The following is a 72,089-nucleotide window of genomic DNA, read 5'->3' as shown; positions in this document are numbered from 1 at the left end:
AAAAAATTGCATGAAAATGTGCTTATTTTTTATGAAAATAGCTTAAAATAATGTTAAATATTATTAATATTTAATATTAATAATATAATATTATTTCTAATATTAACTTCCAATTTTCTTAATTATATTTTTATTCATATTTTTGGGCTAACGTCTGAACTAGTTTTCATGAAGTTTCATAAAATTTGCGATGAAATTTTATGACTATATTTGCCCAATATAATATATTAATAGTCCTAAATATAGGCTTCAAATTCTTATTTGATAGTCTTATAGTTTTTTACCTTGATTTTTGGGGCAACTTTGGACATGTTTTCCTAAAATTCACTCAAAAATGATCAAGTTTGGGATTAAAATGTGCTTAATTTTGATAAAAAATAATATTGCAATGAAATATATTAGTCTTAAATATAGGCTTCAAATTCAGCCTTGTTTATAATTTTTATTCAGATTTTTTGAGTAACTTCTGGATGTTTTTTAATGACGTTTCCTAACATTTAAGATGAAAATGTGCTTAATTTTTATTAATATACTAGCACAATATAGTATATTAGTAGTTCTAATTATAGGCTTTAAATTCTGTCTTCAGAATTTATCAATTTTTATTTAGATTTTTAGGGTAACGTCTGGATATTTTGCATGAAATTCACTCAAATCCATTCAAGTTTTTAGTAAAGTGTTCTTAGTATTTTGTAGCCCTTTTTTATACTATATATACCTGTTGTTTGATTTCTGCTAGGTGTATCCAGAGAGCAGTTTGCAGGAGTTTTTAGAGGAACTTGACGCTCTTTGTGCTCCTGAGGCGGAGAACGTCAATCCAGAAACTGATATTGAAAACACAAAGCCAGGTGGATCCGAAGACTCATTGAAAACAGCCTGTGTCATGACCTCCAACGGGACGGCGGACCAGAATGGATCCGTTTCTATAGAAAAGTCTCATTCAGAGCTGCCCGCTCCCAAGGCCATTGAGAAGAAGGTCCGCTTTTCTGGGAACCACAACAGAAACGGCACAGAAACACCTTCACGGGTCAAGAACGGCCCTGTAGAAGACGACAGACGAACACTGGCGCAAGACGACAGCGAATGCGTCCCGGAAGAGATAAAACCGGCCTTTCCGAAGCAGGAAAACCATGTGGAGAAACTGAATCCGGTTTCTGAAGGAAGTGCAACTGAAGCCGGCGAAGCGTCGTGTCCCAAACCCGGAGATGTTCGTATATCAGCAGAACCGGATGAGAACCAACCTGTCGAACACACCAAGAGCTGCTCTAACAGAGGAAATGGTACGAGAACATCGGTTATACATAAAAACCTTTAAAGATAGAATTACTGTGAGCTCTGAGTTTGGTGATTATTGGTATATGCGTTTGTTGAAGCTGTCAGACTGCATTATTTTAGCTTGTTTTTAAATTAATCATGTTTAAAAGCAGACTTTCTGGTGATAAACTACATTACCCGTGATGCTGTACAGGAAATTCGTCCAATCGGAGAGTCGCTGCGAGCAAATTGAGACAAAAAGCTCCGCCCACTGCCCTGAAGCACCACAAATGATCCAGTCGTTCTCACTATGCTGTCAAAATGCGTAAATAGTTGTGTATTTATGTATGCATATTTTGTTATAAACTTATAATATATCATTTCTAAAAGATATAATCAACAACTTAATTTTTTTTTTTTAGTTTTTAAATTGCCTCATTTGCAGTACTTCATGGGATTGTAGTTCTTTCCCTCATTAAAGCCATTAAGTTCAGTCTTTAATCTTTGTCTTTTTGTTGGATTTTTCAAATACTTTTTTATTATCATTAAAAAATAAATAAATAAAATCAGTAATTTACTATTAAAACATTCAATAAAATATAAATAATATATAAAAATAATATAAAAAATAAATAATATAACAATATTCATTTTATTTTATATTGTATGTTGTAATGTTCAAATAACGTTCAAATAAAGGTTTGCGATGTTCAACTATTATTATTATTATTATTATTATTATTATTATTATTATTATTATAAATCTCTATGGAAAATATGAATGGAAAAAATACTACTGGAACAGTTTTATTTATTTAGTTTATTTAGATAGAATTATAGTTTTTATTAAGATTTTGAGTTATTTATTTTGATATTTTCCTTTTTATTTTCATTTTGAAGTTTTAGTAATTTATTTGTGTGTATTATTTGTTTTTATGTATGTCTGTAGTTTTTATTAATTTTTATTTCAGTTTTTTTTAATATGTGAGGTTAAACTAAATAAAAATGAGAGATGTTGGTAGGTGAAAAAAAACATTTTATTTTATTTTATTTTATTATTTTATTTTATTTTATTTTTTTCAGGTAACATTTATTTCCAGTAACATTATTTTTTCTTTTTTCCCATTTCATTTTAATTGTTTTTAATGATTTTAGTTTTAGTTCTGGATCCAGCTGCACTTTTTTCAGATTTTTTTTTTAGTAACTTCTAGATATATTTTAATGAAGTTTCATAAAATTCGAGATAAAAATGTGGTTAATTTTTATTAACATATGTTTTTCACTTAAATTTTTGGAATAACTTCTGGACATGTTTTCCTAAAATTACCTCAAAATAATCAAGTTTGGTATTAAAATGTGCTTAATTATTATAGAAATAATGTTGCAATAAAATATATTAATAGTCTTAAATGTCTTGTTCATCATATTTTTATTCAAATTTTTGGGTTAACTTTTGTATGTTTTAATGAAATTTCATTAATTTTGAGATAAAAATGTGTTTAATTTTTATGAACATATTTGCACAATAAAATGTATTAATAGTCCTAAATATAGGCTTCAAATTCTGTCTTACATATTTTTTTTACTGTAATTTTTGGAATAACTTATGGACGTTTTCCTTAAATTCACTTAAAAATGATCACGTTTGGGATTAAAATGTGCTTATTTTTTATAGAAATAATGTTGCAATAAAGGATATTAATGGCCTTAAATATAGGCTTCAAATTCTGTCTTATTCATAATTTTTTATTCTGATTTTTGGGGTAACTTCTAGATGTTTTAATAAAGTTTCATAAAATTTGAGATATAAAATGTGCTTAATTTTTATGAATATATTTGCACAATAAAATATAAAAGTGGGCAGCACTAATGTGATGCACTGCAGTTTTTGGGGTTTGTGCATTCATGTGTTTTTACTGTGGTGTGTGTGTGTGTGTCTCTCTCTGGCAGAAGAGCTGATGGACTCGAGTCTGTCTGTCCTGAATCTGGAGCCGGGCGAATCTCTCCCCGACCACAGCACCAGCGCTGATATGGTGAGTGTGCTGCATTAAAGCCTCATCTGACTTGCAGATTTGAAGTGTCCCACCTCACAGGATTTAGCGGCCCACTGAAACTCCATTATCCAGCTGAAGTGCTTCAGAAATACCCTAGAAAGCAGCACTATATATGTAACCAGGCCACTTACCCGTCCTACGAAGTAAAGAGCACACTTACATCAGTTTTAAAGTGTTTAAATGCAACACTGCAGTCCATCTCTGACCTTTTTTACAATGTTCTAGGGCTGCACGATTTGGGTAAAAAAATCAAATTGCTATTTTTCTGATAAAACTGAAACTAAAAATGCATTTGAAAGGAAATTCCAGCTTGCTGTGCTTATTTGTAGGACTGCAATTGTAGGGCTAAACGTTTGTGATTATATGGCTGTAAAATAATAATAATAATAATAATAATGAATAATATAAAAATTACTAAATAAAAATAAGAAACATTACCATTGTAATATTTTACTGTAAAAGTATTTAAGAAAAATATGTTTTTATACACCTAAAATTGCAATAATAGTATTTATGATTGATTGAAAAATTAAGGTTTTTAATATATAAAAAAATCTAACAACATAAACAATTGTTTTAATTTAGCATTGTGTATATATGTGTGTGTGTATATATTACTTAACATCTAAAAATTACTAAAAATTAAAAAAAAAAAGTTTACCAAAAAATTTAAAAAAATTAAAAATTAAACAATGTGTAAGAAAAATTATATAGTATTTATTTAAATAATAAATAATTATTGTTTATTATTATCATTATTACAAATTACTATACAAATTACTAAATCATTAAATGATAAATAATAAATAGTACTATTGTATTATTTCACTATAAAATAAAAAGTGTTTAAGAAATTTAAGATACAATAATTTTGAGTGTGCTATATAAGTGTAGTCTTATAATAATAATATATATCATTACTTAATATCTAAAAATCACTATTGTATTATTTCACTGTAAATAATGTGTAAAATATTTAAGGAAATTATATAAAATTAATTTAAATTTGAACTAAAATCACAAAATTAATATGTATACTTGCTGATTTAAATTTACACCTACAATTGCAATAATAATATTTATGACAGGCCTACATTAAATGGTAGAATTTAGCATTATATATATATATATATATATATATAATATTATTATTACCAAATAAAATGTGCAAATTACTAAATCATTAAAGGAAAAATAAGAAATAGTACTACTGTATTATGTCACTATAAAATAAAAAGTATTTTAAGAATTTAAGGTATAATAATTTTATGCGTGCTATATACGTGTAGTCTGCTAATAATAATAATAATAATAATAATAATAATAATAATATATAATTACTTAATATCTACAAATTCCTATTGTAATATTTCACTGTAAATAATGTGTAAAATATATAAGAAAAAATTATATAATATTTAATTATTATAATATTACACAATTACTATATATGCTTGCTAATTTGCTAATCAATATTTTACACCTAAAATTGCAATAATAATTTATGACAGGCCTACATTAGATGTTTGAAGAATTAAGGTTTTTATTATATATATTATATAAATGCTATATATATATGTATATATATATAATTATTTACTTTTATAATTTACTGTAATAATAATTACTTAATAACTAAGAATTACTATTGTCTTATTTCACTGTAAATAGTGTAAAATATTTAAGAAAAATTATGTAATATTAATTTAAATTTAAACTTAAATTACAATATCACTATGTATGCTCGCTTCATTAAATCAATAATAAAAAAAAATATAACACAATGTAAAAAAAAAAAATTAGATTTTATATAAATAAATGCATATATTAACATATTGATGTCATGCAAATATTTTCTCTTTTTTTCCAGGCCAGAGAGAATGGGAAAGTGGTTTAGATGGGAAAAGATGTCACTCACATCCGGAGCGAAACGTCATGCACTAAAACCAAAACAAACAGAAGAACGAAAATATCATTTGCTTATGTTTCTGACTGATTCGCTCCCATCTGAGTCATTACTCAGAGTTTCTCTATAAGCTTCTGTGTTTGGAGTATTTTTGGGAGCGTTTGAGCATCGTGTCGTTTTATTGGATGCTGAACGTTGAAAACACTGGTTGTGATTGTTCTGCTTAGTTTATCTTCTCGTAGGTTAAAGATTGTTAACGCTTCAACGCACAGTTAACCTTTATCTGAGCCACCAAACCCAAAGGTCCGGTGGGTTTTGAGGGATCTTTGTTGGTTTGGTGGGATGTCAGTCTAAAAGCACTACAAACGACTTGAATGTGTAACTTCATGAAGTTTAGTGGAACAAACCCATAGACACGTGTGCATGTAGACTTAACCAGCACACTAACTGACTAACCTAGTCTAGTACTCTTCATCATAACTCACATACTGTATATCTGACAGAAGCCTCTCGGTTGCCATATCATATTCTTCATAAGCACAGGTGTCGTGGGGTTTTGCGTGCATAGTTCAAGGATCGTTCAAGTATGTTAATTAGCACTTTATTTTGTACGAATGAACTGAAAAAGTATCAAAACCGTTCGTTTGGTTTTGCTATTTGATTCAAAATCAGACTATTAAGGTCTAAATTATTTTGTTTTACAAAAGACTGCAGAATGTTTAGCACATGAACGTGTTTTGGATACTGGTCGGTCGATTTAAAGCAGGTTTTCTGCTAGTTTGGCACTCAATTGTTAATTGTTTGATTGTAAATGGTAATGAATTATCATCGCACTGATGTCCAGATGAGTTGGACAAAGTTACGGTTTGAAGAACACACTTTAGGGTTTGATGTTTTTAGTGACTAAGGGTTGATTTTTATATGGTCACTTAATTATTTTGTGTTCATTTGGTTTTGAAATGAATGTTAAATATGAATAATAAGCATTAAAAACTTTTACCAACCCTGTACTGTGATGCCCGCACTGATTTCACTGCACAAATTATTAAAATGCACTAAAATTATACCTACGATGGATCTTATTTATGCATTTATGCCAACAACAGTAGCTACCAGTAAAAATTAAATGCATATTAAAGGTATAAAAAAAAAGTAATGAAATTAATGTGTATTTGGCAACCCATCAAAATGAAAGCATGCTGATTTTAGGTTTGAAAATGTTGAAAAATCATACCAAAATTAAAAATGAAAAAAAATGAAATGAATGTATGTGTGTGTGTGTATATATATATATATATATATATATATATATGGCAACCTGCCAAAATAAAAGCTTGCTGATTTTTGTTTTTTTTTGTTTTAAAAATGTTGAAAATTCATACAAAAATAAAAAAAAAAAAAAAAAAAAAAAAAAAAAAAAAGTTATGAAATTAATGCATATTTGGCAGCCCACCAAAATAAAAGCTTGCTGATTTTAGGTTTAAAAATGTTGAAAATTCATACAAAAATTAAAAAAAAAAAAATGTACAAAAAAATTAATGAAATTAATGTATATTTGGCAACCCGCCAAAATAAGACTTTGCTGATTTTAGGTTTGAAAATGTTGAAAATTCATACAAAAATAAAAAAGTAAAAAATAAATAAATAAAGTAATGAAATTAAAGTATATTTGGCAAACTGCGAAAATAAAAGCATGCTGATTTCAGGTTTGAAAATGTTGAAAAATCATACCAAAATTAAAAATGAAAAAAAATGAAATGAATGTATGTGTGTGTGTGTGTATATATATATATATATATATATATATATGGCAACCTGCCAAAATAAAAGCTTGCTGATTTTTGTTTTTTTTTGTTTTAAAAATGTTGAAAATTCATACAAAAATAAAAAAGTTAAAAAAAAAAAAAAAAAAAGTTATGAAATTAATGCATATTTGGCAGCCCACCAAAATAAAAGCTTGCTGATTTTAGGTTTAAAAATGTTGAAAATTCATACAAAAATTAAAAAAAAAAAAATGTACAAAAAAATTAATGAAATTAATGTATATTTGGCAACCCGCCAAAATAAGACTTTGCTGATTTTAGGTTTGAAAATGTTGAAAATTCATACAAAAATAAAAAAGTAAAAAATAAATAAATAAAGTAATGAAATTAAAGTATATTTGGCAAACTGCGAAAATAAAAGCATGCTGATTTCAGGTTTGAAAATGTTGACAATTCATACAAAAAAAGTAAAATAAAAAAAAAAAAAAAAAAAAAAAAGTGATGAAAGAAATGTATATTTGGCAACCGCCAAAATAAAAGCTTGCTGATTTTAGGTTTGAAAATGTTGAAAATTCATTTTAAAAAAAAGTCAAATAAATAAATAAATAAATCCATAAATCAATAATAATAAGTAAATTAATTAATTAATGAAATTAATGTATATTTGGCAACCCGTGAATATAAAAGCATGTTGATTGTAGGTTTGAAAATGTTAAAAATTCATACCAAAAAAATTTTTTTTAAAAATGTAAACTTTTTTTGTATGAATTTTTAACAATTTTAAACCTACAATCAGCACGCTTTTATTTTCGCCAAAATAATTGATTTTAGGTTTGAAAATGTTGAAAATTCATACAAAAAAAAGTAATGAAAGTAATGTATATTTGGCAACCTGCCAAAATAAAAGCTTGCTGATATTAGGTTTTAATATAATAAATAAATAAAAAATGAATGTATATTTGTAATATATATAATTGTGTTTTTATTTAATACTTTTATTTTTAAGGCTCATATTATCACACTTCATTCATTATTTTATTATTTTATTTTAAAAGTGAACTAAATAAAGTGCAATAATACTATTATTACTATGATTTTTATATTTTTTTTATTTTATATTTGTATTATTTTTAGTATGTGAATATGCATTCAATTTGAGCCTAAGACCAATAAGATTTTTTAAATATTGACAAATCTGTGTGTGTGTGTGTGTGTGTGTGTGTGTATATATACACACACACACACACACATAATAATAATAATAATAATAATATTATTATTATTATTATTATATACATATAACTTGAGACTGTGGCTCAAAATGCAGTGGTTTGTTTTACAGGACTTTCAGTGAAACACATCATATGCATGAATTAATTCTTAACTTTTACGTTGATATTTCAGGTAAGCTGTCTTGATTCCAGCTCTCCACTATTATTATAATTATTTGTTTTGACCTGCTTCTCTCACCTGATCCCTTCAAGGAGGCGGAGTTTATCACACATCCACTTATTAATTATTTATTTATTTAATTAAGTTGATTTACTCCCTAAGTCTATTTGGATGTGCTAAAACAATCATTGCTGGGATCGTTTGAGTAGTAAATGTGAAACTCACGTCTACGGCAATGTCAATTGTGCAACAAATACTAATAAAATAAGTCATGTTGTTTTGAAAAAGCGGGGTCTTTTGGGATTAGTGTCTTATTATTTTTAAAAGCCTCCCATCGGCCGGTTGCTCTGGAAATCACTCCCTGTTCTCTTCAAACAGGGCTTTGTCTTCTGTTACTCTTTTAATTACCCTTTTCCAGCAGGCGCGCTCAGGGACGGCATCATCCGTGGGGACCTTTAGCGGGACGCTCACATGACTCACATGATTTATGATCGTCGTGCTCTGGATTATAGATGAAGGTACTTTCAATTGCTTCTGTTTACTCAAAATTTATACTCGTGTGTAGTGAAAGACGCAAATACATTCGAGAAAATATTTGAAACATCACCCCATGAGCACTGATACAGTCAGTAAGAAGTACTAATGGCTTCCACAGTGATAGTAATTATTTATTAATCATTTGCTTAATTTAATTGTTCAGTTTTAGGAGGTTTAAGAGTAATATAAATAAAATATAGTATGCATAAAATATACAGTTTAAATTATTTTATTTAGTTTTTTAGTTAAAATTTTAAAGTAATTTAATATTTTAGGACCATTTGAAGTATTTAAAAAATATATATATATACACATAGAGAGAGAGAGAGACATGGTGATATATATATATATATATATATATATATATAATGATGTATATTATATATAGTAGTATATAAAAGTATGTATAATATATGTTAATATTGCGGTTTAAATTAGTATTAATTATGTTCAAATTTAGCAAGAAATCTTGTGTTTTTTGTTTTGTTTTTTTGGTCATTTTGTATTCTGTATTTTTAATTTATATTTAATTTAATTTTGAAATATTTTAATAAATTAATGGAGCCGTTTGAGAACCATTTCTTATTTTATATTATTAAAATTTGTAACATTGTTTGCAACAAATTAGCAACAAATGTGTGTGGTCTATATATCTATTTTTTATAATTTTGTATTATTTTTATTAGATTTATTATTTTATTTTTTAATGTGTGTGTGTGTGTTTATATGTATAATGTTTTATAATTGTGTTTTTTTTATTTGAATTTTTACAAATTAAATCATTTCTTTTGTATTTTTAATAATTATGTTAAAAATGTAATTTTAATATATCAAATTCTACAACTGTTAAGATTTTTCTTTGTTAATATTAACTTTTAAATGACTATAAATTTGGTTTATAATATTATAAAGAGTTTTTTTATATATATATATATATGTGTGTGTGTGTGTGTGTGTGTATATATAATATAGTTTTTTTATAGATTTAAAAATGACAAAAAAATTAATTTTAATATATAAAATTGAGACTTTTTAGGATCATTGAGATTTTCTTTTTAGATTAATATTTAAGTAAGCATAAATTTTTATATATAACATTATATGTAGTCTATTAAATAATATATATAAGATACTATATATATATATATATGATGTTTTTTTAATTTTGATTAATTATTTACATGTTTTTTAATTTAATTAATAATGTAATTTTAATATGTAATATTGAGCCTTTTTAGACGTTTATAAAATAATTTTTAAATGAACATACATTTTATTTAGAACATTATATTCAGTCTATTGCTGTGAATAATATATACATAATATATTATTATAATAATATATTACAACATAATTTTTTTATTATTAAACCTAATTTGTTTTAATTTTAGACTAATTCCTGTTATTTTCTAATAATTCAATTTTAATATATAGGACTGTTAAGCTTTTGTTTTATTCATATTAACATTTAAATGACCATAAATGTAGTTTATTTTATTTATATATATATATATACTGAGGGTTTCAGCACTGACACATCTTAAGCTGTTTAACATTTAACCTTTTTATGGTAAAATCAAGACTAGAAGGAAACATCAGGCCTATAAAAAGCCTGTAGTGCTTCAAACCATCAGTTATTCCATAAATGGGACAAAAAGCTTTGCAGAAACCTCTCAGTTTGAGTGCCAGAAATAAGTGCAGATTTGTCCCGGTCCTGCCGTGAGTCTTTCCTCGTCTCCTGGCAGTGAATGTGCTGCAGTGCAGTGGAAAATGGCTCCCGGGTCTCTCGGCACACATTCGATTATATCATGAGCACCTGCAGCTGTGAAGTCAGACGCTGCAGACGCCCGTCAGCGCTGATGGGAAATCAGGGTCAGGGACCGGTGATGGGCTATACGGGCTGGCTTACAGCACTCTTCAGCTTGATTAATAATGCATTTCCGTCCGCTCTGACTGATGATAATTGAAAAGCCCATTACAAACCCACAACATAATCCTGCACTCTCTTTCAAACAGCAGCGTTTACTGTACTCAGTGCTGCTCAAATGCTTGCGCTTCAGGATGCAAATTTCAGCAACATTATCATGCAAAAGCATCAAAAATTCAAACATGGGGTTTATTAATATTGGCATGAACTGCTTGAGCCAAATATGCAATATTAATAACAATTTTATGAATGCAAATGAATTAAAGTCATACAATTTGATTGGACACATGACTTTTGACCAGCAAAAGATATGGGAGGTGTTTTCTAATTTGAACATTTATTTGGCTATCCAGCTAGATTTTGATTAACTGTGCTTTATTAATTGCATTTAACATTGATCAGACTGACCAATTCAGAACCACTGATTTAACTTGCATGCAACAACAACCATGATTCAATTCTGTGTGACCCTGGACCACAAAACCAGTCTTAAGTAGAACGGGAATATTTGTAGCAATAGCCAACAATACATTATGGGTCAAAATTATAGATTTTTCTTTTATGCCAAAAGTCATTAGGATATTAAATAAAGATATATTGTAAATTTCCTACTGTAAATAAATCAAAACTTCATTTTTGATTAGTAATATGCATTGATAAAAACAATTCAAAGGTGATTTTCTCAATATTTTGATTTTTTTGCACACTTAGATTCCAGATTTTCAAATTGTTGTATGTCGGCCAAACATTGTCCTATCATAACATGCATACATCAATGAAAAGCTTATTTATTCAGCTTCCAGATGATGTATAAATCTCAATTTAAAAAAAAAAAAAAATGACCCTCATGCCTGGTTTTGTGGTCCACAAATAAGTGAGTTGATTAAATGCAAATTTTAAAAAGCATAATTCCGGTCTTTGATTCTGATTGGTTGAGCTGTGTTCTAAGCTTTTGTAAATTACTCTACAAACTTTGTTTACGTCTGTGTGTTGCTTGGCAACCGCATTGTTGCAACCACAACCGTTTTTGCTCTGTTTTATTTTGTAAAACCTTACTACGTGTATGGAATAACTGTTTTATAAAAGCAATAAGCCCAGTGAAGCTGTGGTTTACAGAGAATTCCTTATTGCTTTTTTCAATCAGGGAAAAAAAAAAACAAATACTTGTATACTTTTTTGAAAGAAAAAATAAATGCATTTAAAACAAAAAAGATTCTTCAACACTATAACATGCAATGTGTTGTTAAATTTGTGAACATTAACTAGTCTCGGGGATTTCAAGTAAAAATTTTAGGTAAGAATAATGTGTAATCATGTAATCCATAAAAAAGTAATTGTAATCTGATTATAAGCATTTTAAAAATCGAATCTAATTACAAATACTTAATTTTTGTAATCTGATTACATAATCCAGATTACATGTAATCAGTTATTACCCAGCACTGTATATAAAACATACGCACAGTAGTAACTGATTACATGTAATCTGGATTAAGTAATCAGATTACAAAAATGAAGTACTTGTTATTAGATTAAATTACATTTTAAAATGCTCATACTCAGATTAAAGTTACTTTTTTATGCATTACATGATTACACATTCACACAATGGCAGTAAGTATTAAATAATAAATATTATATTTTTTCATGTCATTACATTGTTTAGAGCCTCAGAAAAATGAATTTTTTTAAAAAATTATATTTTATTCATGTTATGCTACTTCCTCTGAAGAGGACACCGGGACATTAAAAAGTCCTGTTTTTTAAAAGACATGAATAGATATAAAAAGGCAAAAACAGTGGGAGTATACAGAAAATTTTATACCAAACTTTATATAAAGATGATTCTTAATTATGTTATGAAACATAGAACAGAATAATTTGATATACCACTTTTCTTTATGCAAAATGTGTGTAAAATGGCCATGAACGGGTTTTCCCATTATAAACAATGTATCTATAAACTGTATCTAATTTGCATATTACTGTGTTTTTCCGGCAACATATCATGAAAAAATAAGTGTAGTAATGGGAGTAATAGTTGGCAAGATTTTCATAATAATATGTCGCATTTTATAGCAATATTGAAATATAATTTCTTTCCCTATTCACTTGTGTCCCCAAAATATGTAATAAACATTCTTTAAGTCCTGGTGTCCTCTACAGTGGACATGTATAAAATTGATGTCATTTTTCATAACAGAAAGTCATATTTTGGTTTGAAACCCATAACATTTTCTTGAGATGTTGTTTTATGACAAACAATTTGAAAATGAGTCACTACAAAATATTATCATATTTCCATAAGGGTGTTCAATCTGATCACTACATTAATGTCAGTGATTTCTAAAGCACAAGGAGAGGGCGTGGACATGGTGAAACCTCCAAACATTTGGTATCTCTGTAAAGCCCTGAATGTGCTCTGTACAGGACGTGTAAAGTCTCAGAGAAATCGCTAAAAACGAATGTCCTCTACCCTCTACAAAAATAAAAAAACACAATTTGTTGAGTCATCTTAAAATAATTTGTTACCCTGCTGCCTTAAAATTTTAAGTTCAGTCAACTAAAATAAGTTTAGTCAACTTGAAATGTTAAGTTGTACTAAGTAACAACTTAGATATTTGTGTTTGCTAAACTTAACAGATGGGTAAGTAACCCAGCTGCCTTAAAATTTGAAGTTGATTCAACTCAAATATCTAAGTTGTCACTTAATATAATTTAACATTTCCATTAAAATTTTAAAGTAGCAGGGTAACAAATTATTTTAAGCTGACTCAACAAATTGTTTTTTACAGTGTAGTCAGGAGGATATCATACCTTTTAGTTTTGACTATATTCACAATATTGAATAGCAATCTAAATATCATGTAAATAACTTTGCAATCCATGCTTCTGAATGTGAGTGAAAAACACTGTATGAAACAAATATTTGAACTGAAATGTATTATTGATTATGAATGGCACATTTAAAACAAGTTAAGTAAAAAGAAATCTTTAAGTAATTAAAAAAACCTCGGATTACACAACCTAAAATGAGTTTAAATGACTTACAGTTTTCCTCATGTAATCTGTAATCAATAACTACAGTTTGTAAGTAATTCACCCAGCACTGCATATTATGCACATAGCACTTATGATTTATGTTATGCATATTTGCTTAATTTTCAAATAAGATGCTCTTTTGAAATCCAATAACACCTTGCAGTTCAGACGTGCAAGAAATGTTACTTTTTTTAAAAGAAATTTGTTCGTGCAAAACACACTGCCAAAGCTAATTGGGTCTTAATGGTAGTTGTTAAAAATGTTTTTAGGTAAAAATGACATCTCCCAGTCTCTATATGTGGCTAAAGTGGGATTTTTCACTTGTTTTATAGTCCAGCGGGATGATGCACACGTTCAACTTCATTACTTGGGTTTGATCACGTGACTCTCAGCACTAGTGAGGACTGACTTGGTAAACACCTTGAATAATTGATTCTCAAAGGGGTTTTGTGCACTTGAAGTGCACAAAGTGACGTTTTTATAATTGATTTGTACCCACAGCTGATGAATCAATCAGTCACAGGGCGAATCAAAACATCTTGTTTACAGGAAGTGGCTGCTTAATAGCGCAAACACATTTAAAGTATAGTTACACCATTGCATCAAAAGAATTAGTGTTTTCTTTCAGCATTGAACTCCATCTTTTTTGCAGATCAACTCACTAAAAACATTTTAGCATTGCATGTTCGCCAAGGTGTTGACCCTGGACCACAAAACCAACCATAAGGGTCAATTTTTTGCCAAAAATCTGGAATCTGAGGGTGCATAAAAATCAAAATACCGGGAAAGTCGCCTTGAAAGTTGTCCAAATGAAGTTCTTAGCAATGCATTTTTACGAATCGAAAATTAAGTTTTGATATATTCATGGTAGGAAATGTACAAGATGTTTTTTATGTAACATGATCTTAATATCCCAATGATTTTTGGCATAAAAGAAAAATCAATAATTTTGACCCATACAACGTATTGTTGGCTATTTCTACGAACATACCCGCTACTCAAGACTGGTTTAGTGCTCCAGAGTCACACGTGTGCAGCATAAATGCTGTTTTGTATCTCCGTGTTCCAGTCGCACAAATTTCTCCCAGATATTTTCCAGCTTGTGCCGTAACAGGTCAAAGAGTCGCCGCTGAAAATAGAGCAGGATTGTGTAATTCCTTCTTTTGACTTCAGAAGTCAATCAATAAGCCTTGACCTACAGTATAGAAAGAGACAGAAGCACTACCAAACATGCATGGATGACCATGTGACTCACTAGCAAACAGTTAGAGACCAGCGATGACAAATAAGGCAGATGAGGGTCACTACAAGGCCACAAGACGCTGATGAGAGTGAAAATGTGTTTCTGCGAAAGGCTGAGAAATGACCCTGTTCTGACCGTTTAACGTGTTTTGCACATCTTAATATGTGATTATGGGTTAATACAGGATTAAAGAGTGCGCTCACCTTAACTAGAGCGTAATTTCGTTACCTCGCCAGCTTGTTTTTAATCTAGTCAAAGTGATTGATGTGCTGCCCAGATTGGCTTATATAACACAAGTGCATCTTTCCTTTTAACCCCTTGTTGTGCAACGAAAGAAATGAAGTTGTTGTAATCGTAGGTTGTTTATTTACCATTACGGTGATGTGTTCTACACCTATGGTACATTATCTGTTGTAAAAATGATCTAGGGATGCTAAAAGTTTCCAGAGCATGTTATATACATTACTAAACAATACATTTACATGGATATTTGCACATACCTGAGCATCGACACAGGTTCCTCTAACATAAGAATCCTGATTAAATTGGTTAACAGGTTTAAGTTGAAATTCATGCAAGCTTTTAGAGTTGTTATTTTTAAAAGCTTGTCCCCCTCCCAACCCCCCCCCAAAAAATGGCTGTTCGAAAATCGAATCAAGGCATTGAGCGCAACAGTCAGTCTTCGCTTCGGATGAATGTGTCCTGTACAATTCAGTGAGCGCGCGGTCCCAAAATGTGGAGATGCCGAGTATTAAGGCGAAACAAAATAGGTTATATATGAAGGGTTAAACACTATCGGAGCCTCTGCTAGGCTATATATGCGTCGGTGTCCGGCCTGTGAACCAGCAGCAACGTTTCCAAAGTCTCCAAAGCCAAGATTAGGTTTTTCTGTGCCGGTTATTTGAGTGAGTTTGTCTAGAGTCGTCCTCACGCTCCGCGTCTCCCCCGGCGAGGGTCTGCTCTCTCCGGGAAGACTGTGTTTTTGCTGCAGGCTGGCTGTCTGAGATGTCGCTGGGGATGTATGTGTAGAGATCCGCGGATCTGGCCGTGCGCTCCAGAGTCGCGTTGGTGCCGGTTGCGTTAATGTGGATCGGAGTCTCCTGCGTGCTGTTGCTGTCCGTCCCGTTGCCGCTGGCGGTGGCGGTGGTGGGGATGGGGATGGCGGTGGCTGCGGTGGTGGTGGTGCTGTTGTTGGTCTTGTGTGGCGACCATATGAGGCTGTAGTAGATGGCCAGGATGATCGCGGCTAGAGACACGGATAGAACATAGGCGAACACGGTGGCCAGTCTTACCCACTTCTTATTGGTCTTTGCAGCCATCTTTGCCTTCTTGTCGCCCGTGTAGGTGGCTGGCTTGCCCCTCTCCATGTTGGGCATGTAGTCTCGGTCCCGATTGGCCCGGGTTTTCCCTCGATGCTCCACGACCCCGTCCGTTTTGAAGGATGTTGAGGCTCTTTTACGCGCTGGTTAGATCGAGTCGCGTTCATCCATGGCGCTCGAAATGTCTCAAAAATCCATCCGGATCATGTTGCGGCTCGCTGTGGATGTGGATGGTGGTGGTGGTGCTGATGCTTCTGGTGTTTTTTCCAGCATCCAGCGCTGCTTTTTTCCCCGAAGGCTGAGATGTTTCTGATCCAAATATCATGGGATGGATTAGAGAGGGTTGAAAATGATGAGACGGATCATACTGTACACACATCTGCGTTTGCGTCTGTGCGCGTGCGTGTGCGTGTGTGTGTGTGTGTGTGTGTGTTATTCAACTGAAGAAGAGGCTTCATCAGCTAAAAATACAGGAGAGGAGGAGGAGGAGACTCTTAAAGGACCAGCGGAGACTGAAGAGAGCAAAAACACCAACGTGATGATGCTCATCAGTTCATTCAAGAGCTGGTAACACTTTATGAACACTTTTATCAAAATGCATTTGAAAAAATATTATATAATGCTTAACAGATATGATGTGCATTTAGATAAGAACTTACTTTATGTAAAAAAATAATAAATACAGCTTTTACAGTTTGTTTTGGAAATATCATATAACATGCAGGGTTATTATAGTTAATTCAAACTAAAATTGAAACAAAAATTAAATTCTTTAAAAACATTTTCGTTACTTGAAATGAAATTAAAAAAGTAAAATTTAGGAAAAAACATTTCTTATTTTAACTTATTGCACTAAAATAACTACAACATAAAAATAATAAAATAAAAACTGTATTTAAAAAGCAAAAACTACTAAAATGTCAAAACTGCATGGCAAAATTACTAAAACTTTAAAATTAAAATAAAAACGAAAAATAAACAAAACAATTCAAAATATTAAAAACTACAATAGGCAAAGTTTATTTATATAGCCCATTTCATACAAAATGGTAATTCAAAGTGCTTTACACATAAAAGGAATTAAATAATGAAAAATAATCACAACACTAAAAACAAGGAATTTAAAAATATTAAAATGTTTAAAAAATTGATTTAAAATTAATAATGGCATTACTAAAATAACACTGTTAACTGTTTTTAAGTAAAAAAAAAAAAACATCTAACCACCAATTTGAATGCCAAAATTCCAATTACAATGATAAACATGTTAAAAAATGGCAAATTTTCTCTTATTAGCATAATGTTATTTATAAATTAGAATTTATACATGCATACATAAACACATATATGCATTTAATGTTATTTAAATTATAAAATAATATGTTAAATTTATATTATTGTTATAAGCATCTGCTAAATGATTAAAAATGTTTTTTTTAACTGAATGAATTAGAACACATCATATCTCAGGCTTAGATTTATTACTGATAAATAATAATATTATGAAAAAAATAAAAATATTATCACTTTAGATAAAATCCAAATCCTGTTTATCTGATAAATGATTAAATATGTAATTTAAAGTATCAATAATGATTTTTCTTTTTAAATGTACATCAATTAATGATCTGTTAAGCAGTATAATGCATAATGTTAAATACTATAAATTACCAGATTTTGTTTTGGATAAATCTATCAGAACACAAACTATATTCCGCTTGTGTATATATATATATATATATATGTATATGCATATTATATAGCTCCAATATACACTGCTTTAATTCAGTTAAGAAACACACACACATAATATTTAATATATAATATCAATCCAGATCATTACGCTCTCATAAATGTTACCACTAGAGCTTTTGATAAATGATGAATCATTCCAAAATGTGCAATGAATGTTTGATATGAAATAAGGATGGTTTCTGATGCTTCTTTTATTTACATAATTTATGGATCCATTTAAAATAAACAATCTCCTGCATTATGCATTCTGACTGTATTTTTAATGTTTTTTGATGTTTTTATGATACTTTTCCCCTCATTTTAGATAAAAGCAAATTGAATAAACATTTGCAATGAATGTCAATGTATTTTGATTAAATATAAAGTTGCAAAGCATCTTCACTGATGTGGCCCAAACATGCATAATCATTTGTTTTTAATAGTAGTTGACCACTCTGACCTCTTTAACACTGCTCTGACCCCTTCCATCAGTAATTAAGCAGTTGAGCGTGACATTGGAACAGATGATTCTCCTGCAGGGGCTGCTGGATGTTCGTCTGTCCTCTGATGACACAGGACCTGACTGACACCACATCACCTGGAAGTGCTGCTCCTGCAGGAGCCAATCAGATTTAGAGTTTGGAATCCTGCATCACGATGTCCTGCTCTGATTGGCTGGCCGGTAAGAGCCAATCACTGCCGTCCAGCACTGATGGTCTGGTTCACCTCACCGAGCCACTGTGAGACAGAGGTCATGAGGGCTGAAAGCAGACTGGATTACATAATGAACATCTTCCTAAAGGTGCATGATCATACCTAAACCAAACATATGTTGGTTTATCACTGTATTTATGATCAGAAATTGGTTGACATTTTGCCAGTGGGAATTACTAATATTTTATAAATCTGAATTTCTGTGTGTATGTATTTTTATGTAGCTAAAGTTTACTACTAAAGCCACAAAGCAGCATAATTTGTACTATTGATTTCACTATTATTTTATTTTATCTTTTTATTTATTTTTTATTTTTTGGTGAAGATTTAGGTCATATGTGTGTGTAAAGTGGATAATCTAAAATTGTATTTATATGTTTATACATATAAATACTATAATTATATACTAAAATACATATAATAAAAAATAAATAATATAATGTAGATAAAATATTTAAAAAAATAAATAATTAATTCAATTCATTCATTAATTCAAAAAAGTAAAAAAGTTTCTTTGTTGGGCTTTGAAGTTTTTTAATAAACGTGAAATTTGAATGAAATATTTTTTGTCTTTTAGGACAATAGAGATATGCTTATATATGCAATAAAACGTAAAAAAAAAAAAAAAAAAAAAAAAATATATATATGTATATGTATATGTATATGTATATGTATATGTATATATATATATGTGTGTGTGTGTGTGTGTGTGTGTTAACCTTTTTGTATATTTTTATTACATTTTATTTTTTGACCTTTATTTTAACGCAATTCAGGTCTACAGTATGTCACATCAGTATCTAGCTATATAAATGTGTGGGTGCTTGTGTGTGACATTATTTCTGTGAGACATTTAATGTTCTATGAGATCATAGACTGTCTCTAACATTAGCCGCATAAAAATAAAATATTAATGAACACAATTCCCCTTTTAATATAATATGTACTTGATCTTTGTGATGTATTTGCCAAATAAAACACTCCTCCACATGCAGGGTTGTGAATGTAAATGGTGTGTCTGTAGTTTTGGGAACAGCCCCATGTTAATGTGCTCCATGATGATTTACATGTGTCAGCTCATATTTGACTATTAGCCAAACGACATGAACTTCATTCTGAACCACAGTCTTGGTCATTCTGCTCAGTCTACGCCACATTCATCTCTTCATGCTGATTTTACTCGAACTAAGCAGCTGAATGAACTCAAATTTTTCACTTTGGCTTTATGAATTAATATAGTAACTAATTTTCTATACATCTCTGTACGTGTCAGACCCTTCAGAAACCTGTCAATGAGAGCCATGCTAATATTTACATATTCTAACTATGCATCATTAATAATGTCAAACCTTGTTCACTCAGGTGAAATTTGGTGCCTGTCACTTAATAATCAAATATGTTTTCAGAACATTCTGGCAAAGTTATGAACGAACATTTCAGTACATTGATGAAATGTTGGTTCAAAAGTCTCAGAATGTTTTCAAAATGTTACCATGGAAACATTATATATACATTCTTTAAATGTAGCATTCCGAGAACATTCAAAAGTAACATTCACAAAATGGAATGTTCCTTTAACATTCGAATATCAAAGAAAAACATTTTTAAAACATTTGAATGTTATGAATGTTTTGAAAGAGAACATTCAGAAATAATTTTTAATGTCATCAAAATGTTGTTAAAACATAGTTTCATCATCTTAATATTAGTTTAAGATTATGCATTTGAATTACATATAATGCATATTTGTTAGTCAAACATAAATGAAAAAGGTCAGATTTCTGTAGTAGTATTAATAAATTAAATGCGATTTAAACACACAGTAACCAGTGATATCATATTTATCATTAATAAATCCAACTTGTTTTGATCTCGGTAAGTGAATATTGCATATTCCATATTTTAATTAAGTTCATATTTTAAAATGGAACAAATTTAAATTTAATAATAAAGTTGAATTTAATAATTTAATTTATTTTATATCAATATTTATTTATTAATTGAAATTATTATTTTTTACAATGAAATGATCTATGCTGATTCTAAACCATTTGAATAAATGCATTATGAAAAAATTATGCAAATAGATGCAAATAGTTAATAATAAATTATGGCTTGATTATTTTCAATGCAGAAATCTGACCAGTTTCATTTATGTGTGACTGACAAATATGCATCACAGATGTATTAGTTTGTTTATGTTAAGTGTGTAATCCAAACGGATGGAAATTCAAATGCAATTCAAATACATAACATTTACATTTAATCATTTCGCCTTAATTCAGACCCAAATATATGTTTTCACTCCTCCTTAAATCAGTTCTGGATTCTTATGCTGCTATATTATTTGATTTTTGACATGCTAGCACACATCAATCGTGTAAACCTGAGCAGGGTGGGTCCGGGCCGCACTCGTCGCTCATTTGCAATGCATATCGAAGGCTGGACGTCCTGCCGGCTCATTTTAGCCGAGTTTCCCCAAAGTCTTTCATTCTCGCTGGGGACAATGAGTTCAGGACTGAAGCTGTGGTGATCTGTCCAAAATGAACCGAAACCGCTACACACTTCAGGAACCTGATGTTAAAGACTATCTGGTGAAAGGAGACAGGTTCACAAAATGGAAAGAAGTAAGTGGATGGAATCATATTTAGAACTCGTATAAACACATCAGATTCTAGTCAATATTAGTTCATGGATTCATATTTGACTGCACAAGAGGTGCTTTTGGTCCTGATGCTGAAAATGATCACATTTGTTGATGTAAAAACACTGTTATTATGAGTTTTGAGAATATTTGTCAGTGTTTAATGAAAATAGGCCTCTTCACCAATCAGATTTGTGTTTATTTCTAATGTTCATATTCTTCATTTGCATCATGTTTAGATATATTTTATAGTTTTATAATACAAAACTCTTGACAGGACTCCAAGAAAACCACACCGGTCACCATGAAGATGGACCCGAAAGGATTTTACCTGTACTGGATCAATCAGAGCAAGGTAAGATAGGAGTGTGACTGTTTTTCTGCTGCTTCTACAAAGAAAACATGATTTTGTTTTACATTTATTAAATATTTGTATGCAATCTATTCTTTATTTGTCAGCTCAACCAAAAATATACTAAAAAATTAACCTGAAATTCCACTTACATTCACAAAAAAGTATTTTGACATTTACCATGATACAGCATGATTACCATATTTATGTACCACAGTTTTTACATGGTACTTCACAGAGCACCATCATAATACTATGGTACAAGTCCAGAAAATGCAATTTTACCATAGTACAGTGTCCAAAACACCATTTGTCATTTTTTAAATTATTTATTTATTTTTTATTATTATTAATATTTATTTTTAATTAATATGTTTTTAAAATAATTTGTAAAATAATGTTTACATTTAATTGTATTACAGTTTTATTATAGTACAGTGTCCAGAACACCATTTGCCATTTTTTTAAATAAAAATTTATTTATTTATTTATTTATTGTTAAATAATTTTTTAAATAATTAAAAAAAAATATATATATTTTGTTTTTAAATTTTATTTTAATGCAGTTTTACCATAGTACAGTGTCCAAAACACAATTATAAAATATTTATTTATTTATTTAAATAATTTTTTACATTTATTTAATTTTATTGCATTTAGTTTGATATTTTAGTATTTAAAGTGTAACAAAAGGAAAACATACAGTTATTCTCTTGGTAACAGCTGAAAAGTTTTGTTATATTTTATTTCATTTAACCACAATCTCAAAACCACAACCAATATCTGCTGTTCCATTATGATTGCCGTTGGGAAGTGATTTTCCTCTAATAGCCGAGAATATCATAATTTGGTAATGTAACGATTATGTATATATTTTACATTTTAATACATTAGATTCATTTTGCAAAGCCCTGCCTGTTATGAGAGTGGCATCATCCAAACATAATATTCATAAGCGCTGCAGGCGTCCCACATCTGTGTTTGTGTGTGTGTGTGTGTGTGTGTGTGTGTGTGTGTGATATGTGAGTGAATATTGATTTGTGCTGATGAAGGTTTGCAGTGTGTCAGATCTCAGATCTCTTTCAGCTTCTTCTGTGGGCAGAGAAAATTCTGGGTTGCTGGATATGAACATGCTCTGATCTGACAGCATAATGTACATTCAGACACATTGAGCTCATAAACATCAGCTTCACTTATGAACATTATGTGGATATAAAGATTCAGTTCACTTTTATATAAGGTTTATATAATCACTCCTTTACCTTAAACAATTTTTGGGTCAGTACACATCCAGGCACAAACTCTAATTTTATTGTGTGTGTATATTAACTTAAGCATATTTTATGTCATTTAGTTGCTAAGGCAAAATTTATATTTATTTATTTTAAAAAAAATAATTGTTTGTTTGTTTAATTGTTTAATTCGATTTTTTTTAACATGCTTTTGTCGTTTTTGTCACACCAAGGCCAAAAATAATTTTATTTTAAGCATAAAATATTTTATTATTAAAATCTTTTGTTATTTTATTCATATTTGAATGAGCTTTTATTTTCATATTTTCAGTTTTCATTTTAATTGTTTTTTAATTAAATTAAATTAAAATTTATTTTTTTTATATTTCTATTTAGTTTATTTTTTTATTTCAGTTTTATAGTTTTAGTCATTTTAATACTTTAACTTTAACCAAGGCACCATCATTTCCAATTTTTACTTTTAATATTTATTTATTTGTTTGTTTGTTTGTTTGTTTGTTTAACATAATATAGTTTATTTTTTTATTTCAGTTTTATAGTTTTAGTTTTAGTCATTGTAATACTTTAACTTAAACCAAGGCATCATTTCTAATTTGCAATTGTAATTTTTAATATTTATTTGTTTGTTTTAACATAATATGGTTTATTTTTTTATTTGAGTTTTATAGTTGAAGTTTTAATAATTTTAATACTTTAACTTATTTATTTATTTATTAACATACTATTTTAACTTCATTTAAATTAACAAAATTGATTTGTAATAGTTTTAGTTTTACATTTTAGTTTTAGTAAAAAAAAAAAAAAGAAACAATAAGGTAATTACATTGTGATGCAATTATTGTGAAATAATGTTTGATTTATTTATTTATTTATTTTTAGAATATTTGCCCTATTCGTTAAGCATTTTCTGTCTCCTTCTCATCCATTACATTTATGCTTAAACAGATGCTTTTCTTTAAACTTGAAAGTATGCATTTGATCAGTTGATGCAATCTCTAGGAATCAAACCCATAACCTTAGCATTGCTAACATCATGCTCTACTGTTTAAGCTACATAAATTCCATTTCCTGTTCTGTGCTTTATTTGTGATGTCACATCCTGTGTCTCTCTGTCCTGCAGGAAACTGAGTTTTTGGATATTGCCACCATCAGAGACACAAGATCTGGAAAATATGCCAAACTCCCTAAAGTATGTGCCCTATCTATGTTACATAATTTGTTTTTTGTTGCATAACTTGGTTTTATTCATGACTAAACAGACGTGCTGGCCTTTGCGTTTGAGTTCATTGTTGCATTTGAGTATTTGTGTGAATTTGCCTTGCAAACTGCAGCGTTGAGCAGAAACATCCACTTACACAAAAATCACATCAACCACAGTCACCTCATGCTCACATTAGAGAACCACATCACCTACTGACATATGAAAATACTCATCATTTCTGATCATCCTTCTCTCTTCTTCTTTGTACATTTACATTTATGCATTTAACAAATTTATTCAAAGCAACTTAAAATTGAGAAACATTTCTGACATTTACATTTTAAAATACTGTTAGAAACATAAACAAGATGTTACATTTGATACATTAATATATTAATGATACAGTGATTTTCTTTGTTACTTCACACACACATACACACACACACACACACACAGCTGTTGACCTCGCATTTCTCCCCTTCATGCACATTTGCATGAAGCCGGATTTGTTTGCCAGTCTGGGTTGTTCTTGTTGATGGGTCATGTATGGAAAGCAGACGTCATGGATGAGATGTTTAAAGTTTCTAGAGCTTTCCCCTCCTAAACGTCATTTGCTTTCATATTTTGATGGTTGATTTCTGAAGCGTCACAAATATCCATGTACTTTTCATATTGTCAAGCAATTTACTTCCTCTTTCAGCATCCAAAGGTTCGTAACATCTTCAACATGGATTTTCCTGACAGTCATCATCTGGCCAAAGCGCTGACCATCGTGACGGGGCCCGACACCGTCAACCTCACATATCACAACTTCTTTGCTGCTAAAGAAGTGGCTCAGGTATCATACTTCAGAAATGTGTTTATTTAAACTATAATCACATACTGCAATATATTTTACATCTATAAACAGACAGACAGAATGATAGAGCGATAGATGGATAGATAGATAGACAGAAAGACAGATGAATAGACAGCTAGACGGATGGACAGATGGCAGATAGATAGACAGACAGACGGATAAACGGACAGACGGATGGACAGTTGGATAGATAGATAGATAGACAGACAGACAGACAGACAGACAGATAGATAGATAGATCGATAGACAGACGGATAGACATGGATAGATAGATTGATAGACACATGCATAGACAGCTAGACAGATGGGCAGACGGACGGACAGATAGATAGACCGACAAACAGACAGACAGATAGATAGATAGATAGATAGATAGATAGATAGATAGATAGATAGATAGAAACATGGATAGATAGACGGATAGATGCATGGATAGACAGATAGATAGATAGATTGATAGATAGATAGATAGATAGATGGACAGTAGATAGATAGATAGATAGATAGATAGATAGATAGATAGATAGATAGATAGATAGATAGATAGATAGATAGATAGATAGATAGATAGATAGATAGATAGATGGATAGATGGATAGATAGATAGATAGATAGATAGATAGATAGATAGATAGATAGATAGACGGATAGACATGGATAGATAGACTGATAGACACATGGATAGAAGGCTAGACAGATGGACAGATGGACGGACAGATAGACAGATAGACAGATAGACAGATAGATAGATAGATAGATAGATAGATAGATAGATAGATAGATAGATAGATAGATAGATGGATGGACAGTTGGATAGATGGATAGATAGATAGATAGATATAGATAGATAGATAGATAGATAGATAGATAGATAGATAGATAGATAGATAGACGGATAGACATGGATAGATAGACTGATAGACACATGGATAGATAGACTGATAGACACATGGATAGAAGGCTAGACAGATGGACAGATGGACGGACAGATAGACAGATAGACAGATAGATAGATAGATAGATAGATAGATAGATAGATAGACGGATAGACATGGATAGATAGACTGATAGACACATGGATAGAAGGCTAGACAGATGGACAGATGGACGGACAGATAGACAGATAGACAGATAGATAGATAGACAGACAGACAGACAGACAGATAGATAGATAGATAGATAGATAGACAGACAGACAGACAGACAGATAGATAGATAGATAGATAGATAGATAGACAGATAGATAGATAGATAGATAGATAGATAGACAGATACATAGATATCATCTTTCTATCTATCTGTCCAGCCGTCTATCCACTTGTCCAGCAGTCCAAGTGTCCAACTATATCTGTCTGTCTGTCTGTCTGTCTATCTATCTGTCCATCCATCTGTCTAGCCGTCTGTTCATCTGTCTATCTGTCCATTCATTCAGAGTTAGATAGATAGATATATAGATAGATAAATAGACAGAAACATGGATAGATAGACGCATGGATAGATGGCTAGATATCTATCTATCTTCTATCTATCTATCTATCTGTCTATCTATCCATCTATCCATTTGTCCAACTGTCCATCTGTCTATCTGTTTGTCTGTCTATCTATCTGTCCATCCATCTATCCATTTGTCCAACTGTCCAACTGTCCATCTGTCTATCCATCTGTCTATCTATCCATGTCTTCTATCTATCTATCTATCTATCTATCTGTCCATCCATCTGTCTGTCTGTCTGTTCATCTGTCTATCTGTCCATCCATTCATAGTTAGATAGATAGACAGAAACATGGATAGATAGACGGATAGACGCATGGGTAGACGGCTGGATAGATATCTATCTATCTATCTGTCCATCCGTCTATCCAATTGTCTAACTGTCCATCTGTCCATCTGCCTATTCGTCTGTCTGTCTGTCTGTCTGTCTATCTATCTATCTATCTATCTATCTATCTATCTATCTGTCCATCTGTCCATCCATCTGTCTAGCCGTCTGTTCATCTGTCTATCTGTCCATCCATTCATAGTGATAGATAGATAGATAGATAGATAGATAGATAGATAGATAGATAGATAGATAGATAGATAGAAACATGGATAGATAGACAGATAGACGCATGGGCAGACGGCTGGATAGATATCTATCTATCTGTCCATCCGTCTATCCATTTGTCTAACTGTCCATCTGTCCATCTGTCTATCTATCTATCTATCTATCCATCTATCTATCTATCTGTTCGTCCATCTGTCTAGCCGTCTATTCATCTATCTGTCCATTCATCCATAGATAGATAGATAGAGAATGCACTCTTAATGATCTGTGTGTCTCTGGAGTGTTGAATGACTGCAGCCACACGTTTATCAGGACTAATGTTCCATTCAAAGCAGCCGCTGGTCTTTGTGGTTCGGGAAATGGGGTTTATGAGTTTATGATTTTCATATCCTGTCACTAATAAGCTGCAGTGCACATCAGTGTTATTTCTGTGTGCCTCAAAGCACTGAGGCTCATCATACGCCCTCTTGTGGCTGAATGCATAAACGCATCTAACTGAAATAAACGCAGGCTGGGTTTGTTAGCCAAGCAGCACTATTGCTTGGAAGTATTAAAACAATAGTTCATCCCAAAATGAACATTTGCTGAGATCTTACTCACTCTAAAGCCATCTGAGATGTAGATGAGTTTGTTTCTTCATCAGATTTGGAGAAATGCATTACATTATTTGCTCACCAATGGATGTGAATGGGTGCCGTCAGAATGGTCAGTAATGGATTTGTTTCATCTTTTGTCTTCTCAAGATGTTAACTGATGGACTGGAGTGGTGTGGATTACTTGTGATGCTTTTATCAGCAGTTTGGACTCTCATTCTGATGGCACCCATTCACTGCAGAGGATTAATTGATCATTTTTCTCTAATCTAACCTTGTTTGTTTCTGACACAGACGTGGGCTGATGACATCCTGGCTATAGCATATAACACAATGAGAGCAAACGCCTGCAGACAGGTCTTTCTGGAGAAACTGTGAGGATTTGTGCCGTCAATTTCAGACTAGTCATGACAAGACAAATATTGATTTATATTCCCAATAGACTTCTGATGTTTTTCTTGTTTCTGTTTTCTTTATAGGTATGTCCGCCTCTCATTGCAGACCAACAAAGACGGAAAAATCCCTGTTAAAAAGTAAGAAAAAGCTTTTTTTAAAAAACAAACACTGATAATAATCAGATATGTGTTTTGAGCAGCAAATCAGCATATTAGAATGATTTCTGAAGGATCATGTGACACTGAAGACTGGAGTAATGCTGAAAATTCAGGTTTGATCGCAGAAATAAATGACATTTTACATCATATTCACATAGAAAACAGCTATTCTGAATACTAATAATATTTCATATTTTTGTTATTTTTTCTGTATTTTTGATCAAATAAATGCCACCTTGGTGAGCATAAATTGGATGCAAGTTTCTCTTAGGAAAATATTCTAATTGGTTTATTGTTGCATGCTTCTTATATCAGGCTAATATTACATGTGAGATCTTCTCATAATGATCTCATTCTTTCGTCTCAGTATCTTTAAGATGTTTCCAGCAGACAAGAAAAGGGTGGAAGCTGCTCTGTCTGCAGCAAATCTCCCGAAGGGAAAGGTGTGTGCATCTGTGTTTATGTTATGTTTGTATATGAGTGTGTTCATGCAGTATTTAACCATCAGTTGTCTTGTGTTGTTAGTTTGACACCATTAAGACTGACGTGTTCACTGAAGCAGCGTACAAGACCTTCATACTGAATCTGTGTCCCAGACCTGAAATCAATGAAATCTTCACATCCTTGTAAGTGAATGCACTCCTTATGTTCATTTGACACATGCATGAGTTCATGATCATTAATCAGTGTTTGATTATGATCTCCATAGCACCAAAGGAAAGGGTTTCATGACGAAGGAGATGCTGGCCAAGTTCCTGAACGAGAAACAGCGAGATTCCCGTCTCAATGAGGAGCTGTTTCCACCCGTCAGACCCGATCAGGTGAAGAATCTCATAGAGAAATATGAGCCGAGCTCATCCAACGCCAGCCGCGGTGAGTTTTCGACAATTTAATTATCAAAAAATATTTAAACATGTAAGATGAATTTATCTGAGATGCAGTGTTATTTTAATATTGTTTATTTAGTTAATATATTGAATTAGCTTTTACTTTTTTATTTATTTATTTATTTATTTTGTTTGATTTTATGTACTTTTGTCAGTTTTTCAAGTTTTTTTTTTTATTTTTTACATTTCTATAGCTTTAATTTTTTAATTTTTTATTCTTATTTTTTTATTTCAGTTTTTAGTTTTTGTATTTTTTAAGTTTTTAATATATCTTACATTAACAATATTTTTTTTATATTTATTGTCTTGATCTTCTGGCAACAGATGCATTCATGCTTTAAAATAAAATAAAATAAAATAAAATAAAATAAAATAAAATAAAATAAAATAAAATAAAATAAAATAAAATAAAATAAAATAAAATAAAATAAAATAAAATAAAATAAAATAAAATAAAATATATGATTATTCTAATGTCTATTGTCTTGGCCCATTGGCGAAAGTTTTATTCTTATTAAGCAGAAACGTCATTAAATTATATTAAATTATATTAAATTTATGTTTAAAATAATACATCTTAATATCTTAGGGAATTTAAAGAATTCTCATTACAGTCTCATTACAAAATAAAAAAAAAAGGAAATTCTAAATATAAAAACAACTTCAAAATATTAATAACAACTATAAGTAATAGTTTCTAGTTTTTATATATTTAAGTGTTTAATATATCTTACATAAACATTATTTTCTTACATTTATTGTCTTGATCTACTGGCAGCAGTTTTATTCATGCTATAAAATAAAATAAAATAAAATAAAATTAAATTAAATTAAATTAAATTAAATTAAATTAAATTAAATTAAATTAAATCATTCTTATGTCCACTGGCTAAAATTGTATTCTTATTAAGCAAAAACATCACTAAATTATATTAGATTTATGCTTAAAATATCTTAATATCTTAGGTAATTTTAACAAAAAAATTAAAATAAATAAGGATGTTCTAAATATAAAAACTAGTTAAATATATGAATAAAAACTATTATATAATAATATTATAATAATATAATATAATATTAATTAAATAAACTAGATTTAAATAAATTTTTAAATAAATAAATTTATATAAACCATAACTAAAAAACGATGACAAAAATACACAATAAATTTAGTAAAACTTCAACTGAAATTAAAATAAAAATAGAAAATCTAAAAATAACTTCTAAATATTAATAAAAACTCTAATGTAATATTAATTAAAGATATATATACATTTTTAAAACATAACTAATGACAAAAATAATAAAATATTATTTAAATAATATAAAAAAAACTATAATATAATATAATACAATAATATAATACGAGAATATCAGACGAAAAATCTCAAAGAGAGATTTTATTAACATTAATTAATAAAAACTATATAATACAGTATATCGTGAAATATCAACCTGTAATAAATGTAAAGTCAATCACATTAGATAAATAACAAAACTGTATTTTTGATCTTGTGTGACTGTATATTTGTTTACTTTGATTATGTTTTGCTGCTGCAGGTCAGATTTCTCCAGATGGTTTGATGTTTTACCTGATGGGATCTGAAACGTCAGTGGTGAAACTGGACAAACTGGCCCAAAGTCATGATATGGCCCAACCAATCACACATTACTTTGTCAAATCCTCCCACAACACCTATCTCACAGGTAAGGAAAAGAAATCACTGGACTGATCTTTCAGACCAATGAACAGGGTCTTATGCCCGCCTAAAAATTTTAACTACCTCTGGTCGTGGCTTTAACACTTCTTGAGCAGATAGAATTATTTTTTTTGATAAATAAATAGATCAAGCACAATAAAGCGGATGTTGTGTGCAGCGGGGCAGCTGACGGGAGTGTCGTCTCCTGAGATGTACCGCCAGTGTCTCCTCGCCGGGTGCCGCTGTCTGGAGCTCGACTGCTGGAAAGGGAAACCGCCGGATGAAGAGCCAATCATCACCCACGGCTTCACCATGACAACCGAGATTCTCTTCAAGGTCGGTTCCTCCAATCAGAGCCCTCGCTCTTGCTGTGATTATGGGATGCACAGTGGAGGCTCATTATAATCAATACAAGCTAAATGTGAAAATCAAGAGCAGCTGTTGTGATAACTTCACCTCAACTAAATCAAAACATAAATACAGATGTATATAAATAGTCTGGTGAAAAAAAAAAAAAAAAAAAGAAGCACACTTGAGACTTTTAAAGGAGTATTTATTTAAAAAATTATTTTCTTTAAAAGAATAAGTGTGAACTGAATGTAATGTTTTTATTATATAGTATTATACTGTATTATTTGTATTAAATGCAATAATTTAAATTGTGAAAAAAATGTGATTTAGTGTGTTAGTCAACTTAAAGCATGACAAAATATTATTCAAAATTATTTAAAATGTAAAAAAATTAAAATAAAAACATCTAATTTGAATAAAATAAAATAAAATGGAGGGCTAAATTACTCAAAATTAAATAATTAAATAAATGTTGAAATATATACATAAATCGTTAAATGCATAATTTAATTATTGAAAGCATAAATAAATGTATAAATATTTACTTATTTAAATATTTATTTATTTACGTATTTATTTTATGCATTTATTTATTTAAATATTTATTTCATTTAAGTAAAATGAAAAAGGAAAATCTAAAAATAAAAACAACTTCAAAATATTAATAAAACCTATAATATAATATTTTTAAAACTATAAAAAACATAACTAATGACAAATATCTAAACATGTAAGATGAATTTATCTGAGATGCAATGTTATTTTAGTATTATTTATTTAATTTACTATTTTAAAGTAGCTTTTATTTATTTACGTTTTAAAGAATCTTACAATAACATTTTTTAGATTTATTGTCTTGATCTATTTATCGTTTTATTCTTATTCAGCAGAAACATCACTAAATTATATTAGATTTATGCTTTTTTTTTTAATCTTTTGTCTCATTACAAAATTAAAATAAACATGGAAATTCTACATACAAAACTAGTTCAAAATATTAATAAAAACTATAATATAATATTATAATAATATAATATACTATAGTTTAAAAAACTATATAAACATTTAAAAACCTTAACTAAAAAAATCACAAAAATGCACAATAAATTTAGTAAAACTTTAACTGAAATTAAAATAAAAATGAAAAATCTAATAATAAAAACATCTTCAAAATATTAATAAAAACTATAATGTAATATTAATTTAAACTATATATACATTTAAAAAAATAGCTAATGACAAAAATAATAAAATAAAAATATCCACATAAAATAAATTTAAAAAAATTAAATAAATAAATAGAATGTATTCATCCTAGTTATTGTTAATTAAAACATTTTAAATTATTAAAATTATTTTTAAAAAAGTATTAACATAATTATTTAAAATGTACTTTAAAATAGTCTAATTTGACATTATTGCCAAGTGCAATTTAATGGCCTTTTATTTGATTAATATTACATTATCTGCAGGTTTTTGTTCATATATACTCATATGATTTGAAGTACATTGCAAGTGCAAATTCAGTATGATTACGTCCACAAGGGAAAAGAAGAAAATGTCATTAAAAGTGTTATTTTTTGACAGGACGTGATTGAAGCAATTGCTGAGAGTGCCTTCAAAACATCCAAGTATCCTGTCGTCCTTTCGTTTGAGAACCACGTTGATTCGTAAGACACATTCTTAATTTTCAATTGACAAATGAACACATTTTGCTCCTCGTACAGCAGGTTAATGCTGATATTTACATGATATGATATAAATGAGCTCATGCGTTTGTTTCAGAGTGAAGCAGCAGGAGAAGATGGCCAACTACTGCAGGACGATCTTTGGAGACGCTCTGCTCGTCGACATACTCGACAAATATCCCGTGAGTTTAGATGTGGAGACAGTTTTTTGTTTTTTTTTGTTTTTTTCTTTTATTTCTTTTTTTTTTATATATATATAATTTGTTGGGTTAATAAATATATAATATATATAGAGAGAAAGAGAATGAGAGAATATCTGAAAAAAAAATCATTAAAAATATAATTTGTTACATCACAGGACTATTTAAAATAAAGTAATGAACATGAAAATGTCATTAAAAATAATGAAATTAAATCAATTAAAATAAATGGTGACCAGTTACACAAAGTAAACAATTAACTACACATTAAGATTCCATTAGTTAACTATATTGGTTAACATGTTAACTACCAGTAAATTTAATTTTAAACCATTTAAAATTGACAATAACATTTTAGAAAATAAAAGAATAAAATTAAATAAATGGTGTCGTTCATTTAGTTACATTAACTAAAATGAACAATTTCACAGTAAATTTCCATTTGTTAACATTACCAAATATGAGCTAAAAATAAAAAATACTTCTAAATAAAATAATACTATTAAAGCATTGAATAAAAAATATGATTGAAAATGATAAATAAAAAATAATGACCAGTTACATGAACTAAAATGAACAGTTTACAATAAAAATCTCTTTGTTAACAATTGGTAACTCTATTATTTAATATGAACTAATAATTCAAATATTTACAAGGCATTTTAAATGGACTAGTGAACATAAAACGCGGATCGCGAATCATTTGATTCAGTTCGGGACTTTGAACGCGGATTGCGAATCATAAAATAAAATAAAATAAAATTTTACAGTGAGGATCAGTTTGTTAACATTACGGTAACACTTTACAATGAGGTGTCATTTGTTAACATTAGTTAATGTGTTAACTAACATGAAGAAACAATGAACAATACTTTATTTAATGTTTTACTTTATTAATCGTTGTTATTGTTAGTTAATAAAAATACAGTCGTTCATTGTTCATGTTAGTTCACACATTAATTAATGTTAACAAACACAACTTGTAATTTTAATAATGCATTGGTAAATATTAAAATGAACATTAACCAAGGTTAATAAATTATGTAGAAGTATTCTTCATTTTTAGTCCATGTCAACTGTTAACTAATGAACTTTATAGTAGTGTTACCAACATTACTTATCTCTATTAGTTAACATGAACTAACAATGACTGATCCTTCTAAAGCATTCATTAATCTTAATTATTATTAATTTAAACATTACTAAAACATAATTTAAAGATACTAAAACAAATAAAAGCAAAAGTTGTATTTTTTTATATTTTTTTTTATATTTTTAATAGACTAACATGAGCTAACAATGAATGGTTGTATTTTTATTAATTAACGTTAACAAAGATTAATAAACATTGTAATAAAGTAAAATATGGTTTATTGTTAGTTCAAATATTGGCGAACATCAACTAATGGGAGCTTGTAAAGTGTTACCAATGTAGTAATTCTACTTAATATCTAATGTAATCTACGGTTTTTGGTTTTCAGCTCAAACCAGGTCACCCGGTGCCGAGTCCATCTGAGCTGATGGGTAAAATACTGATCAAGAATAAGAAAAGCAGCGCACCCGCCAGCAAACCAGAACAGGCCAAGAAAGCGCCCGGTCCGGAACAAGCAAACGGAGCTGCTGACGATTCTGAGTCCAACCAACCCGCCGATCCAAACCAACCCGCTCCGGCAAACCCAGAGGGCAGCGACCCGCCGCATGCAACCGGTAAACTAGTCCTTGAACTAGACTGTTTCTGTTCAGTGTTCAAATACTTTTGGTGGTTGCTGTGTTTGTGAAGATGATTCAACAGACTGGTTTTAATGTCACAAAAAAACAGAAAATAACTGTATTTTGTGTTTAACCGATACAGACGACCGTGAAGAACATGATGACCACGATGAACAGGACGAAGAGAAGATGAAGAACTCTGATGAGGTGAGGTAGACTGAAGATTCAAATCTCAGAAAATCAGAAATGCATATTTGAAAAAAAAAAACAAAAAAGTCTCACCAATGCATTTATTGACCAAAATACAGTAAAAACTGCTAAATATTTTTACAGTTTAAAATAACTGTTTTCTATGTGATTATCTGTTAAACTGTAATTTATTTCTGTGATCAAAGCTGAATTTTCAGCATCATTACTCCAGTCTCCAGTGTCACATGATCCTTCAGAAATCATTTTAATATGATAATTTGCTGCTTAAGAAACATTCCGCTGCACAATATTTTTGTGTAGACTGTGATGCATTTTATTTTTCAAGATTCTTTGATGAATAGAAAGTTCAAAAGAACAGCAAATATTTGAAATAGAACTCTTTTGTAACATTTAAAATGTCTTTGCAGCCACTTTTGATCAATTTTAATACGTCCTTGCAGAATAAAAGTATTAATTTCTTAAAAAACAATTTCTTTGAGAAGTAGTGTGTGCTGTAGTGAAACTGGCCATGTAGTAAAGACACTCCAAGTTGCTATTTATAATTAATTGTTTGCTAAATAAAGTATAATGACTTCTCTTTTCTAATCAACACCTGTTGAGAATGTTATTTGTCATTTCCTCTCAGGGAACTGCTGGACAGGAAGTAACTGCCTATGAAGAGATGTCAGCTCTGGTCAACTACGTACAGCCCAACAAATTCATCTCGTTTGAGAATGCAGCCAGTGAGTTCAGACCAAATTTTCTGTGAACATCATAGTAAACATCATACTTTTTTCGCTTATTTCAGTTAATGTCATAAAACTAGCGAGCTAAACCAGTAGTAGCACTGACAGTGTGTGTAAACAAGCCAAAAGAGCAACAGACAAACTGAATCAATTGAGTGAGTCATTTTCGCTGGAAGTCATTTCCGATTGATTCAACTCGTGACTTCGCGAATCATTTGATTCAGTTCGGGACTTTGGTGGTGGTTTGCGAATCATTTGATTGAGATTCGTACTTTGTTGGGGATTCGCGAATCATTTGATTCAGTTCGGGACTTTGGTGGGGATTCGCGAATCATTTGATTCAGTTCGGGACTTTGGTGGGGGTTCGCGAATCATTTGATTCAGTTCGGGACTTTAAAGAAGGATAATGAATCATTTCACGATTAAATTCAGGACTTCGGTGGGCGTTCGCGAATCATTTGATTCAGTTCGGGACTTCGGTGGGGGTTCGCGAATCATTTGATTCAGTTTGCCACTTTGGTGGGGATTTGCGAATCATTTGATTGAGATCCGTACTTTGGTGGGGGTTCGCGAATCATTTGATTCATTTCAGGACTTCGGTGGGGGTTCGCGAATCATTTGATTCAGTTCGGGACTTCGGTGGGGGTTCGCGAATCATTTGATTCAGTTTGCCACTTTGGTGGGGATTCGCGAATCATTTGATTGAGATCCGTACTTTGGTGGGGATTCGCGAATCATTTGATTCAGTTCGGGACTTTGGTGGGGATTCGCGAATCATTTGATTCAGTTCGGGACTTCGGTGGGGGTTCGCGAATCATTTGATTCAGTTCGGGACTTCGGTGGGGGTTCGCGAATCATTTGATTTATTTCAGGACTTCGGTGGGGGTTCGCGAATTATTTGATTCAGTTCGGGACTTCGGTGGGGGTTCGCGAATCATTTAATTGAGATCCGTACTTTGGTGGGGTTCGCGAATCATTTGATTCAGTTCGAGAATTCGGTGGGGGTTCGCGAATCATTTGATTCAGTTCGGGACTTCGGTGAGGGTTCGCGAATCATTTGATTCAGTTCGAGAATTCGGTGGGCGTTCGCGAATCATTTGATTCAGTTTGCCCCTATTGGTGGTGATTCATGAATCATTCATGAATTCGGTGGGGGTTCGCGAATCATTTGATTCAGTTCGAGAATTCGGTGGGGGATCGCGAATCATTTGATTCAGTTCGAGAATTCGGTGGGGGTTCGCGAATCATTTGATTCAGTTTGCCCCTTTGGTGGTGATTCATGAATCATCTGATTCGGTTCGAGACTTCGGTGGGGATTCGCTTTTTTCTTTTATCATTATTATTATTAAACAGTAGAAAATAGATAAGAAGTAGATAAAAAATAAAAAATAAAGTATACACAAAAAATTCCGTAAGAAAATTAACCGCTTTACTAAAGTATAAGTGAAGTTACCATGTTTTTTGTATAACCACAGTTTCCCTACAAATACCATTGTTAAACTATGGTTAGTGTAGCAAAACCATGATTAATCTGTGGCTACCGTTGTTAGTAAAAATGTATTTTTGTTTGTTGGTTTGTTTTTGTTTTGGAGTAAGGGATGTGTTGCCAGGTTACAAAAATAAAAGAGACTATCCTAAAAAAAAAATAGGATAAATATAGAGATTTTTTTAAAAACATTTAAAATGATTACATTAAGACAGCCGCAATTTTACAGTAAAATAAAATGATTATTATTGCATAATTTTCTTAAATATTACATTTTTAAACCTCTTTCTAAGTGTTTCATACTGATGTGTTTTCACCATTTGATTCTGTCCAAATACAGAAAAAAACAAGAGTTATGTCATCTCTTCCTTCGTGGAAACCAAAGGAGAGAGCTTGATCGCTAAGAACGCTGTGGACTGGGTGGAGTATCCTTTACTTCTGACATTTACTTTAAATTAGACACAGATGTGTTTTCTGGTGTTTGGATGTCAGTGCTTTCCTATACTAATGACTGTAGATATAATAAGAGGCAGATGAGTCGTATCTACCCTAAAGGAACCCGTGTGGACTCTTCAAACTACAGTCCGCAGCCCTTCTGGACCGCCGGCTGCCAGTTTGTGGCGCTCAACTACCAGACTATGGGTGAGTCAAATCACAGCCAGCAAATGGCAGCAAAATTTTCAAATAAAAACACATTCAAAATAAAACACTTTGTAATTTTTCTTTTTTAATTATTTAAAATGTAACCTAACAAAGTACTGCAGGTTTAGTCCATAAATTATTTGTTTATTTAAAAATAGGCAAGAATGTTATTACATTATGAAAGGGTTTGCCCAACTGGTGTTTATGAGTTGATGAAAAGCTAATTTAATTATAATATTATAATATAATATTTTTTTTAATAAATAACACAAAATAAAACACTTCATAAAAAATATATTTTATTTATTTTTTAAAATAAAAAATAATATAACATTCAAATGAAACACTTTGTTAATTAAATAAATACATTAATTAAGTTTTTTATACAATTTAAAATGCTTTTTTAATTATTATTGCAGGATTTGTCCATAAATTATTTGTTATTTAATAATGGACAGGAATGTCTTTACATGAGCATGGTTTCCCAAACTGATGGTAAGCTACTAATTAATTAAATAATAAAAATGTAAAATTAAAATAGTTTATCAAATAAAATAATAGCATTCAATAAAAAAAAATCTTTATTTAAAACTTTTTTTATATATAATTTTTTAAAATAAAAAATAACATTCAATGTATAACTCGATGAAAAAAAAAAAAAAAGCAAGAAAATTTTTTTTTTTTTTTACAATTTAAAATATTATTATTGTTATTATTATTATAGGTTTTGTCCATTTATTATTTGTTTATTTTAAAATGGACAGGAATGTCATTACATTAGCATACGAGTTGATGGAAAGTTAATAATTAATTTAATAAAAAAAATTTAAAATACATTTTAAGTAAAATGTAACACAAAATAAAACAGTTAATAAAAAGAAAAAAATAATTTATTTATTTATTTATTTATTGACCATAAATTAGTTTATTTAAAATGATAATTATAAAAATGATTTATTACTCATACGAAGTACACAATAAAATAAACATTTTGAAAATAAAAATAACACAGTGAAATCATTCATAAAAAAAAATTAAGTTTTGTTTTTAAATTACTGATTAAAATGAATTTTTTTTATTATTATGTTTTTGTTATTGTTATTTTTAGATTTGTTTTCACTGTAAACATGCAAATGTGCTGTTTAATTAATAAAAAGGGGTTTGGCTCTGCATTAGCAAATTATGCAAGTCTCATCTTTTCATCAACCTTCACTCTTCCTTTGTCTTGGTGTTTTATTGATATTAATGGATTTATGACGTCAGTTCTCACCAAGTGTCCTAGCTGAAGAATTACAGGTGTAAAATACATTTAACTCTGATGTTATCTGTATTTGATGCTGTAGATTTCCCCATGCAGCTGAACATGGCTCTGTTTGAGTTTAACGGTAGGACGGGTTACCTCCTCAAACACGACGTGCTCCGTCGCAACGACAAGAAGTTCGATCCTTTCACTGACAGGATTGACACCATCATCGCCAGCACTCTCACCATCAAGGTAAAGCAGAAATGCATTGGAGCTTATATAAAAAAACAGTTCAAGTTTGACGCTTTAACAATTGAAAATTTGAATATAGAAATTTAGAATTAAGAAATTACAAGTATTGTAATGTTACAATATGGAATAAAATTATTATTATATTAAGCAAATAATTAATTAAGTCATAAAAATGTAAAAACTTTAAATAATTTAAAATAAAAATAATGCAATTTAATTCAAAACAATAAAAAAATTACATTTTTTACATTTATTATACATTTTTTAGAAACAAAAATATTTATTGTCATGAGAGAACAGACAACGTTTATATTTCTAAAACACTTCATTTTGATTTATTTTACAATAGTAATGCATACAGTGGTATATAAATAACTTTTATATTGTTATTCAATAATCATAACAAATAAACTATATCAAATAGCCATTTTTATATTACTTATGGCCAAATTATGCAGCTTTACACAGCAAAATTAGATTTTTTTTTTTTATCACATTTTAAACCACAATCAGAATCTTTATCAGAAAAATCACAATTTGATTTTTTTTCCACAAAACATACTTGGAAATGCTAAAAAATGTTGTTGTTTTATTTTTTATTTTACCACTATTATTATTTTTAAATTTCATAATTTTTTTATTATTGTAGTTTTTAGTATTGTATTATTGTGAATATATATATATATATATATATATATATATATATATATATTTTTTTTTATTATTTTAATTTTTACATTTTTATGACCTAATTAATTATTAGCTTAATATAACAATAATAATAATAATAATAATTTTATTTTAAATTTCATATTGTAAAATGGCAATACTTGTAATTTTTATATATATTTGTAATTTTTTTAAAGCAAATAATTGCTATATTGTGTCTGTGTACAAACAAAAATATTAAATGAATGTAAATAATTGCATAAATAAATAAAAACAAACAAACTTAATTTACACACACTATTTTAATTAATCATTTTTAAATTATAAATGTGACTGTGAATTGTATTTTGCGTTCAGATTTACTCCGGTCAGTTCCTGTCGGATAAGAGCGTGAAAACCGGAGTGGAGGTCGAGCTCATCGGTTTGCCCAAAGATCCCAAACGCAAGTACCGCACCAAATGGACCGCGACACCCAACGCCATCAACCCCGAGTGGAACGAGGAGCCTTTTGTCTTTGAGAAGGTCAGATCTCATGGCTCTCATATCATTCATGACACATGCATGTTTGAGCTGCTCGGATGCTGAAGGTCTGTGTGATTTTGAGCAGATCTTGCTGCCGGAGATGGCCTACCTCAGACTCGTGGTTCAGGAGGAGGGCGGCAAGTTCTTAGGTCACCGAATCATCCCTCTGGACGCTCTCCAGACAGGTGAGATAAACACATATGAAGTTCTTCTGGGGGTTTTGGGGTTATAAATATGAGTTTGTCAAATGTTGTCATCGTTTACAGGTTTTCAGCACATCTGTCTGCGCAGCGAGAGCAACATGCCGCTCACGCTGCCGTCTCTGTTCGTGCACATCGAGGTGAAGGACTACATCCCCGCTGCGTTCGCTGGTACTGACCTACAAACCTACATTAAGATGCTTTTATTGAATGCAACATCAAATAACCACTCGATGATTGTGTTTCTATTAGATTTCTCGGATGCACTTTTCAATCCCGTGAAGACTTCAAAGCCACCGAAGACTGAGGTAGAATTAAATGCACAGATAATAATATATGGATGCTCAAGTGCTCTCGAAAGGCATTAGTGCAATACTGAGTCAAGCAGTTTCTTTGGATTGACCTGCAATGTACAGTACAAACATTGAGGGTCTCCTATGAAAAATGAGAATATAAATTACCTGCTGCATTTTTTGTAAAACAAGCAGGATTATTATTGTTAACTAAAACCATCAAAAAACAAACAAACAAACAAATAAATAATTAAATAAAAATGTTAATTGGGAAAAAAGTACATGATAAATACATGAATAAAACTGATGTGCTAAATTAACTAAAACTGAAATAAAATAGACATATTTAAAGAAAGATATTTAAAATACTATAGGCATATTTAAAAACTGTATAGACATATTTTAAAAATCACAAAACACACAACAAAATTACTGAAATTTTAATACAATTTAAAATAAAAACAGGAAATATAAAAATAAAAACTAATTTAAAAATAATAAAAAGTGTAATAAAACTAAACTAATAAAACTAAAACAATAAATAAATAAACCTTTATTTTAAATAAACATAACTGAAAGTAAAATAAAAACCCAAAAAATAAATAAATAAAAACCTTTATTTTAAATAAACTTAACTGAAATAAAACTTAAAAAAAAAAAAAAACTAAAACTAATAAAAAAAGTTCTTTGAAAAACAATAAAAAAAAGTTCATTATTTGAAATAAAATAAATGTCAACTGAAATAAAATATAAAAAACGTACAATTCTTGTATTTCAGCTAGTTGCCAAGGCATTTCTTATTTTCATTTAGTTTATCTTAAATAACTAAAAATACTAAATACTAAAATAATTTAAAAGACTTAATAAATATAAAAACAATTAAATAGTTAACATTTTAACTGAAAGTAAAATGAAAACCAAAAAAAATAAAAAAATGAAAACCTTTATTTTAAATAAACTTAACTGAAATAAAATAAAACTAATACTAATAAAAACAAAAAAAAATATTTAAAAAAACAATAAAAACTTCATGTGTAATAAAATAAATGTTAATTGAAATAAAATATAAAAAAGCTAGCTGCCAAGGCATTTCTTATTTTAATTTAGTTTAACTTAAATAACTAAAATACTAAAATAAGAAAAAACCTAATAAAAATGATAAAAACACAACTAAATGGCTTACATTTTAACTCAAAGTAAAAACCAAAAAAATAAATAAATAATACTAATAAAAACAACAAAAACTTTCATTATTTGTAAAAACAATTAAAAAAGTTCATTATTTGAAATAAAATAAATGATAACTGAAATTAAAAAAATTTTTTAGTTTAACTTAAATAACTAAAATCATAAAATAATAAAACTAATAAAAACGCCCATTAATGGCCATTATTACAAAATAAACCAAATATACAGAACATTCTCTGCTTAGTACCCTGTCTTTCTGTACATAGCCTCATGCATAACTGTATCATTTACAGCTTTTATAAATGTTAAAATATGAAAAAGCACGTCTCACACAGATCTCACTGTATTCTCTGTTCCAGAGTTCAACATACGTGTGTGAGTATGAGTTACCTCTCGCTGGCGGCGCCCAGACAGCGGCAACTCCTGCACCTGCCGCAGGTAAAAACATATATATATATATAGACTTGAACTATATATGAATTTGGTACCAAACATATTAAAGTATCATGGTTTTTGCATCTGATATAATCACTGTACTGATTTGTCATATTTATCTGTCTGTATTTCAAGAACCGAAGGCTGCAGAAGAAGCTCCAGCATCAGTGACTCCAGCAGAGGGCGACGCTGCACCTCCGGCTGAGCAGCCTGAAGAGACTCCAGCTCCAGAACCACCCAAACCAGAGGAAAAACCAGAACCTGAGGCCAAACCAGAGGAAAAAACAGAACCGGAAGCCAAACCAGAGCCAGAACCCGAACCAAAACCAGAGGAAAAACCAGAACCAGAAGCCAAACCAGAGCCAGAACCCGAACCAAAACCAGAGGAAAAATCTGAACCCGAACCAGAGCCTGAACCCAAATCAGAAGAAAATCCAGAACCTGCTGCAGCTGCAGATGCTGTCGTCACAGAGACTAAAGAATCCACTGAGGAAACCCCATCTGATCCATCAGGTGATCTGCATGTGTCACATGACTCGATTTAAATGATACATTGTAACATCATCACACTGATTCACTACATTTATTGTTACATTAGAGTGACAGTTTAAATATTACCATAGTAACCACTGAAATGCAGCAGTCACTACAACTAAACCAAATAATGACAATTGTTAAATTATTAAATGTAATATTTATTTTTAAACAATGCAATTTTCACGCGCACACACAGACACACACATATGGGTCATTCTTTAATTAGGGATACATTTAGAATTTGACAATGTGAAGAAAAGAGTTTTTCTTTTTCCACAAAAAACTCAAACACGACCTTACATAGCTGCTTTGAAACAATCTATATTGTATGAAACAATCTATATTATATATGTGCATAAAATACCATCTATATTTGCTACTGTCCACCATGTTACCTTTACTGGGTAACACAGTTGACAGGTAACTTAGTTGACATTTTTAGTGTTTTGGGCCTATACTTAACATGAAAAGCCTAGAACTACTAAGTATATGGTAAGTTTAGAAATATATTTTCATAAACAAAACAAGTTTTAGTTAAATTGTCTTTGCAGCAATAATACTTGTGTAACACAGTTGACAGTCAATTAATCCACTCTTGACACAGGTTTGTTAGTTTAACCAATATTAGTGGAAAGAGAGAGAACATCACTTCTAGTGTTTCATCCATGTGCTTCTAGAGGAAATATCTTCATACTGTGCAAATTATGCGAGAATGGGACAAGCCATTCCTTATTGAGGGGGGTTTTCTAGTGGGTAACTTAGTTGACAATAGTTTTTCAGACACAAATAAAACAAGTTATATTAGTTATACTACATAGCTGCTTTTAAACGATCTATATTGTATAAAGTGCTGTATAAATAAAGGTGATTTGTAGGAATATGTGCATAAAATACCATCTATGTTTGCTACAGTCCACCATGTTATCTTTACTGAGTAACTCAGTTGACAGGTAACTTACTTAACATTTTTAGTGCTTTGGGCCTATACTCAACATGAAAGCCTAGAACTACTGAGCATATGGTATGTTTAAAAAATATGTTTTAATAAACAAAACATAAGTTTTAGTTAAACTGTCTTGTTAAAACTTGCAGCACTAATACTTGTGTAACACTGTTGGTAGTCAATTAATCCACTCTTGACACAGGTTTGCTAGTTTAGCCAATATTAGGGGAAGGAGAGCGACCATAACTTCTAGTGTTTCATCCATGTGCTTCTAGAGGAAACATCATCATACTGTGCAAATTATGCGAGAATTGGACAAACCATTCCTTTTTGAGGGGGATTCTAGTGGGTAACTTAGTTGACAATGGTTTTCAGACACAAATAAAACAAGTTATAGTAGTTATATTACATAGCTGCTTTTAAACAATCTATTGTATAAAGTGCTGTATAAATAAAGGTGATTTGTAGGAATATGTGCATAAAATACCATCTGTGTTTGCTACTGTCCACCATGGTACCTTTACTGAGTAACACGGTTGACAGGTAACCTAGTTGACAGTTTTAGTGCTTTGGGCCTATACTTAACATGGAAGCCTGGAACTACTATTACATAGCTGCTTATAGTGCTGTATAAATAAAGGTGATCTGTAGGAATATGTGCATAAAATACCATCTTTGTTTGCAACAGTCCACCATGTTACATTTACTGGGTAACACAGTTGATATTTTTATTGGTTTGGGCCTATACTCAACATGGAAGCCTAGAACTACTAAGCATATGGTATATTAACATAACTTCTAGTGTTTCATCCATGTACTTCTAGAGGAAATATTATCATACTGTGCAAATTATGCGAGAATTGGACAAACCATTCCTTATTGAGGGGGGTGTTTCTAGTGGGTAACTTAGTTGGCAATGGTTTTTCAGACACAAATAAAACAAGTTATAGTAGTTATACTACATAGCTGCTTTTAAACAATAAAGGTAAATAAAGGTGATTTGTAGAAATAGGTGCATAAAATACCATCTATGTTTGCTACTGTCCAACATGTTACCTTTACTGAGTAACACGGTTGACAGGTAACTTAGTTGACAGTTTTAGTGCTTTGGGCCTATACTCAACATGGAAGCCTTGAACTACTAAGCATATGGTATGTTTAGAAATATATTTTCATAAACAAAACAAGTTTTAGTTAAATTGTCTTTGCAGCAATAATACTTGTGTAACACAGTTGACAGTCAATTAATCCACTCTTGACACAGGTTTGTTAGTTTAACAAATATTAGGGGAAAGAGAGAGAACATCACTTCTAGTGTTTCATCCATGTGCTTCTAGAGGAAATATCATCATACGGTGCAAATTATGCGAGAATGGGACGAACCATTCCTTTTTGAGGGGCGGTTCTAGTGGGTAACTTAGTTGACAATGGTTTTTCAGACACAAATAAAACGTTATATTAGTTATATTACATAGCTGCTTATAGTGCTGTATAAATAAAGGTGAACTGTAAGAATATGTGCATAAAATACCATCTATGTTTGCTACAGTCCACCATGTTATCTTTACTGGGTAACACAGTTGACAGGTAACCTAGTTGACATTTTTAGTGCTTTGGGCCTATACTCAACATGGAAGCCTAGAACTACTAAGCATATGGTATATTAACATAACTTCTAGTGTTTCATCCATGTGCTTCTAGACGAAATATCATCATACTGTGCAAATTATGCGAGAATGGGACAAACCATTCCTTTTTGAGGGGGGTGTTTCTAGTGGGTAACAAGTTATATCACAATAAACACTTATAATTTTTGAAGCACACTCCCAAATGTCTCAATAACCTAATCTAACTGAAGGCAAAACTATGAAATATATTTTTATTTGAGGTAATTTTCATGCTTAAATGCAGAGCAGAATGAGCAACTTTACAAAATCGGACAGCTGAATACCAGGCTTGTGTGTGATATCATTTTTAAACAAAAGATATGGCTTTTTCAACATATAGTAGTGTGATTTGTGAAAAATATGCTTGTGTACTGGAAAATTAAGCATCGGGGCTTTATATTGATGAAAATATATTCTTCTTGGACATGAGATGTACCCACAATTATAGAATGACCCATATATAATTTCTAAGAAAAAGGGTCTTAAGTATCTTATTTCGTTTTTATTTTACATTTTAATACCTCAAAAATTGTTTTTTTGTTATAAAAATAGGCAAATAATCTGGCATGGTTTTAATAAACAGACTGTGTAATGAGAATTTACTCTAATTAACATCTTTTGTTGGTTAAATTCACGTTCACTGGGTTTATTTTCAGATCCCACCACTGTGACCTGTGATGAACTGCAGCAGCACAAGAACTTCCAGAAAGTCTCCAAGAAACAGGAGAAAGACATGAAAGACATGGAGAAGAAGTTTCAGAAGAAACGAGAAGAACTCATTCAGAAATACAGCGACCAGTTCAAAGCCCTGAAGAAGAAGAACGCGGGCAAGAAGTAAATGCAGCTCTCTTATAAGCAGTATTTTGATTTGTTTGAATTGTGTGTTGAGCTCTGGTTTAATCATTGTGTTTGTGTCCAGGTCTGGAGATGATTCAGGTGATCAGATGAATGAACTCAAGCAGAAGATGAAGTCGGAGCTCAGGGCGCTGCTGGTGGAGCAACATGATCAAATCAAGAAGAAGAAAGAACAAAACAACACTGAGGTAAAAACACAGACATTATTACTGTACAGTATAGCTAATGATTGACAGCATTGATGAGGTGTTTTAAAAATTACACTGTGAGACTGTGACCTAAATTACACTGTCAAAACTCCAGCTGAGCCTGAACTTCAATTCGACAGCCATTAGAGAGTGCGTTTTTGCCATACAAGGAAGAAAATTCTGTTTCAGAAATCATAGTAGACATAGTGTAAATCTGTAAACCTATGATTGATTTCAGCCATGATGAGCATTTTAATTAGCCATTTATTTATTTAGAATTCTTGTTTGATTTTGGCCTTGCTTAGTATTTAAATGAGCCAAACATCTTTACAGTCCTGCACTGTTCCCGCTGGTTGTGAGCCAGGACTTTCTCAGGTATTGATTACCCATCAGCACTCTGCTGCTCTGTGTAGTCAGTTGATCTGCATAGATCAGGGGGTCAATCATGTCCCGTACTGGAAGAGTAAACCTGACCGGACCCACGGCACCCTCTTACACTCATATCGACCACAGTCACCTCTGAACAGATCTGTGCTCAGGCTCCGAGAAACAAAAGAGACAAAAGACGCCTGCTTATATTTAATCAATCTGATCTGGTACTAGTGCTCCCATGATGTGATGAAACCTCCTACACTAAGTATTAAAGTTCAGTGCTTGTGTCGCCCAGAGCGTTTGTGCTCCAGACATGAATGATTCCTCAAATCATGTGTCTTGTTAGGCAGACACCCTAGCAACCACATAGCAACGCTCTAAAAAATATAGCAATCCGTTAACAAAACCCTAAAAACACTCTGAAACCCTCCCCCCCTACTAACCCCACAACAACACCCTAAAAAACTAGCAACCACATATCAACACTCAAAACAACCTAATCACTACATAGACATAGACAATACCTAGAACAACCTAGCAACCCCATAACAATGCTTAAAAAGCCACTCAATAAAATAGCAACTGCACAGTAAAACTCTAAACACTCAGAACAACATAGCAACCATATGGCAACACATTCTGAATAACCTAGCAACCACATAGCCACATTCTAAAACACTCAAAATAACAGGGCAGCCACATAGCAACACCTCAAAACACTCAAAACAACATAGCAACCACGCAGCAACACTATACAACACTCTGAATAACCTAGCAACTGCATAGTAACACTCTAAAACACTCTGAATAACCTAGCAACCACATAGCAACACTCTAAAACACTCTGAATAACCTAGCAATTGCATAGTAACCCTCTAAAATACAAAGAACAACTTTGCAACCCCATAACAACGCTCAAAAGAAACCGCATAGCAACACTCTAAAACACTCATAATAACACCGTAACTGCATAGCAACACTGTAAAACACTTAAAGTAACCTAGCAATCACATAGTAACATTCTAAAACACTCAGAACAACAAAGAAACCACATCGCAACACTCTACAACACATTTAGAATAATGTAGCGATCACATAGTAAAACTCTAAAACACTCAGAATAACCTAGCAACCACATAGCAACACTCACAATAACACAAAACATGAATGGCAACTCTAGAACATTCAGAACAATGTAGAAACTGCATAGCAACACTGTAAAACACTCAAAACAACACAGAAACTGCATAGCAACACATCAGAACACCCAGAATGACTTAGCAACCACATAACAACACTATAAAACACTCAGAACAACACAGAAACTGCTTAGCAACACATCAGAAAACCCAGAATAACTTTGCAACCACATAGAAATGCTCAGAAAAACCCTCAGAATAAACTAGCAATTGCAAAACAACGTAGCAACTGCATAGCAACGCTCAGAACGACCTAGCAACCACATAGCAACACTCTAAAACATTCAAAACAACATACCAACTGCATAGCAAATCTCTAAAACCCTCTAAACAACCTAACAACCATATGGCAACACTAATAACAACTTTCCAACTGCATAGCAATGCTCGAGAACCAACAAAGGAACCACATCACAACATTCTACAGCACTCTGAATAACCTAGCAACCATGTAGCAACATTCAGAACAATGTATCAGCTGCATAGCAACACTGTAACCACTAAGAACAACATAGCAACCACATACTAACACTCTAGTTAGTAACATTCTCAAACATTCAGAACATCATAGAACAGTGTAGAAACTGCATAGCAACACACCAGAACACCCACAATGACTTAGCAACCACATAGCAACACTCTAAAACACTCAGAACAACACACCAACTGCATAGCAACACATCAGAAGACCAAGACCTGACTTCTCAACTACATAGAAATGCTCAGAAAAACCCTCAGAATAAACAATTGCAAAACAACCTAGCAACTACATAGCAACGCTCAAAACAACATACCAACTGCATAGCAAATCTCTAAAACCCTCTATACAACCTAACAACCATATGGCAACACTAATAACAACTTTCCAGCTGCATAGCAACACTCGAGAACCAACAAAGGAACCACATCACAACATTCTACAGCACTCTGAATAACCTAGCAACCACGTAGCAACATTCAGAACAATGTATCAGGTGCATAGCAACACTGTAAACACTAAGAACAACATAGCAACCACATACTAACACTCTAGTTAGTAACATTCTCAAACATTCAGAACATCACAGAACAGTGTAAAAACTGCATAGCAACACACCAGAACACCCACAATGACTTAGCAACCACATAGCAACACTCTAAAACACTCAGAACAACACACCAACTGCATAGCAAATCTCTAAAACCCTCTAAACAACCTAACAACCATATGGCAACACTAATAACAACTTTCCAACTGCATAGCAACGCTCGAGAACCAACAAAGGAACCACATCAACATTCTACAGCACTCTGAATAACCTAGCAACCACGTAGCAACATTCAGAACAATGTATCAACTGCATAGCAACAGTGTAAACTCACACTCTAGTTAGTAACATTCTCAAACATTCAGAACAGTGTAGAAACTGCATAGCAACACTTTAAGCCACTCAGAATAACCAAGCAATTGCATAGCAACACTCTAAAACCACTCGAACGACTTAAGACACTCAGAATAACCTAGCAACTGCATAGCAACACTCGAAAAACATGAGTGATGTTTTAAATGAAAGAAAGGTAGATGTTTCTTTCTTGGAAGTGACAGGAAGTGCTCGTATTCATTTCCTCCGTGTGGCAGCGCAGCAGATCTCCGAACGGCTCCGAAGGCCAGCTGGTGCGTTGTGTTCTGATATGTGTAAGTGACACTTCCTGTGTTCTGTCCTGTATTTCCTGTGTAACAGCGTTTGACCAAACTCCTGGAAATGGCCACGGAGAAGCACTGCAGTGAGATCAAGGCACTTAACAGGTGTGTGTGTGTGTTTCAGCGTACTTGACCTTTAAAACAAGAGAAATACAAAACAAAATGCAAGAAAGAACGAGCGTAAGATGAATCATTGAGTGCTGTGAGCTGCTGAGTGTTTTAATTCAGCTAATGCATCAGTGTGTGAGTGTGTTTTGCCTTGGGATTTATAATGAGGTTTCACGTCTAACCAAACCACGAGGCCGATGACCTTTTCTACATGGTGCACAGTTTGTTTGTTAATTATTTGGTTAATTATTATTGTTCTGAGAGCAACAGCAAGTAAATGAGCGCCGTGAGCGTGAGTGGGACCGTGTTAGCAGCTCAACCCCATTAGCACAGATCACATCTGTTTACTTACATAAAACTAGAAAACTAGTCTGCGGCTCAGTATCAGGATCTTTGCAATGGTTTAGTAGCTTTGTCACACTTTTAGCTTCTCATGATGAAATTAAAAACAGGAGGAATGAGTGCTTTATGAGATCATTTAGCGTGATGGGATTTATATATTTCTAAAATGAGCAACTAAATTAAACAAAATGCATTTGATGTTCATGATATCTCTCATTCTCACAATCTTTTTTTGTTTTTTTCAGTGATTCCAAGAAGAAAGACAAGTAAGTTTCTTTTTAATGTTTTGTGGACATAAAAATGTAAAATTAAAATAAATAATTTTAAATCAATCAAAATGAAACACTTACTAATAATTAATTAAATGATAAAAAGGTCAAATTTAAATACGTAATTAATAATAACATTTATATTTTATTATTATACATATATATTTTATTATAATATATGTTAACTTAAATTCATAATTTATATTACATTTTTATGTTTTTGAAAGAAGTGACTTATGTTCACCAGGGCTCATTCATTTAATCATAAAAAATGTGAAATCAATGTAAAAAAAAAAGTAGAATTACAGTAATTGATTTTGAATCAATCAAAACAAAACACGTACTAGTAATTAATTAAATCATAAAAATGTAAAATTTAAATAAATAATAAAATAATATTTGTAATGTTTTTAAAAGATGTCCTTTTTGCTTCCCAACAATGCATTTATTTGATCAGAATAAAATAACTAATTGTAACTAAAATTAACATTTTTATTAAAAATAATAATAATAATAATAATGTATTTATTTAAAATTTATATTTAATGAAATAAAAAAATGACAAATACATTTATAAAAAAAAAATTTTTAATTAAAAGATGAATGTCCTTTTTGCTCTCCAACAATGCATTTATTTTATCAGGAAAAAAATAATGTAAAATTAAAATAAAAATGTATAACTAAAATAAATAATTTAAACTAAAATTAACCTTTTTATTATAAAAATGATTCAAAATAAAAACGCACTATTAATTACATCAAAATATATATATTTTTTTTATTAATAGATGCATATTTTGCTCACAAAGCCTGCATTTATTAGATCATAAAAATGTAAATTGTAAAACAAATATATATAAAAACCAGGGCTCATTTATTTGATCATAAAAAGGTAAAATTAATGTAAAATACAAATATAAAATTACAACAACTGATTTTGAATCAGTCAACATAAAACACTCACTAGTAATTAATTAAATCGTAAAAAATGTTAAATTAAAATAAATAATAAAAATAATATTTTATTGTTTTTGAAAGATGTCCTTTTTGGTCCCCAGTGCATTTATTTAATCATAAATTCATGTAAAATAAAATAAAAATGTAAAACCAAAATAAATCATTTTAATTAGTTGAAATAAAAACGTATGAATAATTAGTTAAATCATAAAAATGTAAAATAAGTTTTGTTTCATTTTTTTATTAAAATATTTAAAATTTAAATAAAAAAACTTTTTAATAATTAATTAAATAATAAAAAAAGGAAAGTTAATATGAACAAATAAATGAATAAATAAATATTTTTGAAAAGTCTCACCAAGAAGTCTCACTGAGACTGCATTAATTTGGTCAGAAATACAGAAAAAAAACAGTAATATTGTGAAATATTATTACAATTTAAAATGACTTATTTTCTAATTGAATATATAGTAAAACGTAATTTATTCAAGTTCTCAAAGTTGAATTTTCAGCATCATTACTCCAGTCTTCAGTGTTCTGCTATGAAAGTATCATTTCAAGCACAGTAGCTTTATTAAACCTCATTTGTGTTACATTTAACTTGATTATTCTTGTTCTAATGCACAAATCCTCATGTTTCTCTGTTTCAGAATGAAGAAATGCAAAAGTACGGAGCAGCTTGACAATGAGGTAAAACACCACACGAACGCAGATTGTCCGCAGCGATCGAGTCCGACACACAAGGAAAAATAGACGGATTGCAGTTGAATGAGAAGCGCAATTGAGACGAGAGCCGTAACCATGACGACGGTCGGAAACACAAAGCCGTGGTTTAGGTTGAGTTTTAACAAACGCAGACTAACATGTGCTCGCTCGCTCGCTCTTTCTCTCTCATGATGTTTACAGCAGGTGAACGATAGAAACATGTGCGTTATGACTCACTCACTTCTGTTCACATGCGGCTCATCCAAATTCATTCACTTCTCTATTTCTTTCACCGCTCCATTAATTCCACATCTCCAGTGCCAGAACAGAATGTCATTAGAGTTTAAGACGTAAAGATCACAGAAAATGTGTTTACAGATGTATTTATAAAGCCAGAGACTCAGAATATACTTTACGTAAGTATATGTGAACGCAAACGCTCAACTTCATGCGTCATTGTGTTCCTAAATATGGGGAATTGTTGAATATAATTCAAATTTGGCTTTTTTTATAGTATAGAAAAGTAAACCTCTAACCACATGGTTTCCCAAACTGGGGTTAGTGGGGAAAAAGGGTAATAATTAATTTAAAAAAATATAAAAATTAAAATAAATAATATTAATTTGGAAATAAAAACGAATAATTTAAACAAAATAAAACACTAATAATTAATTAAATAATTAAAATTAAAAAAATTAAAACACTGGAAATAAAACCATATTTATTAAATCATAAAAATGTAAAATTCAAACAAATAATTAAAAAATAAAAACAACTGAAATGAAACACTAATAATTAAATCATAAAATATAAAATTAAAATAAATATGTAGTTTTAAAATGAAAGATTTAAAATCAATAATAAAAAATAAAAAACAAAAACAATCAAAATAAAACACTATTAATTCATTAAATCATAAAAATGAAATAAATGAATAAAAATACTGAAAATAAAACGCTATTAATTAAATCATAAAAATATAAAATTGAAATAAGTAATTTTAAAATAAAAACAATTAAAATTAAATGCTAATAAATTAAATAGCAAAACATTACAATTTAAATAAATAATCTTTAATGAAAACAAAACAAAAAATAGAATAAAACACTAGTTAATTACTAATAATTAATTAAATTATAAAAATTAAAATAAATAAATGCATTTAAAAAAACATCCAAAAAATAATCTAATTCTTTAAACACTTAAATTATTAATATTAATTTAAAATAAAACACTTACTAATAATAAATTAAATCAAAAATGAAAAATAATAAATAAATAAAATAAAACCACTGGAAATAAAACACTATTAATTAAATCATACAAATATACAATTAAAATAAAACACTTACTAAAAATGAATATAATTAAAAATGAAAAAATGAAAAAATAAAAAATAAAAACAAAAACACTGGAAATAAAACACTATTAATTAAATTATAAAAAATAAATCATTTTAAAATAAAACAATTAGAATAAAACACTAATAATTAATTAAATCATAAAAATGTAAAATTAAAATTAATAAATAATTTTAAAATAAAACAAAACATTTGAATAATAAATTAATTAATTAATTAATTAATTAATTTCCAAAAATAAAAAAATATCAAAGTAAAACACTTGCTAACAATGAATTAAATCATAAAAAATGTGAAATGTAAATAAATACATACTTTTAAAATAATAATGATCAAAATAACACAAATAATTAATTAACAATAAAATGCTAGAAAATGCTAGAATAAAAATACAATAATTAGAATATAAAATTAAAATAATTAATTTTAAATCAAGAAAAAACTAAAAAGACGAACTGTTTTATCCTCAGATGAACATCTATCTCATTGTAAAGCAGTTGCTGATCATTAATTAAATCCTAAAAATGTAAAATTCAAATAATTGATAAAAATATATATATATATATATATATATATATATATATATATATATATATTTTCAGCAAGGTTGCATTAAATTGATCAAAACATTGAAAATAAATTGTAGAATGTTGGAAAAAGACTCAAAAAGGTAATAATTAATTTAATTATAAAAATGCTAAGTCAATGAATAATTTTCAAAACCATATTTTATTTTAAATTTAAATAAATAATTTTAAAACAAAAAGATCAAAATAAGCTACTAATAATTATTTCAATCATGACAATGTGCAATTAAGTAATAAAAATGATAAAAATAACACTAATAATTAATTAACAATGTAAAATGTAAATAAAAATATAATTTTAAAATAAAATAAAAAAATGCTAGAATAAAAATAAAAATAATTAAAAAATAAAATTAAAATAATTAATTTTAAATCAAGAAAAAAACTAAAAAGATGAACTATTTTGTCCTCAGATGAACATCTATTTTATCCTCAGATGAACATCTATCTCCTCGGATGTTCAGCAGCTGCACAGAGTGTCGAGTCTGTCGGCTCAACGTGACGCGTGAACAATAGCTGCACATGGACTCTCTTCTGTCTCGCTGACACTCAAACACACACACATGCTCATGCACATGACCTGGAGAGCAATGCAATGCCTGTTTAACACTGTCGCATGCATATTCACGCATATGTGCCGCACTTGAGTACATGTATGTCAGCGCACGTGACGTCAAGGTGTGCGCGATCGCGTGACCGTGTGATGTTGGCAGATGTGGATTGAACACGCGTGTGTTTGTGTGTGCTGATAACGCATGTAATATTTCAGTCATCAGATAATGGAGGTGCTGATGGTTCGCCGCAAGAACAGAGTCTGAGGAAGAAACAGGCCGCTACGCTGGCCAAAATCAGAGAACTCATCAGTCAGGTAAAACACTGACACTCCTTACTGTCTGACAAACATGTTCCTGTCTGATTGGGAACGATTCGTCAGTGCACATTACACTTAACCGTTCATAAGTTTGGGGTCAACATTTTTTTTTCATAAGGAATTAATAATTTTATACAGCAAACGTGCCTTAAATTGATCAAAAGTGACAAAAAAAAACATTAATAATGTTACATTTGTTTTCATTTCCTTGACTTCCTTGAAAAGGTAGTAATTAATTAAATTATAATAAATAAATAAAAATAAATAAATAAATAAGGATTATTTTATAATATCGTAATATTATTAGTAAAAATACAACAACAACAAAAAAAACAAAAAAAACAACATAATAAAGCAATTACTGATCATTAATTAAATCCTAAAAATGTAAAATTAAAATAAATAATTAAAAAAAAAAAAAAATTTATTTAATAGGGATGCACTGAATTGATCAAAAGTGACAAAAAATTATAGAATGTTCCAAAAAGATTTCTATTTCCATTGCATTGACTCGAAAATGTAATAATTCATAAATCATAAAATGCTAAGGCAATGAATAATTTACAAAAAAATATTTTATTTTAAATTTAAACAAATAATTTTAAAACAAATATTTTCAAAATAAGCCACTAATTTATTAAATCCTAACTATGTAGAATTAAAATAAATTAGTACATTAAAAATAAATCATAATAAAGCAATTACTGATCATTATTGAAATCCTAAAAATGTAAAATTAAAATAATTGATTAAAAAAAAAGAATAATAATTTTATTTAGCAAGGTTGCATTAAATTGATCAAAAAATGTACAATAAATTGTAGAATGTTACAAAAATTTCTATTTCCATTTCTTTGAGTAATTAATTAAATCATAAAAGTGTAACATTAAAATAAATAAATAAATAAATACATAAATAAATAAATAAATAAATAAATTGTAGAATGTTGCAAAAAGATTTATATTTCCATTTCATTGATTCAAAAAGGTAATAATTAATTAAATCATAAAAATGCTTAGTCAATGAATAATTTTAAAAAACGTAATTTAAAAACAAAAAGATCAAAATAAGCCACTAATAATTATTTAAATCATGACAATGTAGAATTAAAATAATGTATAGATATTTTTTTTAAATAATAATTTATAATATTGTTAAAAAATCAATTATAATAAAACAATTACTGAATTTATGAAATCCTAAAAATGTAAAATTCAATTAATATATAGATATTTTTTAAACAATAATTTTATTCAGCAAACTCTCATTAAACTGATCAAAAAATTGCAGAATGTTACAAAAATGTTTCATTGACTTGAAAAGGTAATAATAAATTTAAATAAATAATTAAATCATAAAAATGCAAAATCAATAAATAATTTAAAAAGAAAAACACAAATGAAAATAAATGATAAATAAATACATAATTTAAAATATAAAATGTAAAATAAACCAAAAAAAAATTAAATCGATCACAGTTGCCATAAAAATATTCAGCAGCACAGCTGTTTTTAACATTGTTAATAATCAGAAATGTTTCTTGATATTAGAATGATTTCTGAAGGATCGTGTGACACTGAAGACTGGAGTAATGATGCTGAAAAATCATCTTTGATCACAGAAATAAATTATATTTTAACACAGATTCACACAGAAAATAATAATAATATTTCACAATTTTTACTGTATTTTTTTGATCAAATAAATGCAGTTTCGGTGAGCAGAAGAGACTTTATGAAAAAACAAACCTTTAAGGACTTTATTATAATTACATAAAGAGGATTTGATCATATCCAGACTTTATTAAAACCATGATAATAACTTTCTCTGCCTATATTCCCACTGAATATCCGGTTTCACTCAGAAATGCGTCAGATTATGAAAGTTAAACGCATTAGGTACGGTTTCATTAAGTCAGATTTGGCCTATTCTCTTTTCTTTCATTTGAGGAAAGACATTTCTGAATGTAATAATGTTGTGATGACTGTAATAACGGAAAGCGAATCCAATGACTAATTCAGCAACTGAATCATGAGCTAAATTAGACAGACGTCTTTATCAGTGAATCTTCCTGTGAGTGTTGTTCTAGGGCCAGATGTGCTGGAAGTTGTAGTAACACCTGGATTGTGAATGGAGTTTTTAATACGCAGATGTATTTTAGCTCGACACGCTCTGGTGTCAGACTCTTGCTGACGTGAGTTTCTGTATGACGGGAGCAGACGGTCGTCTGTCAGACGAGGGTTTTTAAATAAAGCGCTCGAATCTCTCAGGACTTGTAGATGTGGAGCTGCTCGTGTCACTTCAGATAAACCATCTGTCTTCAGAGCGCTTTAAGCTCACAGTCATAAGCTCTTGACAGTTTCGTCTGATCATTTCAGAAGAATATTTACGACTTTAAGAATGACCATTTACAACCACTTTGCGACTAGATTTTACTATTGTTATTAAAAGTGTAAACATGTATAATGCTGCAAAAGATTTCTATTTCCATTTCAATGAAATTTGATAAAAAGCTAATAAATAATTAAATAAAAAATGTCAAAATAAAATACATTTATATATTTTTAAATTAAACCATATTAAAAAAAATACAAATTATTATTCAAATCATAAAAATGTAAAATATAAATTTTAAACCAAAACTTATTAAAATATTTTTTTTTATATAAAAACTATTTATGAATTCAGTCTTAAAAATGTAAAGTTAAAATAATATTTAAAAAAAAAAGATCCAAAATCAAATATTTGGTAATAATAAATACAATATTTATTTTTTATATTAAAATAGATTAGATACTCATAAAATATTTTAATTTCATTAAATATTGATGAAAAGATAATAATTAATTAAATCGTAAAATTGTTACATTCAAATAATTGATTTAAAAACAAACTTTATTCAGAAGGGATGCATTAAATAGATTAAAAGTGACAAAAAATTGAATAATGTTGCAAAAAGATTTCTATTTTCATTTCATTTATTTGAAAAGGTAATAATTATTAAATCATAAAAATGCTAAGTTAATTAATAATTTAAAATTAATAATTTAAAATTTACATTCAATAATTTTAAAACAACAATTATCAAAATAAGCCAGTAATAACTGAGTAAATTGAGTAATTGAGTTGAATAATTAAATCATAAATATTTCAAATTAAATAAATATATATATATTTTTTTTATTAAATTATTTAATATAGCGGTGATGCATGAAATTGATCAAAACTGACAATAAATACATTTATTATCTTACAAAAGATTTCTATTTCAGATAAATGTTGTTTTTTAGAACTTTCTATTCATCAAAAAAAATCCTGAAAATAAGTAATTTAATCATTAATTAAATCATAAAAATTGTACAATTACTCATTTATAAATAATTAATTTTAAAAATCAAAATAAACCACTTTTAATAGTTAATGTTGTTCTTTAGAACTTTCTATTCATCAAAGAATCGTGAAAATCAAATGTTATTAAACAATTACTAATCATTAATTAAATCATAAAAATTATACAATTATTCATTTATAAATAAATAATTAAAAAATGTAAATAAAACACTTTTAATAGTTAAATCATTCATATATAAAATTAAAAATATTAAGAATTAAAAAATAAAAACAAACAAAATTAAACAATTACTAATCATTAATTAAATCATAAAAATTATAAAATTATTCATTTATAAATAAATAATTTAAAAAATCTAAATAAACCACTTTTAATAGTTAAATCATTAATATGTAAAGTTTAAAAAAAATCATAATTAAAAAATAAAAGCAATCAAAATTAAACAATTACTAATCATTAATTAAATCATAAAATTATAAAATTATAAATTTATAAATAAATAAATTTTAAAAATCTAAATAAACCACTTTTAATAGTTAAATCATTAATATGTAAAAAAAAAAAAAATAGTTAATAGTTTAAAAAATAAAAACAATCAAAATTAAACAATTATTAATCATTAATTAAATCATAAAAACTATACAATTATTAATTATTAAAAAATAATTTAAAAATAAACCACTTTAAAATAAAAAAGAAATGTTACAAAACATTTCTGATTTCAAATAAAAGCTTTTCTTTTAACATTTTTTAATACAAATGAAGGTATTTTTTTAAGAATAATAATTTTTGTTGTGATCTTCGTGTCACTGACCGCTGGTCTCATTTCTTCACTTCTGTGTTTAGCTGAATAAAGACGCCGTGGCCGAACACGCAAAGAAGATGTGGTCTCTGCCCGGTGACCTGTCCGAGGCCGTCAACTCCTGCGTCAAGCCGCATTTCCCGGAGCATGTGGAGAAGGCCGGGGAGAAAAGCACCGAAAATGCGGGACAGTACAGCCACGTGTTTGTAGGATGAATGACAAATAGGAGTTCAAATGAGCTCGACATTAATATTTATCATTTTAATTTATTTGACACTTGTTTACATTTTAGTATATACTGTGTTCTTCTCATTAGGTAAGACAAAACTAAGGATATGTTTGCTTTCATGCAAATTAGTACTCAACCTCAATACAAATCAGGTGAAAATTAGTGTAAAAAATGAAAAATCTCATAAAAAACTGTCAAGATCACATAGGAAATTATAGATGTTTTAGAACATTGTTTTTTTCCATTGTGACTTACATTTTAGATTTTTTTCTGCCAAATTCTCATTACTATGATTCAAAAATAAATATATATAATCCATCATCCACATCATATGGATTTTATATATATATATATATATATTATATTCTTACTTATTTTGGGTTAATTAATAATCATTATTTAAATAGTAAAAAATATATTTAAAAAGAATGTTAAATATATGCACTTAATAATACACTTAATAATAATAATAACACTTTTTTCTGCTTATTCTGAAGTGAAACATGATTTTAAATTAAATTAACCCTGTTTTAGGGCTATGAAGATTTTTTGCTTTTTTACATATTGGACATTTCGCCAACAAATTGTCATAAATGTGTATTTAATTAATTTTTAATTTATTTAATTTAAAATTCATTTAAGCTTGTTTTTTTTGTTTTCAAAATTAAATTTCAAAGTTAAAATAAATGAATACTTAAAAAATGAAAAACATTCCAAATTAAACAATTAATAATCATTAATTAAATTATAAAAATGTAACAATTAATTTACTAATTTACAAATAAATCATTTTAAAACAAAAACTATATAAAAAAATAATAATAAATATATAGAATCCATCATCCACATGATATGATTTTTCATATATATTCTTCTTACTTATTTTGGGTTATTTTATTAGATAAAATTATGCCTGTTTTAGGACCATTAATTATATGTATATAACACTTCTTTTCTGCTTATTCTGAAGTGAAATATGATTTTAAATTAAATTAACCCTGTTTTTGCTTTTTTACATATTGTACAATTTGCCAACAAATTGTCATAAAGCTGTATTTAATTTTAATTTTAAATTTAATTTTTTATTTATTTAATTTTTATGATTTGAAATTCATTTAAGCTTGTTTTTTTGTTTATTTGTTTGTTTGTTTGTTTTTTGTTTGTTTTTTTTTAGGACCATTGGGATTTGTTAACATTTTAAAATTTCTAAATTAAAATAAATGAATAGTTAAAAAAATAAAAACATTCTAAATTAAACAATTAATAAACAATTAATAGTTGTAAAAAAAATAATGTTAAATATATCATTCATCATCCACATGGTATGATTTTTCATATATATTCTTCTTACTTATTTTGGCTTAATTTTTATGTATATATATAAATCACTTAATAATACACTTAATAATAATAATAATAATAATAACACTTTTTGTGCTTATTAAATTAAATTAACCCTGTTTTAGGACCCTTAAAATTTTTGCTTTTTTACATGTTGCACAATTTGCCAACAAATTGTCATAAATGTGTATTTATTTAATTTTTTTATTTATTTAATTTAATCAATTTGAAATTCATTTTATCTTGTTTTTTAGGACCATTAGGATTGTTTTGCATTTTAACATTTTAAAATTTAAAAATGAATGAATACTTAAAAAAATGAAAACATTCAAAATTAAACAATTAATAATCAATAATAAAATTGTAAAAAATATATTAAAAATAATGTTAAACATGTAATCCATCATCCACATGATATTATATTCATATATATTGTTCTTACTTATTTTGGGTTATTTTATTATATAAAACACTTAATAATACACTTAATAATAACACTTTTAAATTAAATGAACCCTGTCTTCTTTTTTTTTTTTTTTTTTTTTTTTACAAATCTCACATTGTTCCAATAAATTGTCATAAATGTATATTTATTAAATTTTTAATTTATTTAATTTAATATGATTTTAAATTCATTTAAGCTTATTTTTTGTTTTAGGACCTTTTTTTTTTGCATTGTCATTTCCTTATTTTGTCCACCAGTTGTACTGTAATGCACATACACACACACACACACACACACACACACTTTTTTATACTAATATGCAATGATTATTACATGAAATTAAGTCTAAGGAATCAGTATAATGTAATTTAAGGCTATATATCATTGACATTTATTTGAGCAACCAAATTCTAATGAGGCACACAAACAAATATGCTTTTCTGAGAGACGTATTTTGTCTTTTAGGAGTTTTGTGCTGGTGGAGGTGATAGATAAACATTAAAACACATCAGCATTGACAGAAAACTCATGCTGCATTCACACGGCTGTGGTAGGATCTGTTTTTAGCGGCAAAACCTGAAGTGAAATGATGTTCAGGAACAGAAGGTGGTAGTTTGATTGAGCCAGAGGAAGGAAATGAGTTCAGTACTTGTGTTTGAACAATCCTCTGGTGTGTTTTCACTCAGAAAATGATGAAGAGAGGACAAAGAATGACAGTGAGTCAGTCCATCCATCAGCGATCGGCCCACACACTATTATTCAGATGGTTTGTGTCCTAAATAACACTCACAGTTCACAGTTGGACAGTGTATATCGCTAAATAAACCCAGAGCACTAATGATTGTATCTGGCTTTTACACACACACTGACCTAATAAATGAATATGAAACACTTATGTGAGTGCAGATGATTTTATTATGTAAGTATAGAGCGTGTGGAGTGATTCTTTCCGCCTCTAATTTTACAGCTGTTAAGATTTCAATGCTGGTCTTAAAATAGCTGAATGGATTCTGGATGGCAGAGTATTTATTTTTGGAGGAAACAGGGTTATTATAGTTAACTAGAAATGAAAAATATTTACCTTTTACATTTCTCATTTACATTTAGTTTAACTTGATGTTCTAAAATAAATAAATAGATACAAATGACAAAAACAAACAGTTAAATTGCTTAAACTTTAAATAAAATGAAAATGAAAACACACAGAAATCTCTAAAAATAAAAACAAGCTAAAAATATTAATATAAGAACTATAATAGTATCTAAATGACAAATATTATAATTGCTACACTGTAAAAAAAAACAATTTGCTGAGTCAGCTTAAAATTTGTTACCCCGCTGCCTTTATATTAAGTTTATATTTTAAGTTTAAGTTTATATTTTCAGTTTTCATTTTAATTGTAGTTTAAGTGATTTATTTTGTGCTAATTTAAGCATTTATTTATTAATTGTATTATTAATTTAATTGTATTATTTCTGTTTTACACTGTAAAAAAAAAAAAAAAAAAATTGAGTCAACTTAAAATTTGTTACCCTGCTGCCTTAAAATTTTAAGTTTATATTTTCAGTTTTCATTTTAATTGTATTATTAATTTAGTTTAAGAGATTTATTTTGTGCTAATTTAAGCATTTATTTATTAATTGTATTATTAATTTAATTGTATTATTTCTGTTTTACACTGTAAAAAAACAAAAAACAAAAACAATTTGTTGAGTCAACTTAAAATAATTTGTTACCCTGCTGCTCAAAAAAAAAAAAACTCAAATAAGGTTTAGTCAACTTGAAATGTAAGGCAGCTGGGTAACAAACCAATTTTTGGTTTAGTCAACTCAAATATCTAAATTGTCACTAAGTACAACTTAACATTTCAAGTTGACTAAACTTATTTGAGTTGACTGAACTTAGGCAGCAGGGTCACAAATTATTTTAAGTTGACTCAACAAATTGTGCTTTTTTTTACAGTGTAAAACTGAAATAATAAAAGTAAATTAATAAATACGATTAATAAATGAATGCATAAATTAGCACAAAAAAATCACTTAAACTGCAATTAAAATGAAAATTGAAAATATAAAAAAGCTAATTCAAGCAATAAATAATATACTGTAGTACTATAGAAATAATACTGCAGTAACAGTGTGACTGGCTTTTATTCAGCTTAAATGAGATATGAATCAAGTGTTTCAGAACAGTAAGTAATATAGAGGCACTAACAGTTTTAAAGTGTATAAATTGACAAATCTCATAAAATAGCCAGTTTTAGGACCTTTATTTATTTATTTATTTATTTGCATTGTGACAGTAAGATTTTTTAAGTTTCTTCTGCTCACCAAGCCTGCATTTATTTAATCCAAAGTACAGAAAAAGCAGTAAAATTTTGAAATATTTTTACTATTGAAAATAACTGCTTTCTATTTGAATATATTTTAAAATGTAATTTATTTCTGTGATCAAATCTGAATTTTCAGCATCATTACTCCAGTCTTCAGTGTCACATGATCCTTTAGAAATCATTCTAAATCTATGATGATTTGCTGTTCAAGAAACTATTGTTATTATTATTATTATCAGGATTTAAAACAGATGAGTACATTTTGTTAAAGATTTTTTGATTAATAGAAAGATCCAAAGATCAGCATTTATCTGAAATAAAAAGTTTTTGTAACATTATAGTCAGTACAATTTTTATTTTTGGAGGGAAAAATTCTAGAAATTAATACTTTTATTTAGCAAGGATGCTTTACATTGAACAAAAGTGATACAGACATTTATAAAAGACATTTTGTGTTACAAAAGATTTCAGATAAAAGCTGTTCTGCACTTTTAATTCATTAAAGAAACCTGAAAAAATTCTACTCAGCTGTTTTCAACATAATAATAATATAAATTGTTTTTTTGAGCAGCAAATTAGAATATTAGAATGAAGAATAAATTACATTTTAAAATATATTCAAATAGAAAACAGTTATTTTAAATAGTGAAAAATATTTCAAAATGTTGCTAGTTTTTGCTGTACATTGGTTCAAATAAATGCAGGCTTTGTATTCAAAAGCTTACTGTTCAAAAGCTTTTGACTGGTAGTATATAGCCTATACATACATACACACACACACACACACACACACACATATATATATAGTATAGTATAGTAGTGTAATAAAGTAATTGAAGTAGTGTTTCTCCTAGTGAACTCAGACACACGGATGTGTGATTGAATGTCTTCACACACTCACACTCACATTGAGATCTTCACTGACTCATGATGGGTTCTCCTGCCTGCTGTTAGATAAAACGCTCATGAACAAACTTCATCTAGTCTGTACATGTGTGAGTGAGAATGAGAAAGTACAGAAGAGAACGGCTATGTTTGGATACTTGAGCCACACGATCTCTGCTTATAACTGTGTTATATTTGATACATTCGTTTCTATACGATCAAACTTTACTGTTAAACCTGTTTCACAAACAATCTACTCAAGTATCTTATCAAGTTAAAGCTCTTTTAGCGTAACTGTACGAACGTCCACCTTCAGCTGGTGCTTCAGATGTCTTTTTTTCTGTCAAATCTTGACTGATTTTTTCAAGTAAATGTAAGAATAACTGTAGTAATATTTCCAGATGAACATTTACTGAACTGAAGCAGCTTGGCTTTACTTGATTCTCCATGAATCATTTTTAGTCTCAAATCTAATCATCAGGATCTCTTGAGGAACGTTTGTTTTCTGAAGTTTTACTTATACTGTTCCTCAGTGGAGGAATGATCTTTCTAAGCCTCCAAAACATATCACATCTTTTGAAGAATGTTTATTTGTTCATCTCTCAATCAGCATTTGATTGCATTGAATTATTATCTAGCAAAACAATCGACCATTTTTTTCGAAAAATAAAATTTTGTATACTTTTTAAGCACAAAAGCTGGTGTAGGACAGGCTCTTGGATGCACGTCCATGATGCTTCGAATTAGTGATGGGTCGTTCTTGAATGATTCTTTTATTTTGAACAAATCTTTAATGTTACTCGGGAAGAACAAGTCGTCCCAGGGAGTGATTCGTTCAGTCACACATGCGCAACATCCTATTAGGTTCTGTACTGGAATTAGTTCACCTGTTTTCGAGTGGTTCGTTCATCTTATGGGGCTGTCACGTGATGAACGAACGACTCAAACCCCAAAACTTGTCAGATAAGAGGTGAGGTGAGCTAATCATAGACTAAAGATCCAGGTAAACAATGAATGAATCTTTTCTGTTTCTTATAGCATTATAGTTTTGTCTTGTTTGCAGTGTGATCAACGTTTGTGTAAGCAGTAGATGTGTTCAGGAAGTAACACATAACACTGTAATAATATTTTGCTGGAAAGATTCGTTCATTTTGCAAAACGAGACTCAAAGGTCTGAGTCAGTAAAATGATCCAAACTTCCCATCACTACTATGAATCACGTTCAAGTTCATTATCTGTGTACTCCAGCTATAAAAGGTAGAGTATGGTGAAAAACTCCATCTTATTTTCTCGTACAACTTCAGAATCGTCCGACATCGTTGTACCTTTTTGTTTGTAAACAGCGTTTGACTTACTTGCACTTTCTTAGTCTTTGCGTGTTTGCTTTGTAAACACTGGGTCTGTGGTTCCGCCTACGTTCCATGTGACCTTTCAACGTGATTCAATAGTACGTGAGCGTGCATCCCAGAGCCTGTGTGTCACGAATCTGGTCGGTGTCCCGTTGTCCACTCACCACCAGATGTCACTCTCGCTTCACCTACACACTCTGACTGTTACTTTGCATCTTGGACTGCATCTCCCATCCTCCACCGCTCTGATTGCGTCAGCCCCCGTGACCAATCAGGCGTTCTATAAAGACCCTGGTCCTCCCCAGTTGCACTTCATGGATTGTTGTTATTGTATTGTTGTTTTCCTAGTGTGTTCCTAGTTCCTGTTTTTTTTGTGATCTCCCGCCTGGTTTTCTCGTTTACGTCTGTCTAGCCGCCTGCCTTGTGATTTATCGCTCTTGTTTATCGGATCATTCTCTTCGATTGCCTGTTACATTCCTGTCTGCTCCTGTCTCGACCCTGCCTGCTCACCTTGTACCTGTTTGGTTGTTTAGTAAAGCTCGCATATGGATCCTCTCGCCTCTCGTCAATCACTCCTGGTTACACTGTGCTACACCAGCTACAAATTTTTATTTTCCGAAAAAAAATGGCCGATCGTTTTGCTAGATAAGACCCTTCTTCCTCAGCTGGGATCGTTTAGAGCCTTTGAAGCTGCATTTAAACTACATTTTAGAAGTTCAAAATCGGGGCACCAATCAAGTCCATTATATGAAGAAAAATCCTGAAATGTTTTTCTCAAGAACCATAATTTCTTTACGACTGAAGACAGAAAGACATGAACATCTTGGATGACAAGGGGGTGAGTACACTATTAGTGAATTGTTGTTCTGGATATGGACTTCTCCTTTAAGAACTGCCAGTTTCTCCAGTAGTAGGCGGAACTAATGCGCAAACGGCGATCCTATTGGCTGGCGCTCATCTATTATCGCCCCTGTTTTGATTTCAGCAAATCAGTTAGAGCGAACGCAGTGTGATTAATTTTCATGAACCCAGTGCTTTTATATTTTTATTGGTAGTACAATTCATAGTAGTTGTGTTATCAGTAATATTTTTAGTTTTTTTCCCTTTTTTATAGAAACACTAAATGACAAACAATATTTAATGCTAGTTTAATGCTAAATTATTATAATATCATTTTATAACGCTTGACTGACTGATGCTATATGTACTTTCAGATATTAAAAAAACTATAGATATTTAATATTAGTCTGGTGAATAAACAAACAAACAAATATATATACATATATATATATATATATATATTACTAGCCAATGGCGATTCTATTACCAAGGTGTCCGGAGAAGGTTGATAATATTTATAATAATTTGATAAGCGTCTCTCACATTGTCCCACAGCAACATTAAAATACATTATAGATTAGTGTTCAATGTTTATAATAATAATCTATTATATTTAGTGTCAAATTCATTCATTTAACATATTTAATATTGGGGATATCCAAATTATTTGACATATTTGAGCATTTTTTTAAAAAAGTAACACAATACTGGTAATTATTTACTTTTATAATGATGTAACTCAGTTACTAACTCAGTTACTATTTGTGACTAGTAACTATAACTACTTACTTTTTTAAAGAGCTGGAACATTCCTAACACTGCATATAAATATCAACATTAGACAAAAATATTAATTTTTCCTCTGTATTCTCACTAAATGCATATGCATCAGACTTTATGAGCCTTAAAAGCCTGATGCAAATATGATATAATTATAAAGCATACATTTTTACATTTTGTTTTAAAGACAACATTTTTATTGTTTGTGTGTGAGCTGAAGGCAGTGATAGTCTGTTATGTGCTGGAATGTGTGTGTCATCAGTCACCCTATTGGCTTTAGGATTCACATGTTAATATTCACATGTAAAGAGGGGTGAAGTGTGTCATGAACTAATTAGCATGTCCGTCTGATCGCTCTGCCCACACACACACAGAGATCTCCCATCTGCCTGTGACTCATGTCTCTTCTCACTCTGAACACAGGCCGTTCTCATGTTCTCAATGAGCAAATCACTTCATTACGTGTCATAATTTCTCATTCTGAATGCACATTTGCAGAATTCACTAAAAAATACTGTGACTGAACTAGAAGTGACACATTTAAGTCTCACTATCATTTGAAAAGCTAAACATCCACAGGACTGGTGTTCATTTTCATGTTCAGTTTTAAAATGTTTTATGTATGGAAATTAATATTATGTTCATATATATATACATATATATATATATATATATATATATGTGTATATATATGTGTATATATATATATATATATATATATATATATATATGTTATAAATAATGTTCAGTTTCTTTTTGCTTCATAAGACCTCGATATATATTCAGGGGCCATGGTATTAAATTCTGGTTATGCTTTTTTTATTCTCAAAAACGAGCATGACTTGAATTTTATGAATCACCAAGAACCATGGTTTTGCTATACTAACCATAGTTTAACCATGGTATTTGTAGTAAAACTGTAATTATACAAAAACATGGTTACTACATTTTAACAACAATAGTAATTTTAACAACAGTTAATTTTGTTAATGTGTTTGTGTATACTCTTTTTATATTTTCTTTGTTTTGTTTTCATAACTGTACTGCCTCAATGGTTTGATGTTTTCACTTATTATTAAAAAAAAAGAAAAGAAATCTGAATCAAATGATTCGCGAACCCGCACCGAAATCCAGATCTGAATCAAAAGATTCACGAACCCGCTTCGAAGTTCCGATCCAAATTAAATGATTCGCGAACTCACTGGGAAGTCTTGATCTGGATCAAAAGTTTCGTGAACCCGAAATCCCCATCTGAATCAAATGATTCGCGAATTTGCACCGAAGTCCCGATCTGAATCAAAATGTTCATGAACCGCACCAAAGTTCCGATCTGAACCAAAAGATTCGCAAACCTGCTCCGCAGTTCCGATCAAACGATTCGCGATCCGTGCTCTGAAGTCCCGATCTGAATAATGATTCACGAACCATCATTTCAGATCAGGACTCGAAACGCAGATCACGATTCATTCAATTCGCAAAGTGATTCGCAATTCCGGTCCGAAGTCACGATCTGAATCAAATGATTCACGAACCCGCAAGTCTTGATCTGGATCAAAAGTTCCACAATCCCCCAAAATCCCCATCTAAATCAAACGATTCGCGAATCTGCACCGAAGTCCCGATCTGAATCCAAATATTCATGAACCGCACCAAAATTCCGATCTGAAGCAAAAGATTCTCAAACCCACTCCGAAGTTCGGATCAAACGATTCGTGATGCGCGTTCTGAAGACCCGATCTGAATAATGATTCGCGAACCATCATTTCAGATCAGGACTCGATACGCAGATCACGATTCATTCAATTCATAAACTGATTCGCGATTCCGGTCCGAAGTCACGATCTGAATCAAATGATTCGCGAACCCGCAAGTCTTGATCTGGATCAAAAGTTTCACGAACCCGAAATCCCCATCTGAATCAAACGATTCGCGAATCTGCACCGAAGTCCCGATCTGAATCCAAATATTCATGAACCGCACCAAAGTTCCGATCAAAACCAAAAGATTCGCAAACCCGCTCCGAAGTTCCGATCAAACGATTCGTGATCCGCGCTCTGAAGTTCGGATCTGAATAATGATTCGCGAACCATCATTTCAGATCAGGAAGAAGTTCCGATCTAAATATGATTCGATTCGCAATTTGAAGTCCCGATCTAAATCAAATGATTCGCGATCCGACTGAAGCGTTTCGAAACAGTGAATCATTTTGCAACGGAGTGAATGTCAAAATTCGAAAATGAATGGCTCTTTTGATCTGGTTTTTGCTAGTGATTCGCTTGAACTGAAGGTTCGAAGTCACGAGTTTGAATCGATCAGAGCGGTTCCAGTATAGTTTGAGCACTGCAGTTCAGTTGCTGACAGATTCAAATCAGTCGAAAGCATCCAGTCATCTCATACCATTAAAGTCAATGTTTAGTTTATCAGTATATATTGTTATTATATTTGAGAAATTATTGTTGTATCTGATTGTATTAATCTATATAGAGTGGTAGTCAGTGTAAAAACTGCAAATGGGAGATGAACAGCAGAACAACATAATAAAGTTAAAGAGTTAGACAATTTAACTTAACTGTGTATGTATGTTTTGAACACTTCACGTTCACTTTTCTGGTAATATCAATGGTGTGACCTACTTCAGATGCAGCCAAAATTACAACAACAGTGGTTACACACACAAATTTAATTGTTTGATCAAAATGATTTCTAGGGACAATTTAGTAGTCGCTGGATATTGGTAGGTATACTCATTAATATTTGTGTTTTTATGTTAATTAAAACCATTAGCCCTCTGATGAACCCGCTAATACATGTAATGCCTGATGAGAATCCATTATGTTGTCTATCCATGAACTGCAATGAGAACTAAAAATTCTTTCTCTTTTTGTTTATAGGCCTAAAATGATGGGAATATGTGCAAATAACTGCATGTACCGTGGTGCCCTCCAAGCCATTAGAGCAAATCTAAGTATTTTCTGGGAAATAAGCATGTAATTTGCGAAGCGAGGCGGCGCTGAGTCACCAGCCTCAGTTTCCCTGTAAACACGTGCGATCTGCTGCTCCTGATGCTCCTCCAGACCTCCAACCACCTGGCCAGATCCTCCCGCCTCCTACAGCAGCTCCTCTTCCTGCTCCGCATCATCGCGGCGTCTCCTGGGACTCTAATGCAAGGTTTGTGCCAGATTGGCGCATGTCGAAAGGGTTTGCCTCTTCCATTAGAGCGGCCGCCCCGGTGCCATCTGCTCCCGCTGATGCCTCCCAAATTATTTCACATTTCACTCCATCTCTGAGGCAGAAAAACATTAAACACTAAAATGGCATCAGATTAATTTTCAGAGAGATGCTGCATGATTTCTGACAAGAGGTCAGGTTAGATATTAAGTAAGGTGATTTCTATTTTTACATGCATATGCAATATTCATATGTCTGTGAAGTTGCAGTAAGCATCTTTTGGAGTTAATGATTTGAAAAGACCTTAAACTTAAGTAGGTTTATCTTACCTTATTATCTTACCTTTTGACCTATATGGGTCAAAGACGAAAAAACAAGTGTAATACTGCTTTAAATTGTTGTTTTTCCCAAAGAAAAGCAAAGAAAAAGTAAAACGTTTTCTGTTTAATTTAATTGCATTTTTGTTTTGGTTTTTCTGAGCAAAAAATAAATATCATACATTTTTTCCTAATTTCCTAAAGACACCCACTTAAAATGTCATTCAGTCTAACAATCTTGTCAGGTATATTTACAACCAAAAAATCAATTTAAGACATATTAAAAGACAAATTACTTTCACCCCAAATACTAATTAGTTGTAATTCTACATTGTTTAAATCTGCCACTATCCTTGATTTTTCCCATTTGTCAGTAAGAATTTTTTACTCTTTTAAAATGTAATATGCTCCCTTATTCTTTCATATATTTTAATATGTCAGAATTATCAGAATAATTTTTACATAAATGTTGTGTTACACTGAATGACAATGTCACATTATTTGACATTCTATTCTCCAAATTTTGACATTCTATTCTCCAAAAACGTATTTGAAGCCTTAAAAGTAGACACTTACTTACATTTAATGTGCTTTCTATGGACATAAAATCATTTTTGTAAATTTCTTTTGATCGTTGATTGACATTTTAACGTCTTTGACCCATATATACAATTATCTTGATCATTTCCGCCACAGATTTTAAAAAAAAAGTCATTGTGACTTTTTTTATCTCATAATTCTGACTTCTCTGTCCCTTTTCTGAAATAATTGCACAGTTCGAGAAAGTCAAATTGTGAGATACAAGCAATCGCAAAA

The 72,089-nt window shown here is 30.0% G+C and overlaps 2 protein-coding genes across 2 annotated transcripts in view; both read left to right on the top strand.

The window, feature by feature from the left end:
• Positions 1-6,224, top strand: part of LOC127179938 (coiled-coil domain-containing protein 9B) — a 43,811-nt gene extending 37,587 nt beyond the window's left edge. The window contains exons 13-15 of the mRNA XM_051133773.1: positions 740-1,280; positions 3,205-3,287; positions 5,179-6,224. Of these exons, the coding sequence (XP_050989730.1) occupies positions 740-1,280; positions 3,205-3,287; positions 5,179-5,205 (651 nt within the window). The 3' untranslated portion in view covers positions 5,206-6,224. The remainder of the gene's footprint in view (positions 1-739; positions 1,281-3,204; positions 3,288-5,178) is intronic.
• A 15,162-nt stretch (positions 6,225-21,386) lies between these two features.
• plcb2 (phospholipase C, beta 2) lies at positions 21,387-60,129 on the top strand. The gene is made up of 32 exons (XM_051133771.1): positions 21,387-21,512; positions 21,807-21,884; positions 24,255-24,323; positions 25,036-25,173; positions 28,130-28,209; positions 28,315-28,368; positions 28,757-28,832; positions 28,915-29,015; positions 29,099-29,262; positions 30,837-30,983; positions 31,155-31,312; positions 32,915-32,997; positions 33,113-33,197; positions 34,697-34,922; positions 35,068-35,132; positions 35,761-35,857; positions 37,687-37,771; positions 37,864-37,988; positions 39,332-39,483; positions 40,510-40,674; positions 40,760-40,859; positions 40,941-41,045; positions 41,127-41,182; positions 42,715-42,793; positions 42,926-43,303; positions 46,594-46,771; positions 46,857-46,980; positions 50,273-50,337; positions 50,928-50,948; positions 52,559-52,598; positions 55,331-55,429; positions 59,631-60,129. Exons 1-32 carry the CDS (start codon positions 21,429-21,431, stop codon positions 59,799-59,801), a joined length of 3,648 nt encoding a protein of 1,215 aa, XP_050989728.1. The 5' UTR covers positions 21,387-21,428; the 3' UTR covers positions 59,802-60,129.
• Positions 60,130-72,089: the final 11,960 nt, after the last annotated feature.

This window comes from Labeo rohita, chromosome 17 (genome assembly GCF_022985175.1).
Source record: "Labeo rohita strain BAU-BD-2019 chromosome 17, IGBB_LRoh.1.0, whole genome shotgun sequence".
NCBI lineage: Eukaryota > Metazoa > Chordata > Actinopteri > Cypriniformes > Cyprinidae > Labeo > Labeo rohita.
Note: the sequence above shows the minus strand (reverse complement) of the source record. Positions and strands in the feature narration are given on the sequence as shown.

Excerpts from the sequence above, each read along its gene's own strand:
- plcb2 (XM_051133771.1), top strand. The coding sequence starts at position 21,429 with ATGAACCGAAACCGCTACACACTTCAGGAACCTGATGTTAAAGACTAT. Across the intron at positions 28,833-28,914 it reads CAAATCTCCCGAAGGGAAAG|TTTGACACCATTAAGACTGA; the intron begins GTGTGTGCATCT and ends TTGTGTTGTTAG. Across the intron at positions 46,772-46,856 it reads AAGAAGAACGCGGGCAAGAA|GTCTGGAGATGATTCAGGTG; the intron begins GTAAATGCAGCT and ends GTTTGTGTCCAG.